The sequence below is a fragment of the Cygnus atratus genome, chromosome 17 (genome assembly GCF_013377495.2).
Source record: "Cygnus atratus isolate AKBS03 ecotype Queensland, Australia chromosome 17, CAtr_DNAZoo_HiC_assembly, whole genome shotgun sequence".
Taxonomy (NCBI): Eukaryota; Metazoa; Chordata; class Aves; order Anseriformes; family Anatidae; genus Cygnus; species Cygnus atratus.
The window spans coordinates 2,274,852-2,337,344 of NC_066378.1; the positions used below are offsets into that span (position 1 = coordinate 2,274,852).

Consider the following 62,493-nt stretch of genomic DNA (forward strand, 5'->3'; position numbering starts at 1 on the left):
AAAAACAATCCCAAGAAAAGCAAGTGTCAGCTCCAGCGTCACTAGCATGGTCTTTTCATGAAGGTGACGACGCACGATTTGTGGAATTAATATAAAAACATGGCTGTTGAGAAATGACATTTCTCCAACCCCCAAAATAATCTTTAGGCATGTAACTCTGAAGTGGTGTTTTGGAAGAGTTCTGAACTGGTAATGTAACAGCAACTGTGTAATTTTATGAAGCTACAGATACAGGGAAGTTAGAGATGTTTAATGTGAAAAATCTCACCCATGGTTTGAGCCAGAGAACAACAGCCTTTTTCTAGTACACCAGGTTATACACGTGCAGTGGTGAATTGACAGTACACTTTCCTTATACATGCAGTATTTACCTACACTAAAAGGACAGAATAAAAGGAAACATTCCAAGCAGTTTATAACCATGTAAGTTCAGGAAAAAGTCCTGGCTGTAGCTTAGCCATGGAGGTTGCCACAACACAAAACACATCTTACTTGCCTTTGAGGGTAAAACTTGTGGCTAGTAACAATTGTTGTTCTATTGGTTCCTGGAGAAACAGAGCTGGAAGAAGCACTAGGCAATGAAACAAGGGCACAGGATCACCAGATTTCTGTCTCTTCCTTCTCTCCACACGTCAGTCCATTTGTTGGTATGTGCTGCTTTTAATACACCTGGAAATGAGCAGAGGTGGTACCATCTTTCCAGCAACGCAGGGTTTCTACTGTGACAGAACGACAAAGAGGACAGGTCTTCTCCCTGTCAAACCAGAGGCAGAGGCATTCTTCACAAAACACATGCTGTGGAGACAAAAGGGCAACATCACGATGCAGGCAGGAGGTCCAGTCTTGTCACTAAGCATGCACACTCCACAGCACAGCCGTGGGACCAAGGAACCATTCAGGTTCACATGGACAGTGCAGTCAATTAGCAGTACTCAAGTGATATGAAAAATAAAGCCCAGCATTATTAGTACATCAGTTTGCCAAAGCTAATGAGATATTACTCTGTTTCTTAGTATATCAATAGAAAGAAACACTAAAAAAAGCCTCGAACATTTGGGCTTATGAAGTAACTGAGAGCAGAAACAGGTTTTCTTTCTAACTTTTCTTTACCCTGTTTCAATCCTCAGATCCCTGGGTTATTTTTCAAGTCAAACAACTTTCTTTCCTTCTCCTTCCCCTTATGGCATTTGTTTCTGCTCACATCACCCAGTGCCAGTCAGTAGCTTCCATAGTCCCAATTTCCCTTTCTCTATAAGAGTCAGTTTTCACCCCTTATCTTCTCTCATTTCCATCCTGAGCCACAACAGGATTCTCCCTCCAGCCTGCCCTGGGTTCGAAACAGACATGAGGCGGGATTGCTGCCCAGGACACAACCCCAGCTAGACCCAGACTGGAAGAGCAGGAAGGGGGAAGGGATTTCTAGAAGTAGTAAGAAGAAGCTGAGACCTCCTCAACACATGTGGAGTCAGCAGAAATGTTACTCATCAAAATCTCAGCTCTGACAAGCACATGCAAAAATAGCTTCCCCTGGGGCTTACAGCTTGATAACATCTGCACAGATGTTCACAGGAATAGTAAGAGGCATGCTTGATGCACAGGTGACCTACTTGCTTGAATTTGAACCTCCTCTTCCAAAGGATGAGAATGCTAGAGCTCTTCAAACAAGGGCTCTAAAGCTTTATTTTGACATCACAAGAGAGCAGGCGACTCCATCAAGGTTTTCCCGCACACACCCACACCTCACCCGGAGACGATCTGCAGGATGCAGAATTTCAACCCCGACAGGCGAGAGGAAACCTTGGGGAAGCACCAGCGACCTCACCACTAGGGAATGCCTTCAGCTGGCCTCTGCCAGATGACCAAAACACGTCAGCGTGGTGTGTTCACTGGGTTTTAACAGCACTGGGTTAGGACTACAGCATTACTCAGAGCATGACATTCTTAGGCTTTAGGTTTTGCCAGTGTTTACCAAATGAGAACAATTCCCACGTACTGGCAGCGGTGACCAACTTCTTTAGGCAGAACTACTTGTATTCCTGGCCAGGTGTTCAGAGACCACAGTTACACGGTGCTGCACCAGTATTAATGCTCCCTATCAGGCTCATTCAGGATCTGTTCCCCTCTCAGAGCTCTCACTCATAATTCAGCTGGCCTATTGACTAGCCAGTCTCCCCAAGGGTCAGATAAAAACGTCTTGCATTCCAGAGCCAAGGTCTGGACTGCCAACTGGCAGTCCCTGGACTACAAGGCTGATCTTTTCCATCTCAACGGCTATAATCAGACCCTACAGAGTGGAGTTCGTACGGCTCAGCTCTCATGAATCACTGGCTATCTGGAAGAGGTTGATAAATATCCACTAGGGCCTAGACCAAGACCCAGCAAGAGATTTTAGAATTACCTAGGCTAACTGTGCCTAGAAATGCCAACAGGGGAACCTTGTGGGGGAACCTTGGGGTCTTACCTGGCACATAAGGATCAAAGGTTCCCTGAACTCTGCTTGGCAAATGGCACAGATGTCACCTGCCTCACTGCACTGCTGGCTGGTGGCACGAACTCCATAGGTCTGTTAGGAAGAAGAGGAAAAAAAGCCATTGTCAAGAGGTCTGAAGATAACCTGGTTTGTGTCTGAGAATACCCATAGATCATGTTTTTCACACACAGATTCCCTGCATGACCTGAGAAGGAAACCGGTGCTACTCCACTGTGTACGGGGAAGGGAGATTTAGGGATCAGCATGCAGAACACAGGAAAACTGCAGTTGTGTGTTCTCTGTCTTGTTACCCCCTCGAGCTGACTCCATCTTTTAGTGTTTCCACTTATGGAGCAATGATAATGAAATTTAATGAGCTCAACAGGGAGCTGAAAGGATTAATTCAGCATCATTTGCAGAGGTGTTTAGATAGTGGGAGGTATTATTATTAGCAAGTTAGACAATAGAAGAAAGAATAACAGCAGCAGCACCCACAGGCTTCCCACTTCTTAAATACTGGAAGGTAAATGTTGCTTCTCCTATTGTAACAGTAATAGGGGAAATGGAAACATGCTGAGGAAAAATGACCAGCCCAAACCCCCAGAATAAGCAAGGCAAACCCTAACAGACTTATATGATGTTATGTTCCCTTCCTCTACAGTCTTTGGTTTTACCATTTTAAAGTACAAATCTCAGTGTTTTACCGCAACAGGTCTGAACGTCAGTACTAAGCAATGTAGCATCTCTTTTAATGGCACTGCACATCAGGCACTACGTACATTTATTTAAAATCTTTCTCATACTCTGCAGCTCAAAGTTTTGCCAGCTTGTGTGGCTTTCATGTCAATGGATTAATCCATATTACACAAGGCTTCCAATCAGACTAGGAAGGCCAGACTTGCAACAATCTCTTCACCATAGCTGGGACAGGGCAGATATCAGAAATAGTTCCTAACACCTCTGACAAGAGACACCAGCTTATCGAGCCATGGGAAAACAAGTTATTTTATTCTATGATCCTGATATGCTGAACAATTTTCAACTCCATCATTCATTAGTAACATGGTTTCACCTAGGAAACTGCTCTGTGAAACCTATGACTACTTACCTGTGGGGTGCAAAGGACTTTCAGTGCCTTCCGGACACTTCCCACACGACCACAGATGTCAAAAGACTGCAATAAAGACATTAACTTTTAGATATTTTTCACAAAACATGTGTATGTGTGCATACAGTTCAGAAACTCAGGACACACGTGGCAGAGTTCCTGCAAATGGATACTTGGTGGGAACAAAGATCCTCGATAACAATGGTGCCAAAAATATTTCATGGTGATTGTGAAATATGTAGTAAAGGTGAATCGATGGTGCAGCAAGGTAGGGAAAAAAGAAAGCTCTGGTAACAATGGGTTGCAAATGAGGGACTTTACAGTACAAAAAGAGATTGCGAGGTAGTGGTAGGGTAAATTGCCCACCCTCACTAGGTGAGAAAGGGCTAAAATGGAGCCATTCCCACCCTGAGTCCCTGAGAAGCCCAGAAATACGGCTAGAGGACATTGTGGTTATCCTGAGAGAGAGGGAAGGAGAGGCTACCTTTTTACATGGAAGAGGTAAGAAACTGCTTTCCACAGTCTCTGGGGAGAAGGAGGATTTTCAGGGCTGTGGGGCTCTGCCACACACTTTGATACTTCAGGGCCCAGATGATATTATGAGAGGAGTGGGAATTGCCTGTCCTGCTGCAGGAACAGATTTAGTGATTAAATACTACCAAGAGAAGAAAAGCCTGAGGAATGTAAAGCAGGACTGAGGCTGGCTTGCTCCTGTCTGCCTAAAGAGTGAGAAACTTTAAATGTCTGGAAGGGAACGAGCTGCCAGCACCTTGGTGCTTGCATACAGCCAAAGATGGCCAAGAGCAGGGACAGCACCAGGTCCTTCTCCTTCCCCCTCCCTGCACTGCCTAGCAAATATGATGTAACTGCATCTGGAGAGCAGTGCTCCTCATTACAGACTAAAAGCAGTTCAGAGAAGGGCAGAAAATGAGCCTGCAGAAAATGATTTCTGAAAAGAGACTGAAATACATAAATATTTACAGCTTGGCGAAGCAATACCAAAGCGTGGGGAAAAGATGATAAACTTCCTACAAATATCTGGGGGCTCAGCAAGAGAGGAGACGCAGCATCCTTAAAGTGAGGACAGAGTACTACTACTAAAAGGGAAAACAGCTTGGAAACCTAATCCAATTTGCCATCTTCCCTGTCTGCTGGCAGGATGCAGAGAGAAAGATACTATGAACTAGACAAGATATAAAGATTGGGCAAAGAACAGCCCTGCATTAGTTGGGAAAAGGGCCAGATGACATAACGGGACCTTTCCATTTCTAACCTGAGTGAGGAGCAGCCTGGAGGGCAGGGGAAGATGCGGTGCAGAACATGCAGAGTTGTAGTGGACTAGCAGTACAGAGGCACCAAAATGCCTGGGGTTGGCTTTCTATTTTTTTTTTCTAGCATGATTAAGTGGGCTCACTGCAGGGAATGCCAATGAGATCATCGTGCAATAGACGTGGAATCAAATGAAGGCACCAATAATGCTTCCAGTCAGCATGTAAAAGGCTCCCAGGGTCCTTCCAGTAATGCTTCCAGTCAGCAACTAGCACTTGAGGCTGCCGACTGCTACAGACTTTTTATCTTCTAACACAGACAGGGATCAGCTCTCTCCCACAGTACAGTTCACAGCTTTTTCTGGTTGCTTTGCTTATAACAGGACTTTTAACACCCTTCCCCTGGTTCTGATGTCTCCAATTCTCCCAGCCCATTTCCCCCCCTTCAACTTTATTTCCCCTGGAGCTTCCCGTACCCCCCAAAAATGCATGTTTTACTAGTTCCTTTAACATCCCTTTATCTCCCCATGCATTGAAGACTACGTTGCATCAGTTATCTTTCTAGCAATAGGACTGCAACAGCTGGGTTCAGTGCCTGCTCTCTTGTCAGTGGAAGAGCTACTGTAGAATTAATTGCCATCACACACCTTCGAACTAGGCTGAAGAGCGTGTGTCCAAGGTAGGGTTCAACTCACAGCCTGAAGAAAGCAAACACCTACTGTTATACCACTCAGTCATTTTCTCCTCCTCAATACCACTCCTACCCTCAGTCAAATGCTTCTGTTCAGGACAGGGAAATATAAGACCTGGATGCCCCTACTTATGAACATCTGGGATTTCTTTGCCAAAATCAGAGGTTCATGTCAGAGACACCAAGACAGCTCCCACTAGCTGCACTATACGCAATCTTCGGAAAGCCAAGTCTGCTCTTTGTGCGGGGAGAGGGGACGCAGCCCTAGCTAAGCCCTGGATGTTTGCCAGGAGCACAGAAGGTCTGAGTGCCAAATTGGCTTCTGTGGTTTTTCTAATGTGGTTTGTGGCTTTGCTAATGTGGACTCCTTTGGGTATATTTTCAGTGTCTCAGGCAAGGAATTAGACCTGCAGCTCTTGTGATAGTAGATGGGGTGCACATACCTAGTGTTTCATGACCTGCATTGGAAGAGTGAACTCCCATTACTCCTACTTTTCTCTCTCACTTCCAAGCAAAGTCTCCAACAGGGACAGGTCTAACCCTAACCCATACACAGCCGTGGTACCAAGTTATTGCTAAGCACCAACATAAGACAGTAATATTCCTAGACAATAGAGGAAGCACCAAATCAATCCATACAGGACTGCTTGTACCTACGTATAAGGGTCCTGAGTGCATTCACCTGGGGTCTCCACCCCACACACCCTGCCCATGGGCTCAGGAGCTCCATTTAAGCTCAGCTCTGTAGCTTCAGTTTCTCTTTAAGCTGTGCTGTAGGAATGTTAGTTTCCAGTTCAGCTGTAAGTGTACTTACCTACAGATCCTAATTATCTTGGCTTATCAACCCATGGAGTAACTTCCAACCTTGACCCTGGGCCTGTCTCATCACTATGGCTACACCCAGCAATCACGGGACTATGTCTGACCCTGGTTGCCTTCCTCTGATCCTGACCTGCGGATTAACTTCCTGCTGTTATCTTGTACCTGCTTCACCACAATGTATGTACAAGAAGATTTGGACTCCCCAGCCCTGGCTGGTGAGGCCCTTGGCCTGCCACCTGTGTTCTCCTCAGCTCCCTTCCTCCCAGGGAGCAGCTGGCCCCCCACTGCTCCTTGACACTGCAGTGATTTTTCCAGATGCAACAGCCAGCATGTAGAACTGCAGGTAAGCATCCCTTCTGCAGGTGTTCCTTCCTTTTCACAAGAAGGGATGCCAGAAAGATCACCTGAAGTCTGCCTTTGATTTGTGATCTGCCTGCCTGACACCCACAAGGCCAGAAGGGCATGCAAGGGTGGGATTACTGTTCTCCAGAAGAGATTCAGACAACAATACTTTTGAAAGGGGCAAAAATCCTCTCCCGTAGCTCAGAACAGGAAGCGTGTAGCTAAGAGTAAGGATGAGCGTGTGGGGAACCACACTAGTTTCATATGTCTGTTATTCTGGCAGTATTTGCTCTGTTTCTGGTTTGACTTGGATGCAATGGGTCTGTGACCATCTTGCTTCCCATGACCTCCTCTACTTATCTCTATAAAAGCTCTAAATTCCTCTACAGCAGGGTTTATATGCCCCATTTCTGTACGTATACAGGCATATCTCAGGTAAGAACTACAGTTTGACTTTACATGGTTCAGTAACCCGTTAGCCTCTTGGAGCTCTTTTCAGCTGAGATATTTTCTCTCAGTTCTTCAGTCCCCCCAGTCCCTTTCTCCTAGGGTGAGAAAAGCACCAGAGGTGCAGCAAGCTAGACTCACTTGGCCTTTTTCAGAGCTTTCTCAGAGGAATGGATAACAGGTCTACTTTTTGCTTCAGCTACTGCTCTGCCTAGGGCAGGAATATTAGTTTCCAGTTCAGCCGCAGCCAAACAAAAGATAGCAACTCTGGGCAGAGTTGAATACACAAAATTAGAAATACAGCTGTTTCTAGAGCTCACCTTTGTGACTTGTCTAAGTCAGTCACACCTATTCATTTACAATTTTACAGGCAGACTCTGTGTTTTTTTTAAACTCCTCGCTTTTAAGCAAATGTCAATGGCATTTGTCACTGAGATCCTGGACTTGTCTCAGCCACACCAGGACCTAGACTGGGGCCAGAACTACCTGTTTTACCCAGGCAGGACTTGGAAGTCCCTTACTCTGCCTGCTGCACTCTGTACTGTGAATGACAGAGTACCTATTCTGCCTCAAAAGACAGAGACTTAGAAACATATAACTGTTGCAACCCTCCTTTTAGGGCTGAATCTAGAAGTCTGGAGATAGCTAACCTCTCTTCTGATACTGGTCCCCCAAGGCTCCACTCCCATTCTCTTCTAGCCTTTATAGAAAGGGATTAGAAAGCAGCAATGACTTCATCAGCCTGATGCAACACTGCATGAGCAATCACACATCTTTCTCTAGCTCACCAATGCCCACATAGTGGTAAAGCAAAATATTTTGACAACTGAAGCACAGGGTGTCCTCAGCTGCTGCAGCTTTCCTTCCTAAGTAGTGATGGCAACAATTTAAAGATGTATTTATTCCCCTCAGCTGTGCTTCTTGCTCTGCTCTTGCTATAGATATTAATAGAGGTGGTACTCACCTTGCAGAGGCTATACAGGATGATCAGAATCCCTCCTAGGAAGTAGCTGCTGGATGGGTCATCTCCCATGATGTATTTATACCACAGCTGGATGGGGACAAGGGATCGGAACAACTGACTCAGCTCTTCAATAACCAAATAAAACTTCCCCTTTAAAAAAAGTGATGTATGGTTACTATCAGGAAATCAAAAGAGCATTTAACAGGTGCAGGGCTTGAAGTTTATAAGACTTGTGTTCACTGTCTACCTATGCACTCTGTTAAATGGTGCAAAGACCAGTGTATTCATTAAGATGCATTTTTCTTTGCAGCCATCTAACCCAGTACCTGGAAAGGATAACCCATATCATTATTTCTTAGTGTTCCTCTTGTTCTTTGCCTTACTCAGCTATTGTTTTAAACTTCTGAGTCACAAACTTTTAGAGCAGGTTATGGATATATACCTCTTTGCATATCTGTACAGTGCTGCAGCACGTTAGCAGTAGAGGTTAAGGTTTACAGGGATTAATATGCAGATACTACAAATAACGAGAAAGGGAATGCAAAAGAGGTCTTTTACATGCTATACATCTTCTGAAGTTACAGGGATTTAAATGTAAGATGACACTGGTATTCCTGACAACATTGTAGGTCACCCAAAAAATCAAATTAATTACCTATTTCCCAATGTCCTTCCCCTTCTACTCTGATGTTGGAGTGTTTACAGTACACAGATAAGGCTGGCTCTGAAAAACCATCAGGGCATTTTAAACTCAAAGATGCCAAACCTTCCCGAGGACCTTATGGAAGAAAAGTGTTTGTGTGAAGCACGCTGGTGGGAATGTTTCCTGCAAAAGACTCAAAGATGTGATCACATCCTTTGCAAATCTTTGCCAAAGCTGTTCTTGCCATTCTGGTGTTCACTCCAATTAGAAAGCTTGCCTTCCTTGAAGGCCACCTGCAAGGTAATAAAATCCCTCCTGGCTTACCACAACCATGGGGTACAACTGAAATTTTCCTACAACACAATCTCTATCTTAAAGCACCTAAAACTAGGATCGACCAACTGGCTAAATAAGGCTATCTAATTTAGGGTCAAGGAGGGTATTTGTTCTGCCCCACATGGTTTACAAGGAGAACAGTGACAGTGGAGTAGGTCAGGGCAAGCTGTGAGTCAGAACTATGCTTAAACTGCAATGACATTATCCAGACTGAAGTTTTTTTTTTGATATGTCAAAATTCTTTCATTTGATAAGATCAGGGAGAAGGGGAAATTCCCCTGGAATTTTGCTGTGTTGTCCCAGTTAGCTTTGTCATCAGTGATGTCATCACAGGTCAGTTGTTAATTGGTGAGATTTGGAGAGGGGATTAAGTCCTCTGCGGTCCGCGAGGCTAGCGGCAGCCAGCGCCCTTCCCCTGGGTCTCAGAGATGAGATCACTCGGCAGGCCATCCTGCCGTACCGAACAAATCGAATCCTTCAGAGAGCTCTGGCATTCTCATGATCTCATATCCCCCCCGGGACAAGGAGTGAGGTCACACCAGCAGTTGCTAACGGACCTGGGCTGCTTTCTTCCTCTCCACCCCCAGTCCCCTCCTCCTTGCTAATCCCAGGTGGCATCACATAGCAAAAATGTAACAGCACCAATCTGGGGTCCTAAATGCAAGCAATTTATTAAATTAGCACAGAGGGCTCTATCCAGCCTCGTGCTTCAATACAATCATCGTTTATTTCTGGAGCCCTTGTGACAGAGGGTCGCAGTCTGCTAATGACTGCGCTGTCACTTCCTTCCCTTCACGCAGGCAGCTCTCCACCTCCCCCTCCTCAGCCAGCTCTGATGAAAGCTACCAGCAAGCTAGAGGCAGCAAGCTGCTTGCTTTCTGACTCCTTCCTCCCAACAGGCTCTCACTCAGCTTTTACTTAGCCTCGCTTCCCTAGCAGGCTGGGCTAGGACAGGTCACTGCTTACTCTCTCATTGCATCAGACAGAAGTTCTGGATCCAGCACGCGGGGCGTCTGCGAGCTCCTTCCTCTGAAGCCTGAAATCAGGGCAAAGCTGAAACTCTTCTAACTCAAAGCACTGAAACACTGGAGCCCACAGCACAGTGTAAGGAAAGGGGCGTCACAGGCTGCAGGAGTGGAAGAGTGGGGGCTCTAAAATGAGTGTGCAGCAAGTAACAAATTCCAATTCTTTTTAGCCACAAAATTTCCCCACCCTTATGAAGCTTTCCGAATTCCTTTCTGTTATGACGCGAACCTTGTTTTCATTGGTAACTGCAAGATACTGGGATTTCTTAGCAGCTAGACACTTAACGCCCTCACAGGAGTGCAGCTAAACCTTTCAGTTGAGGCATCCTTCCATCCAGTCTACTACCACCACCCACTTGACCATTTAGGAGAGGTCTTTTGATAACCTTAGAGTGATTACAGCCAGGAGGAAGGAAGCAATACAAGGACAGCTGAGCAGCATTTAAAAGAGAACTACAGCTCCAGTAAATGCTTACAAAATAAGGCTTGTCAGGCATGTCAGTGCAACACCAGCCCTTTTTTAAGCTAGGAAAAGTGCCTAGAAAGTCAGAAGTAATTCTGCAAAGGGCTGTGCCAGGAATAAATGGGGTCTGCTGAGCCAGAAGCTTAGAAAACAAGGTTGTAACCTACAATTTCATCAGCAGAATTTAGCTTTCTAACAGCAGTAACTCGCTGCTAGCAGCACCCATCATTTGTAAACGCACCCAATACTCCTTTCTGTCTTCTGTTTTCCAGCTTTACTATATCTTGGCTATCTAGACTGAAGTTTTTCAAGCTAAATACTTGTTTTAACCTGCATTTTGTCTGAGAACTTCAACCTAAAGCATTTCATCTAGTTCTCATCCACATTAGGAAGAACTGTTATATTAAGCATGACTACAATTATTTCTCCTGTGCACCTCTGATTTGGAACAACTTGAGATAAGGCAAGGGCTGCTTCTGTTAGGTGACTTTTCCTATTTCATAAAAATCTATGCAAACCTAGGCACTCTACAGAGTGTGAGGCATGTCTGAATTGTGCAGGACCCAGTCCTTGAGCAAGCATATCATCACGCTGGACTACACAGACTAAACAGGGTATTAACTGAAATTATAGTTCTCCATTGGGTAGAGTCAGATACCAGAACAAGCCTTGGCTTTGGTCTCATTAAGCCCTTGCAACAGGTTGGAATTAAGCCTGACTAAAATGAAAGTACACTGCTGAACCTCTGTAGGGTCAGTTACTGCAAAAGCTGTCAGCCTACTGCTGTCAAACACTTCATTAGCACAAGCAGCGAAGGACTGTGCTGTGGATCTAATTATTACCAATGCTGCTGATGAGCCATGTGATGCCACATGGTGAGATTTGTGTTTTTTTCCAGAATGCTTTGTTTAAAAACTAAGTCAGTGACTTGTGTAACCCTCCCTTTTCCTCTACCTCAATCATATTAAAAGACAATTTCTATACTTTAAATCTAGCACTTATTTTGGAAGAGCAGAATTCAGGATTGTCATACAATCTCAATCTTCCTTCTGTAGACGCAGTGTTACATAGTCTTTAACAATGTGACCACTGTTTTCACAGGAGGTAAGTGGTACTCATTAAGCATGTGACTTTACTGTTTTGTTATACACTCATTAGATGATGGTAAATCTGCATCCTATCACTTCATGCTATTCAAGCGCTGAGTAGAAAATTACTAAAGTTCCCTGAGTCTTTTTTTATGACATTACCACCATAGTATAAGACTTTCAAAAACTTTTTTTTGCATTGTTGGCTGACATAAGGGACAGCTATCATCTGCATTTTCTAAATGAAAACTTGAGACACAGGAAGGGCAAGGTTAAGGTAAGGTTGGTTTTGGTGTTCAACCTGAGATGTCTGGGATTAGAGTTTTTAATATATCCAATTTTATAGAACACATTACCTTTAAAACCACTGACTTCAGTTTGCAGCTGTACATGGCTTTCCTACAATCACACAGGAATTATTTGGCAAAGAAAAAGGTGGAATTTAATTCTCCAGTGTAGCGTTCAACTTTAACCTATAGGGTGTTTTTCTTCTTCCAATGGTCTCTTTGTTCTCTACATGCTTTCCAGTTTCTACACCAGCTTCTTTCAATATACCACCTTGCTCCATCTGTGGGGCACAGTACACCATGTTTGGTGATGGATGAAGAGGTCTTACAGAAAAATAACATGAAATCACATAATTAAAAAATGAATTGCAACATATGCAACACCAAAGGGGGGCAAATTACAGCTGCAGAAGCAATGCTAATTTCCACAAAGCCTGAGTATTGATGTTGTAGTCTCATTTGACATAAGGCTTTGTGTAAGCGTCCATGTGCCTCACAGAAGGAAATGGAGAACGGCACGCTAAGGTTTTACACGGCAGAATTAAAATGGGATGTAAGAAGTGAGACAAGTTGCAATGAGGCAACTGTAAGTTGTGATTAGCACTCAAGGGAAGTTCCAAGTCTCACTTGTTCTGCTGCCAGCAGCATTAGGACATATACTGAAACAGGAAGATGCTAGAAAAACTGAGACCTGCTGGCAATTTGGATCAGAGGAGAGCAGGCTCTGCTGAGATTTCAGGTCATACTGCCAATATCAGAAAGCGTTGGGTAGGAGCAATAAACAGCACTGTGGCACAGAGGGTGCTGGTGAAAATCATTGAATCATGGAATAGATGGGGTTGCAAGGGACCTTAAAGTCCATCCAGTTCTGTCCTCTCCTGCCAAGGGCAGGGATTTCACCCATTAGGTCAGGTTGCCCAAAGCCTCATCCAGCCTGGCCTTGAACACTTCCAGGGATGGGGCATCCACAGCTTCTCTGGGCAGCCTGTTCCAGTGCCTCACCACCCTCATAGGAAAGAGTTTCTTCCTTATATCTCATCTAAATCTACCCTCTTTCAGTTTAAAGCCATTACTCCTTGTCCTGTTTCTATACCCCCGACAAAGAGTCCCTCCCCAGCTTTCCTGCAGCCCCCTTTAGGCACTGGAAGGCCTCTATAAGGTCTACCCGGAGCCTTCTCTTCTGCAGGCTGAACAACCCCAACTCCCTCAGCCTGTCTTCGTAGGAGAGGTGCTCCAGCCCTTTGATCATCCTCATGACCTCCTCTGGACTCTCTCCAACAGGTCCCTGTCCTTCTTGTGGTGGGGGTCCCAGAGTTGAATGCAGGGCTCCAGGTGGGGTCTCACGAGAGCAGAGCAGAGGGGGAGAATCACCTCCCTCGCCCTGCTGGCCATGCTGCTTTTGGTCCAGCCCAGGATATGGTTGGCTTTCTGGGCTGCAAGCGCACATAGCCGGCTCGTGTGGAGCTTCTCGTCAACCAACACCCGCAGGTCCTTCGCCTCTGGGCTGCTCTCAATCCATTCTCTGCCCAGCCTGGATTTGTGCTTGGGATTGCGCCGGCCCAGATGTGGGACTTTGCACTTGGCCTTGTTGAACCTCCTGAGGTTCATAGGCCCACCTCTCAGGCCTGTCTAGGTCTCTCTGGATGGCATCCCTTCCCTCCAGCGTGTTGTCTGCAAACTGAGAAGCAATTTCAAGGTGGGACTAGAGGGACTGTGAGATTTTATAGTTAGTGCAGTGCTTCTGAAAGTCATACCTTAGATTGCTTAAACTGGAAAGTTAAAATTTGAAGGCAGTTAAGAGCAGTGTTTCTTCTAAAAAAATTAGTAGCTATGAATTTCAAAGCCTGGTAGGGAGAGGGATGAGAGAGAGTCCCAGTTCCTCAGAACTTAGCTGCATGCTTTAGTTAGTTCTTTAATCCCTTCCTTTCATCTCTGGGATGCCACACCTGCTGTAGGCTGCAAGAGGGAAAAGCCTTTACAGAACCCTCACACAGTTCCTATGGTCTAGAGGATCAAGGCTCAGATTATTCTACAAGAAGAGTGAATCATTTCTGAGTTTCCCCCCAAAGAGCATCCAAGATCATCAAGGAGAGGACAAGAGGATAGGCCTATCTATTGTCACCTATCTAGAAACACCAATTTACCTACACTGTTGGAGAAGATTAGGATTAATTAATAAATCTTACTGACATTTTTTGTAACACATCATTTATGTACCAATTCCCAGTGCTTGTGTGACTTGTTTTAATGCTTCTGTGTTTTTCATTAGCAGCACCTAGAGGACTCGAATATTCCAAGTGACTTTTTTTTTCCCCTCAGGATGAAAAAACATACTAACCACCTTCTTGTTAAATGACTGATACATATCCGGTGCTATGATGAAAGAGGACATTAGATGCTATGATGAAAGATGCCAGGACATTAGAAGGTTGCTGCCATCACCACTGCAACTAACTCAAACCCCTTCTGGCATCTTCTCTCTTAATGTAAGTCTTCTGGAAGAGGCTGAAGTCTACAGGAATTGCAAGCTGCTCCAGCTTGCCCTCCTTCCCCATGAGCCATCAGGATGGACCTGTTCTATGTGATGGGTTGTTCTACATGAATGCTGTGTGCAAGATGAGCTGGTTGCTCGAGGAACATAAAACCTCTGCACATGCAAGCTGTTTGTACAACTTACTGTGTGATGAAGGATGGGTCAGTCTGACCAGTAAGAGAGGCAGGGTCCCATCATTTTGAACCGTGGTATCTTGTGATGCTGAGCTCTGACAGAAGATGGAGGCAGGCTGCAGAAAAGTCCTAATCGCTGTAAGGTAAGTGCTCATTCTCCTTACAGTAACTGTCTGTGCACTGAGAAAGAAACATGATAACTGAAGTAACTCGTGCTCATGCTCCGTTCTAATGTGGAAGAGCACTGGGGCTACTTAGAATTAAGCCTTACTAGCTTCAGACTCAGAATGAAGTTACCACAGATCAGCTGCGTGGTTATATATTGCTTTAAGATTCTTTCAGATTTGCTTCAGTTGAATGATCGTATTCCCTTGTTCAGAAGATATTCTGCTATTTCTTTCACGTCCAAAATGAAGCTTCAGAAGGAATATGGAAAGCTTAATGTGCTAGTTTCCATGGTAGAGCTGTAAGCATTCCATACTAGGAAACATGGGGTGCACTTTAAAAGGGTCTTTAGTCCTAAGTCCAAGTGCAAAACCATGTAAAGAATGTCTGTCACATTCCCCAACTGGATTTGCTGAGATAGTACTCAAAAAAAAAAAAAACAAAAAAAAACAAGCAACCAACAAATAAGAGAACAAGCAACTATTTCCATAGATGCAGTGAGCAGTCAATGGTGCTAGTTTGTACACTTGCCACTGATAGAAAAAAGTCACGAGTAATGCCAGTATCACCGCAGACTTCAAAAAAACTTATTTGCAATGTCTAGATCCAGCTTTTCAAGTATTTATTCAGATAGTAACTTCATGCTACATTTTCAACAAATATTTGCCTTACGAATTTTCAACTTTCTGGAAATGGAGCTCTGGGATTCCCTGGTGGTGTTGTAACTTGGCTGCACACCTGTACTGAACATGCAAAGAAAATTCTTACGCAGGGCTTTTTTTATGCACCAACCATTAAGACTATTGCAAACGAGTGTCCTTGGTATGTGCTTTCTCTCCTTATATCCAAGGTTCTTACATAGTTCTTTTGTTTTGGTTTTCTTTCTCTACCCCCTCCCCCATATTTCACTCCATTCCTCAGGATATCAGCTTAGATTACTGACAGCAGCATGAGGAGGGGATGGGAGACTTAGAGGCACCTGGGATTTCCTAAACAGAAATCTTTGGCAAATGTCTTTTTATTATTTATTTCCTTATTTTTAATTCCACCCCTCTCAAGCTGTCATTTCTTAGCAGTGAAAATGAAAAGCTGCCATTTATGTGTGCACAACAATGGAGGCCTCTGCAGGCCACATGGCTCCTGCAGTTTAATTTACTTTAATTCATTTTATATTGAACCAAATGATCTTATTTGCTGTTTTTGATGGAGAGCCTTCAACATGCAGGGTGGGAGCCAAGCCCCTCTCCCAAAGAAATTATGAGCCCAGCTGCTATTAAAACTTGTACCCAGCTTTGAAGGGTATGCTGCAGCTCGTGGGGGAGGAAGGGACATCTTTAGCCACAGATATGCTCCTTCTCCCACAAACCCCCTCTGACTGCAGAGGTACAAGATCAGATTGATTTGGGTTACCTTCCTTTTTCTGCTGCTTTTCTCCCCCCTGCTCAAGCCACTCTTTCCCTGCCTTCCAACCTGATTGCAGTCTCAGATTCTCTTGGCACCTCTGTTTTTCCAGGCTGGTTTAGAACCTGGGAAAGTCTGGGATTTTTTTTTTTTTTAATTTCCAATCTTCCTTCATTCTTTGGTTGGGTTGCCTGCAAAGATAGTCTATTTCTGAGATATTCAAGCTTGGAGAACTCTGGGAAGACATAGCAGTCTTCATGCTTCACATTCCAGCACCGAGTATAATTTTGGTTCCTGTCAACCAGTTTTGGGCCCAAAATGATGTGTACTGCTGTCTATTCAGACTGAAAAGGCAAATCAAAGAGATTCTGCCTTTTAATGTTAGCTTGCTTTTTTCTCAGTTATAGCATCAGATCATGCTTTAGTAAACCTCACTTCCATTGCTGATGGGAAGCCTCTTTGCTTTTTCCTTTTAAATCTGCACTGGATCCATGGTGGTTCTTGATGTGATGGGGCCATACTAAGAGTACACGACCCGGGTACTTTAGACTGGGAGAACTGGGTGTGCTAGCCTGTATTTTTCATATGTTCACTGTCAAAATGAAAAAATGAATCTGAAGCTACGTGGAGTTTGGTGCTACTCACTATTTTCATTAATGACCTCGAGCTTACTCTGTTCCATCATTATCAAACGTGCAGTTCACACTAAACTAGGAAACACATCGGGAAGAATTATAATTCAAAAATCATCTTGACAGACTAGAGAAATGGTCTGGAAAACCTGGGGGTGCAATTAATTAAACACCAAAGACAGCCCAGCAGAGAACAATAATAAAATTAAAGATATGGAATGAATGAGTCTCTGAGAAAAGACTCAGTTGGGTTTGTTTCTTCTACACATAAGACTAAGAGGATATATGAAGGCTTCAATGTTTAAAAGAAAGAAGAATCTGATCTTGCTTCAACCACAAACGATATGGAGAGGTAAGAGCTTTAAGAGAAGGCCATTCTGAGGTGATGCTTCACAGTAGAAAGACTACACAAGCATCAGTGAAAACCACGTAAGAGAGAAGACTAGAATCTCAAGGAGCAGTATGAAAATCCAGACTAGCTTTGGAAGTGCCTTTGAACTTCCCAAACAAGGAATACCTTGGCCTGCTCAGAGTTGATCAGAGATCCTGATATCCCATCCATTGGCAAATTTTATCATCTACTGCCAGCAAGAAGGTACTGCAAGGAAATTCAAGATTAAATACCTCTAAGCCATTCACAGCTGTGCTGAACTCTATCCCTGACAGTGTACCAGGCTCCTCTTCAGGCCCTGTATTATAAGGAGCTAGAGGCTGCTGTTCCAACTAGTTTAATCCATAAACAAACAAACAAAAAACTTAATAAATATTTCCTGGAAAAAAAAACAAACAAACGCCACCTTATAGCTCTACTCTACAAATTTATTTCTCCAAAAGCTTGCTACCTGCTGTGATTAAGCAACAGCCATCCAGAAGTTCACGAACTACTGACTAGGCTTCAAGCAGAAATGCTACTACAAGCATTTGGGGAGGAAAACAGTAACTTTGGTAAACATTAAGACAGCAGATGGAAAATACCTTGGTAAGAATTTGGTCAAGTTAATGTCTGAAGTGCAACAGAACTGTTTAAACTCAGAAAATACTTGTTTTTTTAAAAATAATCATCTGAAAAATCATGTGTAGCATTGTGCTGGCCTGTAGAAGTAAGCTAGGTCATCACACTCAGGGAAAGAGCTCAGCTACATGGTTACCAATTACAATTTCCATGGCATCCTGGGGTTCTCTTGGAGCTCTCCCATCCCAGTTTGATCTTACTTAATTTGTTACACCAGATCTCATCCGTAGTTGGCTTAATGGATGCAGTGTAGAGGGTGGGATAAAAAATAAATCCAGATCCATAGCAGTAGGTAACAACAGTCTCAGATGTCAAGGGACAGTGAGACCATCAACAACATCCTAAGACAAAAAGAGACTTAAAAAAAGTGAGAAACATTGCTATCCAGAAAAAGGTATTAAAAATGAAGCATCTGTGCTCTGAGTCATTATAGGCCCGTGACAGATGTGATCTTACCAGCCTCCCACTGTAGCTGCAAATAAAGACCCCTTCTCTTTCTTCTCTCCCGACAAGGATTAATGAGTACTTGGTATAGCTCTCAGACAAGCAAGCAAAGGCTGTGAACCTTTTCCAATGCTGCAATTTATCTTGGGAAGACTATTCACATCACTTTTTCCTCCCCTCCCCGGGCTGGATTATGCTCTGACCTAGCACATTAATCTCCCAAAATAAAATAATAATAATAGAAGAAAAAAAAAGCACCTGGACATTCGCCAGAAATAAATTAATAACCATCTCAAATAGCCCTGCTGTGCAGGAACAAACTGCTCAACTCCCCTGCCACCCATGTCATTTGTAAGCAAAACTATTCCCAGTTTAGATATCCCCTTAAGTGCCCTGCCTGAGACTTTCTGCAATTAATGATAGTATCTTGTGTCTATACAGTGCCTTTCATCCAAACACTTGCCAGAAAGTTTCTTTATCAAATGCAAGTAGTATATATTGCTACCTTTGCCACTGAAATGGAGACACTACTCAGTGGAAGAAGGGATAGCATGACAGGTCTGTGAAGAGTAAAAAAAATAAATTTTATATATACATATGAAAGGGTAACTTGAGAGAAAGTGTAGTGAGAGAGTTTCAAAAGTTAGGCCTGGTCTATATATGATTTTGTATGTATTTAAGCATTTTAACTGTTTACTTAAAATAGTTCTTCAATCATCTTGTGTGGCACAAGTAGTTTCAATTTAATATTGTTACTTTTTTGACCCAACTGGAAACCCAAAGAAATCAGCACTTGCTTCTTTCTTTCTATCAAGCAGAAATTTGTGCTTCAAAAATATCTGTTGACAAAGACTGCTTACAAAACAAGACTTAGAATAGCGTCAGCCAGCAAAGCAGTTATCTCACTGCTAATACTCGTTCCTTCTCAAATAATGTTTACTCCTCTCTTTCTAGACTTCAATCGCATGCTGGCATTGCCAAACCCCTGCTCAGGTCTGCAATTGTTCAAAAACCAAAACTTACCCAGGTGACTCTCTGCCAAAGTTTTAGCAGAGATTTTCTTATTTTTGTCCTTCCACACATTTCTGTCTGTACACATTGTAAAGGTATCAGATTATCAAAGACAAACATCCATACATCCAGAAGAGAACAGGCTCTTACCTTTGACTTGACAGCTAGGATGATCTTAGGCAAGGCAACAATTAGGCATTTCAATGCAATGGTGAGATACTTCAGCACAAAGTCCGTGATCCCCACGATCCACATCAGGTCAAAGAAGTCCAGTCTCTCAAGGTTGGGTTTCAGAAATATAAGGCTGAAAGGCATGACAGCAAGGTTCAAATACCAATGAGGAGAACCTCACTTAGGCTTCTTGATACCAGCTCTATCCACTGCTGGCCAAAGACGGCCTAGAAAATCCACTGAACTTCAGTGAAGTCCTCAGGGGCAACAGGAATAAGACATGCAAATTAGTCCCACGGTTCCTCTGGGCCTCTTGACTTTGTCTGTTCTTGCCCATTTCTACTGAGGTCAGCAGGTTTGCCCACTATCAGAAAACAGGACCCAAACACATACAAAATCTGTTTTTGAGACTGCAATCTTCAAAACCTACAATCCACAGCAGAAAAGAGCCTCTGGTCTAACCACAGTGCCTTTAGTCCATAGGCTTGCTCTTTCAGGCCTGACTGTGAAGGTTTTTCCCTTGAAGTCTCAGTCATCAGTAGTCTTCGAAGAGGAAAGTCACGGACAACTTAAGACCACCATGTCTTTCTCCACCAAGGCTGGCTGACTAGAGCTATTTCAGGGGCAGCAGTCTCTAAAGCTACTCGTGCATGTGAAACAAGCGGGTGACAAAGGAAGCGTGGTATTAGACAGAACTCTGGCAGAAAGGTCAGAACTTCAGGAGGGTCATGCTCCAACAGTGGCTCACTAGGCTGTGTTAGTTAGCAGCTCTTACCTGAACCAAATCTCCAGAAAGGTAGCATCCCTTACATAATGCTATTGACTGCGCTGAACATTTGGCCTTTAAAGAAGGGGACTCCAGGACAGCACAACTTCATGTAGCCATGGGCAGGAGCTACTGACCTGAGCAGCATGAGGTCTGGACCCTACTCAGACTGAAAAAATAGGATTCCTGTTCAGGATATTTACCTACCAAAGCCTAATGGTAGAAAGCAAAAACTTAAGAAATAAAAATGGAAAGGTAAGATAACCAACCCAGAATGAAAAGCCTGAGCATGAATTTAAAATACTCACAACACTGGCACAGCACAACAGGTAAAATTAAATCCTACAAACAGAAACAGAATCAGAGACTTTACTACTATTCGTGCACTAGAAATGAGCAAAAAGTAAATAAATTAGGAAATGAAAAACAGATGAGAAAAACAAAATGAAAGCAGCTATTTCTCACAGGCCTGCCTCGTGCATGGGCACAGGTGCCCACACAGCAAGCAACAGATCCACTAGCCCAAGCATGGCACACCATGCACCACTACATCACTTGCAGGAATGGCACTTTTCAGTGAAGCCATTGTCCAGACTGTTCCCAGTTAATAAACTATGTCCTAAACAGTGCATAAAATTTGGCCCCAAAAGAATGGCCCCAAATTGCTGAAACCCTTTTATTTTAGGAGACCTATCTTTTATTTTAAACTGTGCCATTCATCCATTTAACCTTAACCTACTTGCTAAAGCCACACTGTTTCCCTGTGGTGCAAATAAACTTTCTAAAGCCTTTCTGCCATGCCTCTTTCTTCTCTTCCATTCCCTCCCGCAAACCGCATACGACCCCATAGTTCACTATCTCTCATTCTAACCCACACATACAAGACTTCTCATCTCTCCCTTTTCCTGAAAGCATTTACATGCACTGCTTTCCAGTGATCAAACCCAAAATTGTTAGGGACAATTCCAAAAGGTACCAGGGTTGTGGACCCCTGACTCTTTCACTGCACAGACAGTATTGATGGGAAGAAGCTGAGAAGCAATGAAGTAAATGAGAGAAAAAAAACAACTCAAGAGCCATCTAGCCACAGCCCAACTGATGCATATGATGCACAGTATATTTTCCAGTAAACATTTCCAGTCTGAATTTCTAAGTCGCCTTCAATGGGACTGAATTTTAATTGGGAAGATAATCGATATGGTTTTAACTAGTAGTATCAGAACTACTTTCTCAAGTAGCTAGGTTTGATAATTTCTCTGTTTCTTCTTATTTATTCTGCTAAGGTCCCCTTGCTTAAGTATCTTTGCTTCCTATTTGTCATTTAATCCTTCCTTTACAATGAGCAGGGATAGTACTGAGCCATATCCATGGATACTAACTTTTCTGTACCAGAGAACTGCTTCTGTCAGCATTTAAAAGTGGAGACTATCTTAATTACACCAGATTCAGATGCCTCCAAGCCTGAGTACAATGAGGTAAAATACTACTACTTTATCTCCAGTTTATCTCCAGTAACAGACTAAAAGCTGGATAGACTGAAAAGAAAAAATATTACATGAAAAGTCAAAACAGTGGATCAATTTCTTATCTGCTTCCAACATCTGCTCTTTACGTTCAGACACAGTGGTCAAAATGGAAATTTAGAAGTCCAAATATACAAAAGTATCTGTCCTCCTTTGATACATGAGAAAGTGGCAAGTGTACATGTTTCAAGCAGAAACTGTAGTGTATCATAGCTGGCCCATTCAGACCTGGTTATGTCCTTTATTGACAGGAGCACAGCCCACTGGTAAAAGCGACACACATTCTTTTCTTCCAATGAAAGCTATTACAAAAACCTAACAAAGACAGCAGACACCTGAAGTCCTTTTTCTCCCTGCTTTCATCATGTACAATGTAAATTTTGCTCACCTGTTGTACAGCTGCTGGGAGCTGAATGTGTAAAGCAAGTAGAAGGTGTTTCCGGTGAGAAAGGCCAGGATCCAGAAGACAACCAATACTGATCTTTTCTCCTGAGCAACAAAAAGAAGCAGAGAAGATAAATTCAAAGTCTCAAGGGTTGCACTGAGCCTCTAACTGCTGAAAAATGCACGACCAACCCAGGAGACACAAATACGCAATTAAGCATCCAGTAATTAGTTATTTACACAGGACTAAGACTCACAAATAGGCTGTGAGGTAAAGACTACAAACAAAAGCAGAAATGGCTCTCACTCACCTAACCTTTTCAAATAAAGCAATTTCGGAGAAATTAATGGAATTACACTGGTGAAAATGATAGCCTTGCTTGCAGAGCACAATGCTCAAAGTTGGGATTTTTCCTGGGACAACTAAGTTCTCCTGATATTTAAAATGCAGCTTGACTAACAGGTTAAAAAGTCAGTTCCATATATTGTACTACAATTCTGAGCTTTCACCTGTCTGGAATGACACTTTGTGAAATGGGTGTTTTACAAATAAATCCATAGTCACTTAGTAGACGGCTTAGCCAAATCGAATATAGCATAACCCATCACTATATGCAGCACATACGAATGCTATCTGAATACATGAAGGTTCCAGGACATGCTTTTTTGATTCAATAAATAATTAAAGGTCAAAAGAAGCGAGAATTTTACTTTTCAAAGCACAAGGAACATTATAGGTGGAAGTTGGAAGGCAGAAGATCTTGTCCTGGGTCTTGGTCCAGCGTAATTTTGAAGAGTAAATTTTACTCTTGGGAGGGGAAAAAAAAAAATAAACAGCATTTTTTTTGCAGGCTGATTTATTAAGAATATAGCTCTTTGTAGCTATTCACCAGCCAGGGATGTTAGGTTGAGATTTAAAGCAGAAGGATTAATGCTGCTAGAAAGACAGAGGTGAAAAGTGAAAGCCAACAGCAATCTATTACATGATTGTGCAGTTCATCTGTTCGTTTAGCACTGTATCACATTTATTTTACTGCTGCTGGTATATGTACTTATATGCTCGTACCACCCATGTCATTTTGTCAAAAAAGCAGATCTGTTTTTGTGCTTTTAGTGCTGTTGAAGTACCTGGATGACACTGAAGAAGATCACGATACCTGAAAAGATCTGGTTTCATTACATTCTAAACATATAATCAAGAGAGAATTCTAAAGATACTAACAGGTAACACATTTACAAAATCCTTCAGCTGAACATCTAAATGTTAATAAATTCAATATCATTATTAACTAGTGAAATTGGTTTCAGCACCTCTGCTATACACAATGGGAAACTGAGGCATAGAGAAGCTGCCAGCGCAGTGCCAGAGGCAGATTACAATCTTCCAAACTCTTCCTCCCTTGCTTTTATTATGACATACTTTCACAAAAGTGCAGAACGGAAACTATGGGAGAGCATCAGTGGGGAGAAGTAGGCAGAGGAAGTGAGGATTTTGTCACAGTACTCTTGTTCTGACAGATCTGTATACATACAATGCTGTTCAACCCTAGATTGCAAAAGAATTTTCAGCACAGACATTATTTTGTATACAAAGAGCAATGTCGCTTGGAAGCAAAAGAGAGTAAGATGCTGTACTCACCTTCAGAGCAACCTGTTCTCGGAGTGTTGAGTTGGCATATGCGAACGTGCTGGCCATACCAATGCACACAGCAATCCCTGCAGGAAAAGACACCGTTAGAGTACAAAAAGGCCAGGTAGGAGGATCTTCAGTCCTAAGTCATTTGATAAGCATCTTGAGCTTTGAAAAATATTACTGGGTCATATTCTGGATGCACTAGGAATTAAAATAAACAACCGAAACTGGGAAGTCTGGACTCAAAATTCAAATACAAGCTAAACTGAAATGAAGCTGCTGTAGTGAGCACTTGCCACCCAGCCAAATACAGAAGCTCTGTCCTAACAGCAGGCTCTGTGCTGAAAAAGAACAGAAGTGCTGCAAGCTGTGGCTGCACTGTGCAAACAGAAGTCAGCTAGAAGACAGTATTACAGCAGCAGTTCAGCCCATCCTAGATTATAGGGCACACTATCAAAACCATATATATAGGATACCAGGTTTAAAGAGCAAGATGTTGCAGAAATGAATCAATGCCTCTTTTGGGGAATACTGGCAGCTATAAGCAGCATAAACTTAGGCATTATTGGCTTCCCTGTGACAATCTCAGCATACTACTCCCAAAATGAGTAAGGATCCTCAGAATGCCACACATAAAACTTCACAGTAAGAGAAGGATTACATGAGTGGATTTTACTTGACCTCTGAGGGTCTGAAAGTCCCATGAAAGAAACTGGGATAGACAAGCTCTTCAAGGAACTCTGAAGATCTCGACTGTAAGATGTAACAGCTGATGCTGTTTGGCTTGTTCTCACAACTACCCGTTCCAGCTGTACAAGTGTCTCATCCCCATGAGACCTTCTGTGCTACAAAGAAGCCTTTGCTAGTCACTAATGTAAGTTCTCTGCCTCTTGTAGGGGGAGATCTGAGTGGGAAGCCTTGGTAACATCCTCAGCCCCTACAGGAATGTCATGGAGAGATTAGGAAAAGGTACAAAAATGATCTCCCACTTGTCAGGATAGGAAACAGATGGGACTAACACAGATGAAAACAGCTTGTGCTGAAAGTCGGGTGAAAGGATGTGGAGCTGGTTAGTTATCCCATGCGTTTTAATACGTCCCCTTCATGCTAGAATACCTCTAGCTCTAGACACTGTCACAGAGATATACACATCAGGCATCACAGCACGATAAAGCTTCCTACCCACCCTCTAATACATTTACAATCCACAAAGGATACGTGCTTACCAAGCTTATGCTGGAAACAAACTTTAGCTGTGAGGATCAAGATGAAGGGAAGTCCCTTCTGCAGCCAACCGATCACAGCTTTTAACTCTGAAAGAGCTGGGGCTGGAGTCCCAGCCTGTTCGTCACTGCCTTCCTCTGCATGCCCGTGGCGGTCTCCCCCAGCCATGTGCAGCAGGGACGAACCCCGGTGATGGCCATGGTGGAAATGATGCGACTGCTGCCGGTGGTGAAACGGGGCTCCTTCCGTACGACCGCTTCCTTCCTCCCTTGGGGTTGGCATCTGAATGAATACTTCCCCACCTCCCGCTGAAGAGCCCAGAACCAAACCTGACTGGAACGGCGTGGCTGTGATGGTACCCGATGGGATACCTGCCAGGCCCGAGAACAGCTGTTGTGGTGAGGAAGTTTCAGCCTTTAGACTTTCAAAAACTCCACTTTCATCCACGCTGGTTTCAGAACTGACTGTTTGGCTCCGGTTTTCTGCAGTGGAAGGAGATTAAAGAAAAGTGATTAAATGAGTGCCACAGAACTTCTTGGTCTTTTAGACCACTCCCAACTGTATCATTTAAGAGTTCTTCATGCACTGCCAGAATATGTAGGTCTCCAGATAACAGATGCTTTTCACTCTGTTTGGAAAGCCACAGCTGCAGAAATGGAGACCAGTAACCAGACTCCTGAAATAAGATCAGAGTATTTCTAAAGCACTGATCAAGATACACCAGTTCCTTCATCTGAGGATCAGAGTTCCCAAACACTCCCTTTACTTTTGGAGGAGACATATATATAACACATCTAGTATCAAATTCAACATCTTCAATAACGATTTCAATATTTAAAGAAAACATATATAAAAACATGTAAATTTACACAGTGCAACCAAGACAGGACACATTATATACATACAAATTAATCAGGCTACCTTAGGGAAAGGATCTACCTCCAAGATCTTCTATTTAGGGATGATCAATACTTGCCCACTGATGAATAACACAAATGAGAGAGTCAGCTGGGGAAGAGAAGTGTTGCAAGCTGCCTGTGTGTCCCTGTTCCAACAAATATTAATAAGGATGTGTTGATGGATCACAGAAAAATTGTTTTATTTTGATATTCTCAGCAAAATGGGCATGGAGGTACTCAGTTTACTGGGCACTGGGCAGAATTAGGTCTGGCACTGATTCTTTACTAAGCTTGTTGGATAGATTACAGCCAGATTCCAAAAGAAAGTCTTAAATATCTTCATCCTAATACCAGAAGAAAATATGCTTTCTTCACTTGAATTCAGTCCTGTGGTACTGAAATGAACACATGGAAAATCTGGACGAAAGGCAACAATATATGTAACAGGTAGAAACAACCATTAGGGAGTAAATGCCTGGCAGGCAGCAAATATCTCTCTAATTTGCAAAAGAATAGTAAAGAATAAATAATGTGCAGCAAGAGGCATAGCCCGCAAATAAGGCATGTTGCAGAGCTCCAGGTCTCTCTTGGTTTTAAGCCTTGGAGATGTCTAACTTTAGAAACAGTGGTCACAAGCTGAGACAGCACATGGAGGCACATACAGGGCCCTTAACCCTCCCTCTCCCATGGGCTCAAGAACCTCCCCAGGCATCTTACAGGGCACAGAGCACTGCCTTTCATCTGACTCTGGAGATAGCTTCAAATCTCTCTGGGCCAACCTTCCTACTAAGTAAACTCCTAATAAGGCTTTTTATAGCTACAGCCCATTCCCAGCATCTCTCCACAGGCTCCAGCAAGGAATCAAGTCAACAAGACTTGGCACACCTTTCCTTGGTTCAAAATATTCATCAACAGATTTTGAATTTTACACCTAACATTACAACTCAGGGATGTATACACAAGACAGGGACATAATGTGACAGATCTGTACTTACGTCTGGGAACATAACAAACACATTGGGTGGAACTCAGTGTTACAGACAAACACAAAAGTATTGTTTGCAACAATACTACCAGGATACACGACTATGCTTTCAGCAGGAAGGAATTTATCAAGCACATATTTAAAAACAAATATACACAGATGAAATTCTGAGTCTGATGAAGTCAACCAAAGTGAAGACCACAGCGTCAGTGGCAAAAGAATTTCATTCTACAGTTAGAAAACCTTCAGTCATGTTACTGGCATGTATCTACTCTGTTAAAAAAAGTATTTATAAAGACCAGTCGATATTACCCTGTGCATCTTTTGCACTCAGTAACAGATACGTACCCTGAATATTTTTAACTGTTCAAACAGATCCCAAAGTGTCTTACAAGTTTGTAGTCTCAAGAAGCTCTACATTACATATGAGAGGTGCAAAATACATCTGATGTGCTTCTCAAGGCCCAGACTTGCCTGTTGATAAAAAGCCATAGACTGCACTGAGGCTTGGGTGGCATCACACAGAACAAGTTGAAGATGCTTTTCTTTTGCCCTCAAATTAAGAATGGCGCTGTGGTAAAAGTGGTCACGACATCAAGCTTCCCCTCTACCTGTAAAACCACTAAGAAATACTAAGTGACTGCTTATGATCCAGATCTTTCACTTACAATCTCAGCTGAGCCAGAGCAATGAAATTTGTTAGTTCCATCTTTGTCTCAGTAATTAGATTAGTTTCTTCTTTAGAAGAAAAAAAATTGAAAGAAAAAAAGTCAAGCACTAACTCTGGGAAAGCACAAGGGAGTATTTAGTACCAGAACAACAAGAGTGGCAAGCCTCCCTTGCTGATGTTATAATTACAGAAATGAATTAGCAGTATTCTGCTTCTAACTATTCACATACGCAAAGCTAGATACAGATTCTAGGATGATGTAAAGAATCATCCTAAATCTCTATAAAATACTGTGTAACAGCAGTATATACAGGCTCTGTTCATACCGATTGACCCTTTCAGACTGATAGCGCTCAATATCCCCGCAGGACTGTGCCATGGATTGCACTTCTAGAGCTCTTAGAGCTCTAAAACATCCTGCCTTTACTAAGCCAGCTGTCCCCACATGTGCCATACTGGATCATCAAACCTGTAACACTGTTGTCGGCAGCAGTCAATAACTGACGTGAAGGAGAAAAGTAAATCTGTCCCTAAACCCAAGCAGAAAGCCTGGCCATATTACATGCACAGGATGAGGAAGTCTATGTTTTTCTCACTTCTGAGCTTTTGTCTTCTAAAACTTACCATGAAACACACCATACGCTTAAATCAGAACTTTGCCACCTGGAGAGGAAAACATAGGAAAAAGGAAGGAAAAAGATTTACCTTTCAGGAGGAGCGTTGTCAGTGTTGCTGCTATGCCGTCTCTGCATTTTCCTCAAAACCTTAAAACACAACACGCTCAACATTAACGTTGTAGGTCACCAGTTCTCAGTGTGACTAACAAAGGTCCACAGAGTCAGAGGGCTGTGAAACCCCTTCAGCTAGTGACATGGCTGGAGTAAATCACTGGCTTCTCTGGAAGAGAAGCTTGCAATTGTTATGTAGTACACTTGTGAAGAAGCAACTTCCAAATGGCAAACAGGAGCGCTCACAAACAGGTCTCCAAGCAGGGCAGGCATGAGTCAGATCCCCTTCTGTAGCATGTTGCAGTCACAAGTAGAGTACACAGGTATGATGGCATGGTCTCCGACAGGAACTTCAGGACATCTGACTGAGTAGCTCTAGATGTGACACATGAATCAACATATGCTCTCTGCAAATGAAATGCATTCCTCCTCTTCTGAAGAAACTTCCAGGGCAATAAAGAGCTAAACTGAAGGAAAAAAAAAGAATGTATAAACATTTTTATTGAAAAAAATACAATCAAGGCATGACAATATTTTTTTAAACAGGCATCCCCTTCCTTTTAAACCACAGATTGCCATTAGCAAACTCTGCACAATGGCCACAAATGATATCCACATGTGCAAAAGACCATGTGTTCTTGTCCCATTCATTCTGGAACTGTCAGCAAAAATAAAGTAAGGTCTGGAACAGGAAATAAAAAGCTTTGAAGTTGTATTAACTTCAGGACCTTTTACTAGGACAAGGAGAGAAATTCTTTATTTAGTTATTTAAATCTCTGCTTTCAAATGGCTAATTTTAGGGCAACAACCTCCAACACATTACAGTTTTAAAAATCAAGATCATTCAAAAGCAAAAAAGAACAGAAAACCATCAAGGCATAGCACACAGTACCTGACAAACGGTCTTACACAGTGTAAGGGTGTCTCACTCATATAAAACCTGAGGCACGGGCAATTTTTGCAAGTGATTTGTGCACATTCCTACAGGCACATCATAGAAGATTTAGAAAGAGATCGTTTAAATACATAAATCTGATCCTACTCAGCTTTAGACTAAAATAGCTACTGAATAAAAATGTAAAAGACTTTAAATACTTCCGGATATCAAAAGCGATAACATTATTTATAGCATTTTATATGGCATGAATCCATGTAATTCGTGTATATATGAGTATATGTATACATAAATAACTGTGCAGCCCTGTATCCATAAATCACACAGCTAAACTGTATTGAACTTTTAAAACGATGACAAGAAATGTTAATGTTTACAAAAAAGAGAAAGACGCTTGGCTTGCACCATCTGATCTTCAAGACCCTCATCAGGTGGGCTGAACTGGAACAACACAGGATTTGAGTCGTAGGTGATAGAAAATGTCAAGCTTTTAATATGAGACACCAACTTTAGACATCCCTTTGACAGTTAATATAAATATAGACATGTAAATAAAATACACACAAGCAAATAAAAATTTGGGACAATCACATATGGCAGGAAGAACGTAACTTTTAACACATTTTATGGAGAAGATACAGGTAGCCACCAAGAGTACCAGAACTCTAATTCTCACCAAAGTTTTCGGATACCATAAGTTACCAACACTCTCCTAAATAAGAATTTTGATCTTGTAACTTCAAACTATTTTTTAATCTCTAGATATATGTTTCAATTTAGATTGTGTTTTCAGGGCCAAATTTTGTTTTACAAGTATTTGTAAGTTTCATAAAATAAAAAATATATATGAGACTTCTCTCCCAGATTTTTTTTTAGGGCTGCCTTTGTATTGACAACTCATAGTTCTCCAGGGAGCTTTTACATTTTCCCTGCGGTGTTATCTAATTCTCACCTGACAGTATCTCTGTTAACTGAGTATATAATTTTATCCCCCTTTTAACCAAAACAATAATTAAGATATGATTAAACGGTCAAGGCTCCATGCCTTCACCCATGCAGGCGAAGTTGTCCTACCTATGAACAACGCTGGCGTCACTGCTTATAAAGAAATCTGCCAGCCTTCCCAGGCTACAAGCTGAGCAGAAGTCGGTGCAGAGATAACTTTGAAACTTGGAAAATCCTTCACTCCCTTCCAAACCATTAGAAGTCTACTAGACTGCAATATGGGGTGAAAACAGCTTTTAAAATGTCACACAACTATGTGGGGAAAGACTTGTTCTTTTGTCATCAGCTATTAAAGGGACTGTGACGTTAATGTTAAGTACTAAAGACATGGGACTTCATAAGATGTAAACTTATGTATTACATCCAGAAGTCCCACAAATTTAAGGTCAGATACAATTTAAGGGGACATTGTTCCAAAAGGCACTCAGCTTCAGTACCGAATGATTACATTTTCTCCGGATTAGGGGTTTTCATCTTTCACCAGTTGGACACTTTGACAGTACCTGAACAACAGGTTTAACCAGAGGTGTAAGGTGCCACAGTGGGAGACAGGGCAGCTCAAGAGGGTGCGAACACCTTCCACACCGAATCCTTCAGATACTCCAGACACGGTCCAACTTGCAAACTCATCACAGGGCCTCCCAGCCAGCTGAGTGTAAAGCACCTGGATCACAGCGCTCAAACAGGCGCACCTGTAAGAAGCACACACACAGAATCATTTTCACCACAGCACAGAGAGTTTCACCTTTCTGTCTCCTTGGGAAAGGCAGCGAGGAGCAGCACCTCGGTGCTGCAGTCCCTGAAGGCTCGCCACCCAATGCGGCCGCTCTCCTCAGGGATCAGTGCACCGCCATTCCCCGGGCACCTGCTGGGCTGCGATCAGCCTTTGTGACGTGCATGTAAGAAATAAATTAATATACATGGAAAAGCATGTATACAGAGAGATTAAACCAATACAAACGCTATAGTATATAATACCTACAGATGTATGCCTATAAATACAGCTGTATGCATACACACGTATCCACAGGCCAGGCCTTTACCTCCCAGCTGGGCCGGGGATCGAGGAAGCAGGTACCTGGGGACTGAGGAAGCAGGTACCGGGGGCTGAGGAGGCAGGAACCGGGGGCTGAGCTCCGGGCCCCGCAGGACGCAGCCCGCTCCCTGCCGAGCGGCCCCGGGGCCGCCCTGGCGCTGCGGCCGCGCCCCCTCAGCGCACGCCCGGCCGCGGCTTCCGCCTCTCCGCCGGCGGAAGCGGCTGGGCCTCACCGGGGGGCTCCGCCATCCCCGCCGCCCTCCCCGCTCCCGTCCTTCCCCCCCTCCTTCCCCGAGCCGCAGGCGGGGATGCGGGGCCCGGCCCGGTGCTGCCGCGGCCCGCGGGCGGCGGGCGGCTGAGCGCCATGGTGCCCTGCGGGGCGCTGCTGTGGCGGCGGCTGCTGCGGAAGCGCTGGGTGCTCGGCGTCGTCTTCGGGCTCTCCCTCGTTTATTTCCTCAGCAGCACCTTCAAGCAGGTCAGTGCTTCCCTCCCCGGCCGCGTCCTGCTGGAGGGGGTGTGGGACAGAGCCCCCCCGGAGCGATCGGAGAGCCCCTGCAGCGCTGCCCTAAAAGTACGGGGGGGATTGCTAAGAGGGGAGCTTTGAAAAGCTCGGGGTTTAACCAAGTGCAGTGGTTAACAACAGCGGTGTTTTGGAACCTGGCCTGGAAGAAAATCTTGCAGGGACTTGATCTGCTGTGCTCTGTTTTGTAAGCTGTAATTCCCCTAGCAAAGCACTCTGCAAAGAAACATGTGCATCTACAACTATTTAATACACTATGTGCCCCTTTGGTAGCTACAGCGACTGAGTCCAGCTGTGAAAGCTGAGCCTGTGGTGAGCTTGCATCCCCTCATTTTATTGGGTTATGTTGTTCTTACGCTGCGTGTAGCAAAAGAAAGCAAGTAGTATGTTGCGTGCTCCATTGACATTTGAGTTTCCTGCGCCGTGGAATTTAAAACTGCTGGGTATTTTTAAGGAACGTGTGCGTTTGGTTGCATTGCTGCCTTTCCTTGCAGGAAGAAAGGACGGTGAGAGATCGCAACCTCCTCCAAGTGCAAGAGCACGAGCAGCCGATCCTGTGGAAGGACCAGTTCAGCTCAGGGAACAGCAGCCATCTGAGCAACCAGTGCAGGAATTCTGTTCAGGGGAAGCTTCTCATCACAGATGAACTGGGTATGCTTAACACCAAGAACTGGTTCTGCGTATTGCGGTGCTGAATGCTCTTGCCTCTCCGCTGATGGGGCTTCCAAGCAACAACTGCTCCTTATTACTGCTTTGTTACTGTAGAGCCACAGCTGTTGGCGTTGCTATGGTCAGACTGTGTTAGTTTTGCTGTGGCTGCAGACACTGCTGATCTGATTTTGTGCACAGCAGGCTTGGGTCCAGCTGAGGCACAGTACCTTGCGGGCATGGCTGTACTGTTTGCAGGACCACCTCAGATTCAGCAAACCCCAGGTGCCTTTACACCACACCTAAACCTTGAGTCCTGCTGAACTTAGTGTGGTTGCTTGCAGAGCTGTTTGTATCTCCCTGCAGTGTGTTCCTGCTGGCAGGTGTGTTAGGGAGACCTGACTGGCCTTGCATGAACGCAAGTCAGGATTGCTATAATTAGTGCTCAGTCACAGCTAGCAAGCTCATCTGACCCTTGTAAACCCAAGGATCTCTCTGCTGCAGGTTCTCAAGCTAACTACGTGTTTTCAGTGTGTGGAACCTTTCCTGCCATGGACAAGTGCTTCTTGTTGCTCAAGTAGTGGGCTGTTCTTAACCAGAAATGAAAGGCTGTAGGAAAAATCATCACATCTTTTGTGACTTATGTAAATATTAAAATTGAGCACTGCCTGAGTTAACACTCACTGATGATTCACCAAGGTCTCTAAGATCAGTGATATCTTCCACAGTCTAACTCTGTGGTAGTACAACTTCTATAAGGAAATACTCTCTGCTTATACACTATTAAGGGCTCCTATAAACAGTGAGTATTACAGCTCCTCTGTGTGGATTAAACAGTCTCTTCGTCATAGTGAACTGTAAAGAGTTATCCAGGTAACAGGCTAGTTAAAAGAACATGTCAAAGTCTTTTTCCAGTACAATCACCACGCTTGTCCTTTCCCCTTCCAGTCGTAACAATAAACTATACTAAAAAGAAATAAGAACTAGAATATTAGGCATTTAAAGAATGATGCTATATATGCTATACTAATGTAGGTGCATAACAGTTGTGCAGATAACACCAGGCTGCTGTAAAACTCAGCTCTATGTCCACGTGCCATGTCGAAGAATTGCTACTTAGGACTTCAGTTAAATTGAGGACAATCACAAACTAAATGATAAAACTGTCAAGTAATCTGTTTCTTCCTATAGCATTTCTATGGAATGCATAAAGGAATATAAAAATGTATAAAGTCTTCACAGTTCTTACTGTTGTTTTTGTTTTTGTTTTTCAGGCTACATCTGTGAGAGGAAGGACTTACTGGTCAATGGCTGTTGTAACGTCAACGTGCCCAGCACAAAGCTGTACAGCTGTGACAGCTGCCTTCCCAACGGCTGCTGTAGTGTGTATGAGTACTGTGTTTCCTGTTGCCTGCAGCCCAACAAGGTGCACAGACTTTCTTTGGCTTTTCAGGTGTTCTCAGTTGGTCGGGTTCCTTTGTGGCTAAAAACACTTGTTTGTCAGGAGCTCTTTCCTTAGAGGAGACAATTCCTTGTCTTGGAAGGATGAGAAAAGCCTGCAAGGAACATGTGGCAAGCTATAAATAAAAGCTTTTTAAAAAAAAAAATCCATTCTTCCCACTTTTGAGAGGAGGAAGTACTGGGAACTCTGCAGAGTATTTCAGCTTCAGTGGAATTACAATCGCTGAAGGGAAGCGATTGTAGAAAAGCTGTTCCAGACGGTATCAGTTGTGTGGTTAGTACTTTGTGTATTCTGTCAGCCAAGCGCAGTGTAAGGCTCCTCTAGATTCTCTTACTACTGGAGTTTCATGATGTTGACCTTTCAGTGCTTCTTAAAACATCCAAGCGGAGTTTCTTGCTATTCCTCTGAAATTTGAGCTGTGTAGATTAAGGTGGGTTTTGATTACTCTTTGTTGAATTAAAGTCTTATTTTGTTGTTTTTCTGCTATTTTAGCAACATCTTCTGGAGCGTTTCTTGAACCGGGCAGCTATTGCTTTCCAAAACCTCTTCATGGCAGTCGAAGATCGTTTTGAGTTGTGTCTGGCGAAATGTAGGACTTCATCACAGGTAAGCCACTAGTACATGTCCAGGGCTCGAAAAAGGAAAAGTGCGCTTGGTTCTAAGAATAGTTGGTCTGTTTTGCTTGCATGCATATGGGCACTTTCTCAAACTCTGAAGCTATGGCTGAGAGCTCATCTGAGGGCAATTTTCGGATTTGTAAGGTGAAATAGTAACAACAGTAAGTGAAGACCAGAGCATACATTTACAGCAGGATGAGTCGGTTAGCGTGTCTTTAGAAAAGAGGTGCTAAACTGAGAAGACCCGCTGAGTTTAATGAGTGGTGAAGATCTCATAAGGATGAGACCAATGTGACTTGTTTCTAGTAGCTTCAGAGATGCTATTTACCTGCTGTTTTGTTTTTAGCTTTACCATCTGCAGCTATCTGCATAGCCACTCAAACAAAAGGTGTGTTGTAATATTTTTTTGCTTTTTAAGAAGAGGTGAACTTCTGTTACCCATTACAGACGCGGTGATTTTTATCAGAAGTTTTGGTCTAAGTGAGTATTGGACCTCTTAGAAAATGCAGACGGAGACGTCACGCAGCTTGATTACTTAATATATCTAAAGGGATGAGTTGCAAATAAAGGCTGTAGTTCCAAATGTCTCCAAAGCTATTTTTACCCACAGTATCTGATCTCTAGTTTTATTTACCAAAATCGAGCACTTTTTCAGGATCGAGCACAAATTTTCAGGAGCAATTTCATGCCTTGCTTGTTTAGGACACTTTATGGTATCACAGAACGGCTGAGGCTGGAAGGGACCTTCTGGAGGTCATCTGGTGCAACACCCTGCTCAAGCAGGGCCACCTATAGCCAGTTACCCAGGACCATGACTGGATGGCTTCTGAATACCGTCAAGGAGGCAAACTCCGTAGCCTCTCTGGGCAACCTGTTCCATTGCTCAGTCATCTGTACAGTAAAGAAGTGTTTACTGATGTTCAGAGGGAACCTCTTGTGTTTCAGTTTCTACCCATTGCCTCTTGTCCTGCCACTGGCCACAACTGAAAAGAACCTAGCTCTGCCCTATTCAATTTCCTAAGCATAGATAACTTTTTGGTACGCCGAATATGATCTCACTTAACTTGGGTAGTCTTCAGGAAATGAATTTCTGGTTATGGTTCAACATGAAAATGCTGTAATGTAGCAGCTGTGTTCATATATGTTGGGACTGCAGTGTTGTTTGACTCCAGAAGAGTTTGGGAGCTTTTTTGCATACACACAAACACTCTGGGTTTTGACCCTCAGCGAAGGTTTGTATTGTTTCAATACGTGTGTATTGTTAAGGTTTCTCCTCCTCTTCCCAACAGAGTGTGCAGCATGAAAACACCTATAGAGATCCAATTGCAAAATACTGCTATGGCGAATATCCCCCAGAGCTGCTGCCTGTTTGAAAGCTGCGTGATCTAAACAACAAGGGGAAGGAACTGGAGACTGGGATCCAAAAGCAAGACAACAGCTGTTGCTTTACAAGAGCCTCGGTGTAAATAGTTTATGATGTTTCTGGCGGCAAACCCAGGAGGTGTACAGTGTAAGCAAGGGACTTAAGTTCTGTGGACTTGAATCTTGCTTTTTTCAGTTGATGTTATGCACCTGCTTTAGAGCACTGGAAGGGCATTCTTTGAGTAATTCTTACAACAGCTAGTGTTTTAGGATGCATGGAGTGGATCTATGAAATATCATAAGAAAAAAATCTAATGTAGCTTCGCAGCTGTACCTGTAGGTTGAGTTGTCTCTGCAGTCCAGAGACTTTCCAGAATGACAGTAATAATGAGAGGATTCTTGCTTCTAGAGGGTAAAGCATGCCTGTTGTGCTTCTTTCTCTGGACTACTTTTCTGATATGCATGGTGTATGCTACATAGGTAATTATGAATTATTTATTCAATTTATACGGATTACTAGCTGAAAGTATTGATGCTTTGCATAGCTAGTTGTTGATGCCTTTCAGTCCTTGTTTCTTTCTATCAGGTAGAAAGGATATTTTACATCCTGACTAAAATGGGTTGGTGTTTTTCCTCCTTAGTCAAAAGGATTTTTATTGGGATTCATTGCTATAGAGCTTATGTTCCTCTTAGTGAATTTAAAGCATTCAGAACTCCAATGGAGTTGTTACTCTGTCAAAGTCCCATAGCATGAGAGAAGAGCAGGGATCTGCCCAGGATGGGACGTTTGTCTGTAAGTGCTTTCCTTAGTACTCTGCGAAGGTTTCCTCGAAGAGGAGTCTTAGCCTTGTAAACAGCTCTCTGCTAGTCTACTTTCTCACAGGAAGCACTGAAAATTTAGTTGCTTGAACTTGTTCAGGCCTTGGTAATTCAATTATACTTCACTCCTGGTTGTGCAGGAGGCAAAAGGGTGGAGTTGTTCTAGGATCCCAGTTTAATGATGCCCTTGTACACAAAAGTAATTATGGTAGAATGTCAGAACGTGGTGCAAGCCCTCTGAGGACAACCGTGTTGCATGAGTTCAGTTAAACCATCAGGGTATTTTGACTTGCTGTTTGACATACTTGCTATTCTGAAATTTCAGCCTGATCAGAATGGCAGTAGAGCAGGGTTGGTTCTCCCAGTTTCCTATAGTCTAAAATCTCAGTTTGTTTCCCTCCTAAGTAAGGCTGCTCAATACAGGTAGAAAACCTGTAAGATGTTGACTAAATTTGTGCTCTCTCCACATGTTGCTATGTGAAGCCCAAATGCTAGACAAAACTGGGCTGTTCTTTTCTATGCAGAGCCTCATTTCCCTTGTTTTTGCCCTAGCCATCTCCGTCCAGCTAGGGCACTTCTGATTTTGACTTTATGTATGCTTGTTTAAACTGATACTTCCTGTTCCCTGACTGAAATAAAACAATCTACAGAGGCTTTATTAAGAAAAAACAAGCACAGTGGCAAAAGATATCCGTACAATGCTGTTGCAGGATATTCTCATGTGCGTCTAGTTAAAATTAGATGTGATATAAACAAGTGTTATCAGCCATCTGATAAAATACACTTGCATTGTTTTTATTGTTCTTTTCCAAAAGTCATCAAGTGAGATAATGATTCCCATCAGCAGATTCTCTTGAAAATCCTGTTTCTGCAAAAGCTTTAGTGTTAGCAGTTTATCCAGCTGGAAATCTGTCTCCCCTTTGCTGCCATCCTATGGCAACTTGCTGCAGCAGACATGGTGCAGTGTGAAGGCACGGTGTGAAATACTGTCTTGAGCAGGTAGCAGAGGTTACTCACTTCTCTTTTCAGTGTTAAACAGAATCTTTGCCCCTGTTCCAGAATTTTATAACTGGCTTTCTCAGGAAAGACCACCAGGTTGGTACTATCTTTCCTACTGAGAAGTACGCCAGCACTTCATGTTGTTGCACTAAGATCAAGATACGGATGGCTTCTTCTTTCATTCTTTTCCAACTTATTAATTCTTTAGCTGGTGATACCACTGCTTGAAGCAGTAATTGTGAGAAATCATAAGAACCAACCTAATTCAGGGAATGTTAGTAGGCATTCCTGGCCCCTTTCCCTTTCAGAGAAACAGGATGTGATCAGAAATGCATTGTGACCATTGTCCATTCACTGGGACAGAAACTGCATTTTCCCTCCCTGGTTGTCAAGCTGTTCAAATTGTCTATGCTATATGGTAAATCATTAAAAATGTATGTGTTCCAAAATAGTGTCTGTACTCGTGTCTTTTCTGGAACTACAATGCACCTGTAGTAAAATGGAGACTTGAAGAATGCAGTGGAGTAGAGAGGGACACTGAACTTGAATAAGTGGAATAAAGGCAAGGAGGTAGAGGCAAATGGGAAACTTCTCACTTCAATTTCAGGAAAGAGCATGCTTCTCTCCATGGTGCACAGAAAAAACCTGGGCTTTTACAAAACTGGACCAAGCAGGGAATGGAATGCAAAGGATTGCTTCTTGCCTTGAAGATATGGTGAAAAATGTCAAATCTGTACTTGCTAGTAATACTTCTCTGTGGTTTTAAGTGATGTCCATCCGTCTTGCAAAAAAAAAAAGCCTGGTGATTCTGTGGTTGTCAGTGACTGGCATCTCCTTTCTATTTGTCAGCTAAGAGATCCAGGTTGTTGACTTATCTTTGGCAGCAGATTTAATGAGAGCACTTGATGGAGTGACTAGCTCTACTTATCTGCACTGGGGTCGATGCTGGGGATAATTCAATGGGTTCTGTACTCCAGTTCTGTAGTTTACAAGAATAATAATGCTAGTGAAAAATGGTAGCAGCTCACATCTGATAAGGAGCTGGTATAGTATTTGGCTATACCAATCTGGAAACAGTAAGCTATGGCAGAGGGGCAAAGCAGTGTCTGCTTTGGCTGTTTTAGCTAAACTTGAATGTGAGCCATTGGCCTTGAAAAAACCTGCTGTACTGCTCCACAAGGGTGGTATATGGAGAATTGGATTAAAAAATCCTATTGTGGTGAACTGCAGTTTTGAAAAGGTGAAAGAAAACTTCTGGCTTGAGGCCAATGCTAAACAGTTGAATTGGGATCATGGTTTCTGTATTCTCAATCTCAGTCATTTGTAGTTGCAATTCATCACTTTATCTCCTGCAAGTGTTCGGGCTCTAATCACTTGGAGGAGTTTATAACGAACTATGTGAGGATTAATGAATTGTCAGTCTCCTGAACATAAAGCACTACGCACAGCAAATCCTGAACAAGAGTCTTAGTTCTGATGCGCTTTCAAAAAGCAAACGTTTTTCTGACTGCCCTTGTCATTTAGCTGGACAAGCTTGAGCTTTAGGATTTGTTTTGTCTTGTGCTTGTCACTTAAACTGCAAGCACACTAGTTCCTTTAACCTAGCACCATAATGTGATATTTGTTCTTCAGTTATTCTAGTCAAGGAGAGGTGGGGGAGGAGATGAAAAGGAATTCTCTAACTCAGCAAGTTCCACAGAAACGGAGTTCAGCAAATTATTGGTGCTTTAATAAGAGTCCTCTGCATTTCTCTACAACCTGAGGCAAACAACTGCACATAGAAGAGAGGAAAAGTGCCAGCTTTAAAACCTGCAGGGAGCAAGGGGAAAGTACTTAGTTCTTAATTTTTGATCCACATCTGATTAAAAAGGCAGTTCTATCTAATATTCTCAGTTCAAGAAGTCTGACTTGTAGCAACATGCATGCTGTCTACATGATGATTTACATTTTTGAAGCAGTCAGGTGACAAACTGTTTTCTTAGAAATCATTGTCCTTAGTAGTTTAGAAATACAGATCTTAGTTGAGAATTCTCAGGGTGCCTTCAAACTGAAGCACGTTTATTGCTGCGATCTGCCGTTTTACCATCAGTAAAACAACACAAAGTTGCAGAGTAGAGAATATGATGAAATTAATTCTGGCTGAAAAGGTTGTATTGTAGAAACTTCTAGTGTGTATTTCAGTTAAAATGATTACAAATTACAGTTGCAAAAGGGTTTGGAGGCAGGTGTTAGTTCACCTGTGATTTTGCATGGGTGAGATTACAATTAAGCAGTTTCTGTTAGTAGTGGTTGAATTTAGGACTAGCACCTGATTTCTTGTCAGTTTAATTAATACTCCAATAAAATCCAGCTCCAATTTATCCAGTATGTTTTCTATCTTTCTGCATGCACCTACAGAGTAAGACTAGTGGGAATCAAGGTGAATGCAAATCAGGTGCCAGCTGGATGCATTCTGTTCCTGTTCCACACAAGATCTGTTCAGATTTTAAATTTCTTGGAGCAAGAAGATAGCTCTTGTAGATTCTACTACTTCTGGCCACGGCTTCACATGAAACATTTAACGTACCTATTGAAACGAGTAGTACTGTCTTCCATATATGTATGAATTATCACCATTTGGAGAAGTGGGTTACAGTGGGGTAAAAGTCCCAGGTGTCTAGCCTGTGTAGCATCCTAAGCTGTTGATGCTGTGATATGCATAAAAATGCATCCATTAGCTGTGTAAGGTGACACTGGTTATGCTGCATCCACATCTTCACAGTGAAAAATGCAAATGACTTGCAAATTACAGTTATAGAGCTGCTCAGTAATAACTTTCAAAGTTGTGCTGAGGAAATAAACGTGTTCGTACATGGTCCTAATTTATCTAAATCCCTAATGCCTGAAAGAGGCACATTAAATTTAAAAAAAAAAAAAAAAAAAAGGCAATTCTCTGTGGTAGTTATGAGTAAGCAAAGGTAACACACCTCTTTTGATTTCTTTATTTCTGGTTTGTATGCTTAAGTGCTTCTGTCAGCCTCCCAGCTTGGCTTTTGGGCGCTCGTCTCAACCAGTGTAACGGCGAGGACCAGCCAGCAGAGGTTACCACAGCATTTGGATAAAAGCTGGCGTCAGGCTGGCAGATGGCCCTCAGAGCTGCATTTCACTCAGTGTGTGGCAGGAAAGCTTAGAACAAAAGTCACTACAGTGCTCCAAGAAAACCTGTGGTGTGACCTGTCTGGAAGCACTCCTGCACCTCAGGCCGTGGGCTGCCAAACCCAGAGAATGGACTCAATTGGGAGGGCTGCCTGGGTTTTTTGACCTGTTGGGCACTCGTGTTTTTGCTGTGTGCTTTGCAGGAAAATAGCTATGGTAATGGGGGCAACCTGAGTGACGCCCACTGTGCTAAATAATAATTAAAAGACATCTGACCGTCAGAGCAGAGGCAGCTGGAGGCAGGCACCGGGCCATGGCCCTGTCACGGAGGCACCACACAGGCCTGCCCCGCCCCGCTTCCCGCCTTTTTCTCCTCACTCTTGGGCAGGACGAGGCGAACCAGGCCCCGGGATGGAGGCTGTCAGGCAGGACTAGACCCTACGACCGGCTTTCTGCCGCTCGTGGAGCTCTGTAACCGGCTCCAGACCACCGAGCGTCCTCTCCCCCTCTGCGTGATGGTGCGGCCTGCTGGTTCCTCCATGGCAGCTCTGACTGGAAAAAAAACAGGTAAGGCAGGGTGCCCTTTCAGCGGTGTCTCGGCAGCTTGAGGTCTCACAGAGACACACATCAGCAGCGCTCTAACCTGTGTCTACACTGAGGTGCTGCTTTATTTCAAAAGTATTTTCGTTTACGCTCACTTGGAAGTAACCCCAGAGTGACTGACTACAGCTGAACCAGCCTGCTGTGGTATTTTGGTTAAAACGAGCCCATAAGCCTGTATTTTGAAGTGGAATTAAGTGTTGACCTCCCTGCTCTCCCATTGCATCTCTGGTACACCAGGAGCAGGCCGCATGCTGCAGGGTGTGAGGCAGGCAGCTCGGCGCTGCAGGAAACTGAGCGCCTCAGCCCCTCACGGCTCTGTTTTCCTCCTCCCTTTTCCCAGCCTCTCACCACAGAGAGCTCTGTTTCTGCTTTTTAACCTTCTGCCACCTTAAACCTGCTTTCATTTTTCTTCTCTCAGCTCGCTGGCTGTTCTGCTTTCTCATGATTTTTTTTTTCCCATCAAGGCCCTTGTATCTTTTCTCCCTTTCCCTGTGTTGCCTTGGATCTGTCTCAGCTGCAGTTATTGAAGGTTGCAATGGAATAGCAGAGATCCTCACTCCTAGAGGAAATGTTGCTTTTCTAAGTAAGAAAAGGTATTGTAGTACTCCCTCTTGCTTTTGAGGCAAAAGGGTATCTATTCTTTTGCTCCATTTTCAATTTCTCTTCAGCCCACTTTAATCTGGTGCTAGCTGTAGCTTTCAACTCTGGGTCCACCTTTGCTTTGAGTATTTATGTAAAACTCATAGTATCACAGTTGCAATGCATGTTAGAAAGCATACCAACACCTAACCACGGTTTCGGGCGATAAAACTGGTGCTCTCCCTGGTACCCATGCTGTCAGCGGGTCTAGGAAGCAGAGCATGAACTTTGCTGCGTTTGTCCCTAGGAGCTCAGGTCTTGGAGCTGGTTCCCACTCGGCAAACGCATCTCTAATATATGGGGTTTTGCTTTAGTAAGCATATGGTTACTTTTTTTAGAATCACTCTATTTGAAAGTTACTGAAAACTGGTGGAAAGCATTCTGGTGAAAACCTTCACTGAAGAAATCATTTGGCCTAATTATGATATCCTAGGTTGCTGCCAACAGCATGTGAGGCTTGTTTACAGGATAAATATGGCTTATGAAAAAGGAAAGTGTACACGCTATCTGGTCTCAATCTTTCATCACGAAAGGCTTATATTTAGCATTTGTTGTAATGCCAAAATGTCACCAGCATTGGTAATACATTCGGTTTAGTAGTTACTTAATTTTTTTCTGTTATCTCAAAATGAACCCTGATGAATTGAACTCATGGACCTTCATCTCACCGCATGAAAGTCCAGCTCTGTGCTGAAACGTAATTCCACAAAAATTAATAAACAATGATCTCCTCCTTTGCTTAGTGACACTTACGAAGACTAATTCTCAGTGCTCAACACGCTTTTTTTCCTGTCTTGCTAGTCTGTAAATTGAAGCTGGGCTCTGTCTGGATCATGCATATTCCTACTGATGAAAGATTTGCAGTTGGAAGTGAGATGATTTAGTGATGATATGTGATCACAAATAGCGGTGTTAAATGCTACAAGTTCTAACCCCAAGTGTTCAGCAGTTGCAAGTGAGGACTGCTTCTCCCACCATAATCAATTTAAAAATAAGGGAGAAATTGTATTTGTTTATTGTCTGAAGATGGAGTACTGAAGTTACAGAGCTCTAAGTTCCTCTCTACTACTGTAGAGGTCTCATTTTCCCTTCTTGTGTAAAAAATTAGGTTTCTGTGGCCACCTCACTTCAGCAGCTGCTAGCGGAAAAGAAGCAACAAATGAAAACCATGAAAAAAAATGTGAGAGTTAGCACCAATGACAGCCCCGTTATTTCTGCATTATGAGTGAAATAGAAATCAAACCTATAAGGACTTACTTTTTTCTGTACAGCAAATGGAAATTCCTTTAGTATTTTTTGTTTGTTTTTTTTTCTTTTTTTTTGTGAAATAGAAATCAAACCTATAAGGGCTTATTTTTTTTTTCTGTACATCAAATGGAAAATCCTTTAGTGGTGGTTTTCTTTCTTTCTTTGTTTTTTTGGTCGTATACAGGTTATACTCAGCTACAGAAAATCTGTTAAGGAGCTGTAATTTTTATAAAGTCAAATTTTCTGATCCTGAGTCCTACAACTCAGAGAATGATGGTGGCAGGTGGAATTCCGTTGAAATTTAATAAGTGCTGTAGGTTGGGTAAAGTCCGAGAGCTTTGGACCTCATCAGGATTCTCCTTGACTTCCTGCCAGCTGGCTTGCAGGTAGGTTCCATATGAAGAGACGATATATTCTGTCCTCAAAACAGGGCTTCCAGTGAAAATGCTGCAAGGAACCAGGCTATTTAAACAAATTAAGCTATCTATTTGTGAGCATCAGTGAAACAGTTTGTGATGTTACACTATATGCACTTGTCACGGTCCTGCCACATCAAGGTTAGAGTGGGAAGGTGACTAGCTGGCAGTCACTTAATCAAACAGAAATCTTGATTTTTCAGGTAACCCAGGCAGGGTGAGGCTTGCACGCTCCGTTGCTTTTAACAACCAGATAATGAATATGCTTTCCAGAATTCGTGTTTCTCATAGTGGAAGCAGCAGCTGCATGTGATCTGTGTCGCTGTCAAAGGCAAGTGAGATGTAGTTAATTCTGGTCCACACAACAAAGATGTATTGATCAGGGCTCTCCTTGCAGTGGTTGAATATCTGCAATAGCAATGGCTAGGACAATGCAACAAGCCGGGATGGCAAAACCAAATATATATTGTCTTGATACTGAAGGTGAGAGGGCTTACCACCTCGCTTCAGTGCTGAGCATCAGCAGCTCTTGAGCAGTTCTGTGCCAGTCTTCAGAGGGTCTGTAAGATGCTAAAATCAAGTGAAAAGGACGCATGTTTTACATGTCATTATAAGTAAGCTTCATTTGTAGCTAAAGGGTTATTCTCGTGGATTCTGTACAAACAGCTTGCAGTGGATCGGTTCCATGTGATTGTAAAAAACAAAAAAACAACAGTTAATGGCATCTGGATGAAGTTAACTGAGCTGCTTACAGAGGTACTGAATGTTGCAAGAATTATATGGGGTGGATGTATACATTATGTTTCCTCTGCTCCTTCTGTGCTAGTAGTACTTGGATGTGGATGTTTATGTGCTACATATTTAGTAGTTTTTATATTGCAGTGTATTTTTTAATGCAAAGCTAAAAATCCTTGTATGCTGGTTTTGTAATAAAAACTGTAATTACTGTTTTTATTTCTGCAGAGGTACCTAAATCGCTGTCCGTCTTCCCGCTTTTTCTTCTTGCCTGTTTCCCTTAATAGCTGTACGTACTTTTCTTTTGTTCATATGTTGTACAGAAGAAAAATGGACACCAACAGGTTTGCTAATTACTATAAAATTCTTCCCAGCCTTGTTCTGTTCAGATCATTCCATTAGCTGAAGTAATGGAGTGCAATGGCATGATGACTCTCACGCTTTTCCTTATACGAGGTTTTTCTGGTGCAATATATTACTGGGTTGTCTTCTAGGGCTGTCACCAATAGCTTTTGATTTTCCACATCTGCTGTTTTCTTTTTATCTCAGCGTTCCTTTTTAGCCGCTATGGTAATGTTCCTTATCTTTCCTAAATGACTTTTAAGGGCACAGTGCTGTTAGCCCCTTGCTTGCTCAGTTCTTGCTTGGAACTAGTAAAGCTGAGTGAGCACTGGTGCGCTGAATACCTCAAAGGACAGTCCTTTGACCAGTGTCAGTCCTCTCATTCACATCAGTGGGCTCGTTCCTGTTAGTTTTAAGTTTTTACTACTAGATGCAAAGGCAAGGTCTTTACCCTCACTGCATCATTTTGCTACCGACGCCTGTTTTTCCATCCTCGATACAACCTATCAGGACTGTCAATGTCATCTTCTTCAGCCGTATTTACTGCAGCATACTTTGTGTCTCATCACTGTGATTATATTGGCTCCAGTGATTGTGCTTTCACCTCATTACTGAAATAAAGTTAACGTTAATGAGAGTCATGCAGCTAAACCTTTGCTCACCTCTCTGGAAATTTATTCTAATGATGAAAAGGAGATGCATGTAGAGCTGTTTAAAAGCGAGCTGGCTTTTTTTCCCCACCCCCATCTAGCTGCCTACCAAGTCCAGTGTTAAATAAAGTATTTTGTTCCTAAGTGCAGATGATGCAAAAGAATCCAAATGCATTATAGAAGATTAGTGACAAATGATATTGGTTAAGCACTGGTCTATGTACTGGTCTGCTGCAGAATTCTTTTATGACCCAAATTTCTGTGTTGCTGCTGTGTCTGTGAAGGCTTTCTCATATCTGCCTCCCACAATAAATTAGTTATAAGACACTTGGAGATTCTAGAGGGTATGCTAGGAAAGCTGAAGATATTATTTTGTGTAACAGTAATTGCACCTATAAATGAGATGTAGCATTGAGGGAGAGATGGAAATTGTTTACAACAAACACAACAAGGCTTTGAGCTAAAAGGAGAAATACATCTAGATAAGCAAAAGTTAATGAGATGAGACAAATGTGCATGATGCATGTGCTAAGCAAAGAGGCTCACGAGATCTTTTTCTGATCAGAATTTAGATTTACAAGAGCAGTCATTTTACTACTGCTTGCTGCTAGGAAAGCCATATCAGTAGAGGTGGATCTTTTTGTTTGTTTTGGTTGGTTTTTATGAAATGTTAGAGAACAAGAATTCTCTTTAATTAAATCCTTGTACAAGCAGCTACCATAACATGGTTCCAGTCCTGTCTGAGGTCACTGTCTGCTGCAGTAGCAGAGGTTAACGAGAAAGATGGTAATATTGACTAAAAGGAATACATCCTCTGAATCAACCTTATTGTTTCATGTTTTCCTTAAATATCGCCTCCTCATGTATCAAACTGAACTGAGCCTGGTGTAGTTTAAGATGTCCAAAGTGGTTCTTGCAGAAAATTTGCATGTATATTACAGAGCTCTTATCAAAAAGTCAACATGTTGTTCACCCAAGACAATGTTGTGAACAGACAAACCTCTTTTGTTTTCAAAAGTATAAAGATATGTCTTGCTAAAAAAATACCCCAGGACTGTACAGTGAGTAGCATATTTTAGACCCCAAAATGTTCTCAAATGCTTGCTTCAGGGTTTCAAAGAAAAAATAATCCAAGAATCACCAAAGCCTGGTGACTGAGAAGAGGGACTGAAATACAGTACTGTAGTGATAATCATGTTTTGATCTATTTCAGATTCCAGGGTGTAGAAGTATTTTCTCTCTTGTACAGGTTTGTGATTTTTACCAGAGTTCACAAGGCAGGGTATGTAGCCTTGTCACCAAAAGAGAAGCTTTCTAATAGGAAGGTTGTGTAAGTTAGCCTTTTCAAATGTCAAAATCCTAAACAAAATAGATAAAGTTGGATAAAGGTAACCCTTTACAAAGGTTGTGAAATAACATTATCGCCCTTTGGCAGAGGGAGAAATTGAAACACGGTGTTTAGGAGACATCGTTCTTGACAGGCGATGGAGCATGAGCAGGTTTGAGCATAGCATCCAAACCTGGCCCCTGGATTGCTGTCCTGCTCTGCCTTCTGGAGATTTCTACCTTCTCTTTCTGAGCTTGTAACTGTAGACATGAGTCAGTGCTATCTCCAGGCACAGCAACCGCAAGCTATTTTGGAGTATATCAGGTTGAAAAGTGCCTTATGAAATAATTTGTATCACGTTTAATTGGAGAGATTTTTAAAAGACCCTATTCTAAACCAGCTTTTGGTATAGACACAAACAAAATGAAATAGCTTCTGTGTAAGAAAGGTGGATTAAATCATTTTCAGCTCGTTTCATGGTCATTCCTACTGCTCCAGCAAGCACTCTGTTTTGAAAATAGTCTCTATCAGCTGCAGGTATTCACTTCAGTTTGCTCTTTTTTCCTTTATGTGCACATCCCCCTCTTCTCCCACCTGCTTCCCAGCTTGGCTTTTCCTCATCTCGGTGCCCAGGAAATGCCAGTGTCTGGTTGAATAAGCTCTGCTATAAATCAAAGTGTCATCACTTAGCTGGTAAAAGTGATTTAATTAATGCGTCATGCCATCCCAGGAGCCTCTCCCCACCTGACTGCTAATCAGCCTTCATCAGCAGGAGGAAAACGTAGCCCTTCTTAGAACTGTGCAGGAGAGACCGAAGGGAAGACAGTTAATTGCAGCTGTAGAGATCAGTCTTGTCACTTGTCTCTAATCTGCAGGCTGTTTCTTGAAATACTGCTGTCCAGGTCTCTTACAAGCTGTGTTTAACTTAATTCATAGAGAAATTATCTAGTATAATATCAGCAATCACTTTCAATCAAAAATGGAGTTGGCAGATGAGACATTCAGCAGCATCCTATTGTGCACTTAAGTATTGAAGTAACTTTTACGTCCTGTTTTAATTGGAATGAGCAGTTTATACATAAATAGTTCCCAGTACCATGGATGCACTTCATAGGTCGTGCTGTGCAGTTAACGCTGCAGGTCACTGAGCCAAAAATGCTCATGCCAGTATGAAATTACAGGGCAGGTATTGGTAGATACTGGTATCCTTTGTCAGCTGCCGAATAAATAGTTGGTGATACAGGTACATATGTTTCATGCTGATCATTTCTGTGCAAGCCAGAGCACCATTTCAGTTTGGTGTCCCCACTTGGTGTGGGATCTGTAGTAATAGGAGAATCAGCCTCCATCTATGGGATAACATGAACAGAAGGAGAGTTTAGGGCGTGTTGTATATGAAATTTTTCATATTTATGTAGAAAATCAAGATAATAATGGAAAACAGCGCTTGCAGGAAGCAGTGTTTTTATGGTAGCTATAACACCGAGTCAGGTGTCCTGCTTTCTGGGTTTGGACACTCCTAACTACCCAATGACCATGAGAAAGATGCTTCACTAGTTTGTATCCAGGTTTGCCCCAGCTGTAATGTTGTCTGCTAGAGAACAGTCTTACGACAGGACAAGTTCTGCTCTCTCCTGAAATAACCAATTGTGCTGAAGCAGGTGGGCCTGCACCACCTTCTGCAAGGTTCAGTAAGATGAACAGCCGTGCACCCGGAGTTGTTTTACGGTCTGTGGGCCAATGGGATGACAGCAGTGCTGTGTGATAGTTTCAGCCTTAATACTGCGGGTACTAGGGGGTAGCTCTCTGCTTTTGGAGCCTACGACAATGTCTCAGTGTGGCTTTTGGGTGAGCCTCGGAGTGGGAGAGGAGCTTGGCCCCACTAACCTAGTGTAGGTTAAAAGCTGCTCCAAGGTGTAGGATGTATGAGCTGGGTTTGGCTGTGCCATGATGGGGCACTTGCAAATATCCCCGAACAACTTGGGATGAAACCATTTGGCCTGTGTGTATGAGGCATGGTCTTTAATCCTTCCTGGGAGGGCCTGCCCCACGGCCAGCCGACCGCACTGCCTTGTTGTGCTCCTCACCCTGTCTCGTGGCAAGCGGTGCGGATGAGTCAGCCGCACGCTCTGTGCGGTGACGCTAACTCAGTTCCATCTCTGCACTGTCTCGTGGTGCACGAGATGGGCACCCAGAGCCACAGCCGCAAGGTTGGGTGCTCTGCAATCTGACCAGAGTAATTGCCATTATGGTTAAGCAGCTGTTTCCTTTGTAAGTCCATAATTTTGAGGGTTTATTACGTGGACATAAAAGTCCTCTCCAGGCAGAGATTTGGCAGGCAAAGCCCAGCCGGGGAGCTGTTTAATCATTTGTTTGTTTGGTTTTGCATCTGTTGGGCAATTTTTTTTTTTTTGGTATTTTGTATACTAGGCAGCAAAAGATACAAGTGCAGTCATTTTCAGCTGCTTACCATTACGGTCTTTATCAATATTTATTTTATTAGTGGTCAGTTATGATTTCTTTGAATAAATGTATATTACTATATTAAAAGTACTTACTATGTAAACAAATGCAGTATTCAAATTAGCAGCTTTTTCTGACACTTCACTGATCTCCTTGCTCAATACATGTGCTTCATTTTAGTTAATTCCCACAAACTGCTGCTGTGTTATTGCTTATTGCTGGTTCTGTTGTTTTGTACTAGGGTACTCTGATGATTCAGTAGACAAAGACAGTGTTCACTGCATAGCTTTGCTGCTATTTTTATTCTTTCCCCAGCTTTCTTGACAGAATTGAAAATCTGGAGCCAAGCCGCATAAATTCTGCCTCCTCTTGGTGATTTAAATTGAGAACTTTTAAGGTGGTGAAATTACTGTAATGTTATCCCAATACAGCCAGTAGCAATTTGTGGTTATTGAGGAATTTTTATTTTATTTTTATTTTATTAAGGAGAAGCTGTTGAATATGACACTGGTAAATTTGATCTCTGAAGGGAAATGTCCTCAGGCTTCCTAAAATTCTACAGCATCCCTTATTTCTCCTGTTTAAAGCACACCTGAGCTAATTTAAAAGCAAGATGCACTGATACCCATAGCAACTGGTGCCAAATAAAACTGTCTTCCTTTGTAGGATTTTGCTTCGGGCACCAGCCTGAACGGCTGGCCTTGTTGTAAGGATTGTGCTGCAGGTGAGCGAACGGAGCCGTGCTGTAGCAGACGGTTGGATACAAGTGGATCTTGTTGCTGGCAAGATGCTGAGCTTATAAATGCTACACCTGTGTGTTGTGGTTTCTTTCCCCATAAAAAACCTCGACAGTATCTGATGACTTAAATCTTATTTGTCATCTGTCCAGTTCTCATCTTGCATTGAAAACTGTTTTAATGGCTTCTGTAATGAACTTCTTTACAGAGGGGAAAGGGGCCGTGGGTGTGTTTTCATCGCACTCTTTCAGGTTGTTGTAGCACTCCGGCACTGCTCTTTGTGCAGGTCACGGCACCGCGAGGCAGGAGCTGTGTGAACTGTGCTGCCCTCTGAAGTAGGAATGGCAGCTTCTGCAAGCCTGGGCTACCTCCCGAGGAAAAGTTGTGCTTCCCGTGCAACTGTTAGGTTCTGAGAAGAGGTAAAAGGAGTAGTTCTTGTATATTGTTACTCTCACCGCCTTTAGGCTGGGACAGTGTGACCAGAAGATGTGATGTGAAGGAGCGCACGGAGCTGCGGGTATGCGTGCCTCAGCCTCCTGCATGCTGTCAGACCTCTTCAGCTGCATCTGCTGCTCCTCTGCTAACACCTCATGAAAATTGGCTGCTGCACAGGAGGGCAAAGCTTGGGTTTTTAGAGCAGGCATACCAAAATTCTGTTATTGCTACCATGACAAATACAGTGTTAACCAGGAAGTTCGTAAGTACTCACTAATTTAAATGTTTTACATAAAAAGTCTCATCAACACCTTTCTATCATTTTTTCCCTTAGAAAATTGCTTTTTGATGAAATTAAAAAGCTAAGAAAAATTAAAAAATCAGTTTTGATTCAAGAATATTAGCTTCTGAAAAAAAAAAAAGGTAGCCAGATGTTTCAATTTTGATTTGATTAGAAGACTAAATCATTAGAAGATTTTTTATTTTCTTCCTAAATTTTTTCCATGATACAAAATTTTTTAAATTACCATGGATAACAAAACAAAAAAAAGTATTTTCAGTGAAGGATTTCCAGTTAAATGGATAATATGCACTTGAGAGAGGATTGGATTGGGGGCCTGGTAAGAAAGCTGCCCTTTCTGTGGGGAATGGAGGAGAAGGATTGTCCTTTCTGAAGGTATCAGAAAAGCTGTTTTTTTACTCTTGTGCCTGCCTCTCATTCTCATTTCTGTGTGTGTATTAAGTGGCTCTTGCTGAGCTTTGCGTTGAGATGTGTCATTGTGATAAATCACTTTTACTTGAGATTATATTTTTCCTCCAAATGAAGCTGCCAGCAAGACACATTTTAGCAGTTGCAAGTGGCTGCAACGTTCTCCACTGCCTGCACTCCCTGTTCAATAAGTGGAGCACTTTGCTTGTAGAGGACCCTGTTTTCTAATGGGAGGGAGAAAATAACAGGAGTGACAATTAACAACTGTCAGCACTGGTCAAGGATCTTTGTAGATGTAAGTAAATCTTTTTTATTTTTTTCCTACCTTGTATACACTCAAGGTATATACTTGTATATACTCAAGTCCTGGGCTCCTTATGGTATTATCCAGTGAAAGTCTCCAAGATCCCTACGAACCATACAAAAGTTAGGAGAGTTGCTCCAGATCAGATAGCAGACCCGTGGCAGGGCTGTGAGGGAGAATCATCAGTTGTTTGCTCCAGCCTTGTGGACCCACATCATCAAGTTCAGGCACCCGATGTGTTTTCTGTATGCTTACCAACCTCCATTTACAAACAGTTTTGCTCTTTTGTAATCACTTCAGAACTGGAAAGCTGTTAAAGTACCTCATCTGTCTGATGGTCAGGGAACCTTTTTTTAATATCCACTCTAAATCTGTTTCTGACTGGTTAGCACTTTGTTGTTATGCTGATATTGTCACTGATCTTACCCCCTAAAAGATTCCAGTGTGAATATAGGAGACACCGTACCATACCTGTAGTAAGAAAGGAGTAAAAGAACATCACTACAGTAAAAAGCAAAACAAAACAACATTCTTTGTTATTTTCTACGTGCTAGCAACTGGCAAATGTTGACCATAACATTTTTTTTCTGTTTTGTTTTGAGAAGTCTTATCGGGGACATCAAAAGCATTGCTAAATTTGTTTTGATTTTGGCAAATTGTTAATGGATTGTGACACTTCTGAGAAAATCAACTTGATGAACTTCAGAGGTGTCAGCTTAAATGCAGTCCAAGTAACAAGTAATAAGTTTTACACTCTGATGATGGCTTTTTGGTGTGCCTGATAGTCACTTGGTGGGTTAGAATTTTGTCCTCCAGGAAACAGCTGGTCAAATCCCAGCTGGAACCTTCAGGCTAATTAAAGAAATGGGAATTAGTTCTTCATAGATACGCAAAATAAAACGTCTCCTTCCAAAGGTGGCTGGCTCCTCAGGGATAAGGTTATCTGGTGAAATGAATGCTGTTACTGCTCAGGCTGCGTAAGTGATATGGACAAATGGGACACGAGTTTTCCAGACTCCCCAGCTGGTTCCTCCCTCTCAGGACTTCTCTGCCTGTTGTCCTGCTTTGGTTTCTTTACTTTAGGATTTCTGAACCCATTCCCATTTTTGGTTTCTCTCATATTTATCCTTTCAGATGAATTCCACGTTTTGCCCTTGAAATGCATTCATGGAAAGTCATTGAGAGTGAAAAATCTTTGATTTTGTATTCCTGTGTGAAAGTCAAAGAGCCTCAGAATTCATTTAGTACTTCATTCTGTTCTTCTTTCCTTTTAAACTTCATGGTGCTGGTGGGTGCTCAAAGCCATCGTGATTTATGATTTTCTGTGTTGTTTCTTCTTTTTTCTTTAAAGAGGTCTGAGAAAACATGAGCATTACAATAGGTCCCATTGAAACTTCTTTTCTGCGTATGACCTGGATATGCACCAGGCATGCACTTCTATTTTTCTAGCTGAACGTCTCATCTTTCAAAAGTGAATTCCTTTAGAAAAGGAGGGCAGAACAGGCTGTATTTTCAAAGTTAATTTCCAGATGTTAATACCCAAATCTGTAATTATCAGATCCGTGATACAGTCAGCATCCTATGAAAGTCAGTCAACTCCTAGAAAAATACGGTATTTTGTCAGTGCCTTGGATAACTACTAAGGCAATCGTAGCAAAGATGACGGATAGGCACTGTATATAGTCCCACGATGATGAAGAGTGTGGCTTGGTCATGAAGGAGACTCCTGTTCCTCTGCGGTTACTTGATGAACACTTTTAATTATCGGCATTGTCATTTGCATAATGCAATAGTACAGCTGGCCACATGCAGAGAATGGAGTTACCACATGCTCTGTCAGTACTCATGCATGGAAAAAATCGGTGGAAAGATGCTGGCTTTGAGCAGGGGGAAGTAAAACAACTGCACGTTGCAGAGGTAGGGACAGGAGGAAGGGGTTAACCGTGCTCGGCTATGGAGCTGCTTGGCAGCTCCAGCATTACTCAGAAAGGCAGCAATTTGCTGGCCTGTGTTAAGAACCACTTTCTGTTGGTTGCAGGAAGGTACTTTAGGTAAACTGTCTTTTTTTTTTTTTTCTTTCACCCTCCTCTCCTCCCCCTTTTTCCCTCTTTTTTTCCTCTTCTTTTTGAAGTTATGGTTCAAAGCTTGAAGCGTGGGGAATGGCTTTTTGACAGAGATCCAAGCATCTTAATGTAATGGTCAGCTGCACTTTGATATCCTGTGGTTTTGGCTTTGGCTTCTGCTTGCCTGTAGCATAGATGAGCAGACACTGCATTTCATATCCTCATGTACCAGCATACGCTGAAATAAGAGCAGACTGTGAGAAAAGATGGATGACTGCTTTACCTTGAAGGCTATAAACACAGCTGCGTGGATCAGCAGATGGCAGACTACTGCTAGCAATGGGCCACAAACAATATGAAGTGTTCCTCTTCCCGGTACTGTTCCAGATGGGAGGCCTCTAAAGGGAAAATAGAACAGGCTTGTGTTGCAATGGTCCATCCACTTTCTGCCTTCCGTACACTTCGTTTGTCCGTCCCTTCTGGGGAACGCTTTTCCCTGGTGACACATGATTTAAGATGAGCACAGACAGCCAAGTTTATTGTATATGCTCTTTTATGACTCTTTGACCTTGTAACAGATATCACCCTCCTCTTTAAACCATCACCAGTTTTAAACGTAGAATGAGACTTAATAAATACTGTAATTTCTAACACAAGATAGAATTACAAGTGAAGCTTCTGGACTGCAAAGCCATGGTCAGGGAATGACATTGAGGGAGAAGGAATGCATCAAAATTAATCTGCTCCATCTGGGGCAGCTGGAGGTTAGCTGCCAGTGCAGTGAAAGCAAACAACAGGAATGCATCTTCCAAAGTGGCATGGTATTTGAGTAAGTTCTAATATTGTCCTCTTGCTGAGGACAATATTAGTTAATTCTACATCAGCAAAAACTGTACCTTAGATGCTGATTTGTACGAGTGAGTGGATGTACTGGTGCACAGGAGAGCATTGGCAGCTTAGGATGATGGACTGTAAGAGAATCAAATTGATTTTGGGGTTATAGAAATTGACCGTTTACTTGTGACTTCATGGCATCAGGTATCAAGAGTTTCCTTGTGGGAATCTCTTTCTCAGCGATGTGAAGAAAGAGAAGTGAAGTGTTGTCTGTCAGCATGTCTTATTTGGCTAACCGCTGCCATCAGCAGACCAGGCTTACTCCATGAAATACCTTGGTAATATCCTGCTAGTGGTGTGCTAGTAATTGAACTACTTGTCTGATTGTCTTCAGTTTCCAGCTCAGGGCTCACAGAAATGAATCGTGAACTCCGAAGAAGGATTTGGGAGGTCAGTCATCTTAACAACAAATCCCTTTCCCAAAGGGCTGCTGTTACTTTCCAGATATAGCTTTTTTTTTTTTTTTTAGGTCTATTAGAGCACTCTACAGAAGAATTTTCCTCTCTTGTACAAGAAAAATTATGAATTAGTTTTGGTTTACATTACTCTCTGCTTCCCAAGTGCTTAGCAAATGAAACAGGCAGCAGAGGATGAATATTCTCATCAATCATCTTATGTTTGTGTATGCTAGGCAAGACCTAAAAATCCTTTTGGAGTGGAACGGGAAAAACCAGGAGGATTTCCTTTATGTTACCTCAAAAGTAAAGGCTTCCAGTTAAAGCCCAAGACCCCATAAAATGACTTTGTCAACTGGCTGCATAGTGGCGTAAAACCAGGAGACACTGCCAACATGGATGTTGTGTCTTTCAGCGCCGACTGGGTCTGTTCTTCCGACTTCACAGCAGACATTCAGTGCAGGGCTCTGACAAATTTTGGAGGAAAAGCTAGGCAGCCACCAAGAGTCAGCGGGAGCTTTAGCGTCACATAAGCAATTACAAACACCTTATTTCTAACCGCAGCCAGTGAAGATGCTCTGATGTAAGAATGCTACAGCAGACCACTCATATAGTATATTCCACAGAAAATATCCTGCTAATCCTCCCTTGTTAGATGAAACAAACAAAAATATTTCAAGGCTTTCTTTTTCTAGAATGGTTTCCAAGTTTGACCAACCATATTTTCTTGTGAACACATTTTTTTGGATGGCCTCTTGGAGCCAGAATCTCAACAGATACTGAGGAGGACTATATAATATGAATTTACACCTTGTCTGGAATCTTCACTGTTTTGACACAAAGATAACACCTATATGATAGTGTCTGGAAAAGGAAGTTAAATGTGTGATTTCTGCACAAAATGCAGTGTTAAGGAAACTAGTTGTTGAGAATGACTGCATCTTGCAGTGAAATAAAAATAAAAACTGGGTATTCTAGAATTTGCTGGTGAGATTAACATGTTAAATTTATTAATGACCCGGAAAAAATGGACCATAAGCTTTCAAAATTTGTGGATAAAAGCTATGGAGCTTGTAATGTCATGCAAAGATAAGTAAATCACAGGGACGATGACTATGATAGTAGATGAAATTTAATTTGGCTACATGTTGGGTGCCACATGCAGATAAAAATGATCTGAGTGTTTTACGTGTGGTATGCTGATGGACTTCAGAAGAAGGAAATATTGAGCAGTCCTTGTGGATATTTGATTCAAAAAGATGTCTACCAAATGAGCAGAAATTGTAGCAAAACAGGACACCTAGGAGCATTGTACATGGGACAGAGACGGAAATTTCTGCTCAGAAAGAGCAGTCAAGCTTTGGGACGGGTTGCCCAGGGAGGTGGTGGAGTCACTGTCCCTGGGGGTGTTTAAGGAAAGGTTGGACGTGGCACTTGGGAACATGGATTAATGGGTGATATTGGTGGTAGGGGGTGGTTGGGCCAGCTGATCTTGGAGCTGTTTTCCAACCTTAATGACTCTAGGATTGTATGAACAGGCGGGCACTGTATCATCATATCAAGTGTTCATTTCCCTCTGCTGTGACCTCTGGTTTCCCCTAAGTCTGGGATTTTCCTCTGTCTTACTAAACCAGTATTTTAAAGTACTACTGTTACTGCTCTGCCTTCTCTCTCATCATTTACACTGCCAGTGCTTTTGGCACCTAAATAACTATAGATGGCATGAAAATTTAATTTGCGAGTAAAAATATAAATTACACGTGGAGCTTTGATACATGAATTCATGACCATCAGTTCCTGCCTCATATATAAAAAGCTGTTTATCTACCAACACAGCATCTCACTGCCTCGCTATGTTGATTTCCCAGGTTCACCAACAGAGCTCAAGCTCTCTTCCTCGTATGCATCATGTCTTTTTTTATGCCTTAGCCACTGGGCATCATCTTTATAGGTTCGCAGAATCTCCCTGTCCCAGTGGTACACAGCTGTTCTAGAGTCGTATAGGAAAACAAACTTTCCCTAGAGCTGGGGAAAAACAGATTTGTTCCTGGTGAGATGATGATTCTGAGCTTTCCATTTTTAGAACCAAGTTATAAAAAACTGGTTTACATTGCTCAATTCGTTGTCAACTGCTCATCACATTGCCAAATCCACATTTGCTTTTCCTCCTTTGCCCTCATATGCTGCTGAAACCCTGGCATTTTAGCCTTTTAGGGACATGAAAATTGCACAAGATACAATCCTAAAGCAATTAACACTGCCTTAAATACAAACTTGCAGCATGTTCCATAGGCAGTTTGTTGAAAACTTGTAGTAAACACAGAAGTTTCCTTTCATTTTGTATAACAACTTCCTTTTTTTCCGTAGTGCTATTCTTAGGTTACTTTGTCATGGATGATGAAATATTTGTTTAAAAAAATGTATTTGTGTACCAATACCACAAAACTACTGAGGCTTCATAGCTAGCGATCTACTTCTTGTGAGTAAGTATTAAACAAAGCCCTTGAGGCTCCTGGACTTCCTCATTTCCACTAGTTCGTGCTGCCCTGGCTTAAAGCAGTCTGGGTGTTTTTTAGTCTCAGATGAGCAGCAATAACAGGAGCTCCACGATGACAGGCACTGAGCTGTACTACAGTAGGCACAGCAGGGCCTGAACCACCAAACAACAAAGATCTATGCTACCCAAAGAAGCAAACTGAACTGTTTCCAGGCCTCTCTAGTATTTTTCAGTCTAATGGAAATACCGCACATCAGCAGAGAAGAAATGCAAGTTGTTCTATGATCACCTGGAAAATGATCTGTAATGATTACCACAGGTCACAAAAATGAACCTGTGAGAAGGGATGGGCTGGTACCTAAAGATGTTGCTGTACCCATTGAGTAGTAGATAGTGGGGGAAAAAAAGTAAAGGACACTTTAATGTTGGCTCATCTTGCAAAATTAGTATCAAATAAAAGTGAAATCAGAAGATAAAGAGTCTGAAACCAGAGCACATGTTCTTTTATACGTAAACTCGTCTCGCAATAAGCGTGACAACAGTAGTCCTCTAAATTCAGGCTCCCTATTTGTGGTAAAGCCATTCCTTAGTGCTTACAAAGTGAATTCTTCGAACAGTGAGAGTCAGAAGTATCTGTAAAAACAAACAAAATATTCGGATTGCTGGTAAAAACTGCCAGTGTGATGATACTGCTTTAAAGTGCTGGGTTAGCTAGTGATGGCACAGCGGTGTATAACAGCAAGGGTGAGGCAGTCCTGGGATACAGATTGCTCTAAAGGTTCGTAGCTACCCTTAACAAAAACTGAGCCTGCTTTGCAGTGCCCAGCTTATGAACCAGTCGTTTGCAGGACTCAGAAATACAGTAGAAATAGGATTAGTTTTAATTGCTGCAAACCAGCTAATTTTGGAAATGTAATTGAGGGATTTGGCTTGAACTTTTATACCCGCTCTTCACCTAAAAGAAAATGAGCTGCTTATTGCTAGCCAGATCTGGTTTGGGGATCTGGAGAAACTGATAGCCCCAGGCTTGCTGATTGGGGGAAAGATCCCAAAATGAGCACCTAGCTGTAGGGGTTTCTGCTCAGGCCATGGCTGACAGCAGGGGATCATCCAGAAGTTCCCTACCAGCTGGCAGCCTGAAGCTGAGACAGCTCCTCTGCTGAGCAGCCAGCAGACCACAGCCAGAAAGGAGGGCTCTCTCGCTGGCACGACAAGTAGCAGGCACTTTGTGGAGTGAATCTGCTCTCATTATCACTTAGCACTTGGGATGCTCAGACCGGCAGTCCCTGCAAACAGCTGGAACTCCTCCTAGATAAAAAGTCTTCCTCCAGCAATCCCTATCCAGCCACTGCATAAGAAGTGAGCTTGCTGTAAGTGTGTTTATTATGAACGCAAGGCTTAGCTTCCTGAGCAATCCTCCCCTCTCCTGTTCACCCGGCAGGCAAGCACATAATTTCCCTGTACAGAATCTTGCAGCAGTTAATCCAGTGTCCTGAGTTATTTTATGCTGCTTGACTTCAAGTGCTCTTAGCTTTACTGAACGTGCCTCTACCGTCTTAAATGTCTGCACAGTACAAAAGTGAAATTCCAAAAGCTGTTTTGCTGTGCCTGCTGCAAATGCTTGGATGTGTTCCAAGTCCTGCTCTGGCATTTAAAAGGGATTTTCCAGGATGTTACAATTCACCCAGCACTATTACTGAGCCAATCCAAAAGCCTCGCTGCCTTCAAAGATACACAACTGCGTGTAGTAAAAGCGAGTTCCAAGGCACACAGAGCACCGAACAGACCAGTGCAGCCAATGGCTTTATTGGCACAGACATAAAACCATCCAGAAGTGCTTTTTCTCTGTGCTACTTTCAGGCTGTGCGAGCTATGCAAAGCTTCAGTGCTGCTCTGTGTATAGGAGTTCATGTGACAGATATTCTTGCATCTGTTCCTGCATGTCTGTGGCCTGTCGAGAGCTTTTCACAGGAAGAAGGAATATCCACTTCCTTTCTTCCCTGTAACGCAGAGTATCCAAACTCAAACATGTGGATCCTCCCTCCAATCTCAGTGCTTCCTTGGAAGAGGAAGAAACAGAAGAATGTGACATTACAGGGAGCAGTAATTAGAGAGCAAAGGATGGGTCTGTTTCTGGGGAAAGTGGCAAAGTAGTGTGTCCGGAGCGGCAGTGGTGTGATGTTAAACAAATGTGAATGACTAAATATTAAAAAGAAAAAAAAATGGTGGGAGGAAATCTATTTAGTGATTAATAATTTAAGTAGTCCTGCCCTGAACAGAGTGCTTTCCTATGTCTCATTTAAAGCAGACTTATTTTGTAACGGGCAGATTGATCCTACATATACAAACTGCTGAAAGTGAAGTGAAATAGATACTGTTGAAAAGGTGAAACAAACTAGAATCGTTCTGCAAAATGGCATACACGTGTTAAATCGCATTGTTGCAGCCACCGAAAATTTAACATAATTCAAAGAAATTTGCCTTGTGTTTGTTCTCAAGTTCCCAAAGCTGGCAATTTGATATAAACTACAAGGCTTTCTGGAAAGACATCCTTTGCCAAACACAAGGTACTGGGTTCACATATGAGGTAAGTGGCTGAAACATAACTGTCTCTGATTTTAAAGGTCAGATAAAGCTACCTAACGGTATTTTTCTGGCTTTAAACAACATGAATTTTGGCAAGACTGAGTGTCTTAAACATGAGAGCTTATGTGTATAAGTAGGTTCCTGGTTGCACACAGCTCCCCATCTGATGGGTGGGTGGTGGTGTAAGCTCCTTAGCCACGTGGTTGCTTAAAGTGAGGGTTTGGGTCCCCCTGAGCAGTGTTGCAGGAGGCTGCAGGGACCAAATCTCGTGCTCCATTTAGGGGGCCTGGCTCTGGTTTATATAAGGCTGCAGTCCACCATGCACTGGTTTGTGGTTGCATTACTGGTTGTATAATGTTAAGCTACAAGTGTTCCATGGCCTAATAAGAATAGCAGTGTGAAGAGGAGTAGTTTGTCAGGACAGACCGGCCGGTTCTCTAAGATATAATTAATTAAGTGCTGACAAGCTCAGACATAAAACTTGAATAATAAATTAGTTGTAGTACCTGAGTAAGAAGGATGAACTCTGCCACAAAGGCAATTATAGAGAATTTCAGCCTCCGGACCACTTCCACACACTCATGGGTGCTGGGAATCACATAAAAATTGTATGGGTCTTTAGCAAAACTGAGAAATTGCTAACATTAAAATAGCTGTAAATTTTTCAGTCCAAGTGGAATCTAGAACGGCTGTTGCAATAGCACCAGGTTTTGATAGGGCTCTCCTCCTGGCTGTAGAAGCAAAGCAGCAAGTATGGAAACCCATTTAGTCTGCTCCTATGGAAAACAAATGGGCTTCTAATTACTGATTTGATATTTAAAAAGAAACATGCAGCCATCTGACTGCAGGGCCTAGGTTTCACAAGCTTGCTTCTTCAGAGGTGAGAAATATTCTGGTCCTATCTGAGACGTTTCCAAGTCCTGCAAACACCACAGCATTATTTGCTAGTTTCTCATTTGTCTTTGCTTATTGTAATTCTTTCTTTGTTTACATCCCTTCTGACCGCATTCAACTTGTATTTAGCATATCTGTGTGTTTATGTTGGAGGATGATTCTACTGGTACAATCAAGAGAAATTATTGGATTTGTCTATCTTCTGTTTTTAAAATCCGTTGTTTCTTTCTTAATATAAAGTCTGGAATGATTTTCTTATTGGCTTATGCTGTAGTTTAGCTTGGATTATTGGTGTTAAAGTAATGAAGCTATGTAAATGGTAGGGGATGAAAAGACATGAAAGAATGAGATGTGTCAAGAACAGCAACATTTCCTATTTGATAGTGTCACTGAAATGCACCAGTGTCTAGGGGGAAGCAGGTGACAAGGGAAGTAGTGTGCTGTGAATATGATTCGTGGGCAGAATCTTAACCACGAATCTGGGGCAAATGGCTCTTCAAAATTAAATGTACTGTCCAATCTCCAGTATCAGAGCAGATGGAGCTTTAGCTTTTTAGATCTCAGCCAAATAATCTATATGCTAAACAATAGTGTAAGTGGCAGAGAAAAAGACTCAAGATGGAGAAAGAAAATATCAAATACCAAGCACTTACTTGCAGACCTGAGCTGTGCACAATTTTACTGAGAAAAAACAATGATGTAACTGAAATTAAATGGAGTCCAGGACATTATTAGAATTAACATCTACATTGATTAAATGAGTTGCTGACAGCAGCAGCAGCGTTGCAGGGCTTTCAGTCTTGCACTTTTGTTTGACATTTTAAAAGAAAATGATGAATGTCACCAAGTTTTTTGCCATTATTTGTATGATGTAAGAGAATTTGCTTGATGAATTTCAGATCTGATAGATTACTGGGATCTTGAGCACATCAAAATATTTAATGCTTATCTTATTTGCAGGCATGTTTAATTTATTTCTTCTACTGTGGTTCCAAAAACAAGAGCTTGTCTACTTGCACCTTGAACTAAAATAACAAACGCCTGTTTTCATTTATTCTGACATTTTTCATTTATTCTGACATATTTCAGTGCAGGTCTGTACGTACATGCGTCTTTTAGCTATAGTATCTTAAAATTGCCTTAGTCCCAATTTGTGCGTAGATGAGCCATAGTTGCCATCTTCCACAGTGCTTTTCTAATACTTAGTGTTTTTCATACATTTTGAAGGCCGTGCAGCTGGACACTTGGCTATAGCTTGCCTTTGAGGAAGTTCTTCTGCTCCATGGCTGGCACAGTGATGCTGCTTCTGGTGCCAAGGAGGAGGCAGCGGCCTCTCTCTGCTGTGTCCTGGCAGAAACGCAGGGCACAGATTGTGAGTGACCTCTTGTGGAATCAAATAATTGTGATGGAGCCGATCCAGTCATACAAGGGCACACTCCGTCCCTCTTGCTCCTGGCTCTTCTAAGCGGCTGTAAAACCTCTTGAAAAGAAAATATTCTGCTGAACATGAAGACAGATACTATTCTGGCCGCTCTAATTTGGCCAGGTTTACCTAAGTTGGGCAAGTATTGCCCTGTGATCCTTAAAAGCCAGAAGAAATTGGAATTTAGTAAATAGGTTTCAACATGAGGTAGCTCCTTTGACTGGCAGTAATCAGTGCATGTGAATCATCACCTGTCTGATGGAAGTTGGAGGCACAGTAAACAAGTAGAAATTCTAGTCACATGTACATAAATTCCCAAAAGACCGAAGACTGATCTGAAGTTAGAGCCTGTGCCCCACTGACCAC

The 62,493-nt window shown here is 42.5% G+C and overlaps 2 protein-coding genes across 2 annotated transcripts; one reads left to right on the forward strand and one right to left on the reverse strand.

The window, feature by feature from the left end:
* Positions 1-229: 229 nt before the first annotated feature.
* On the reverse strand, positions 230-31,354 carry RNFT2 (ring finger protein, transmembrane 2). Its single transcript, XM_035556579.2, has 11 exons — positions 31,213-31,354; positions 30,673-30,861; positions 28,247-28,736; positions 24,990-25,468; positions 23,770-23,846; positions 22,135-22,235; positions 19,437-19,590; positions 8,113-8,262; positions 3,579-3,644; positions 2,462-2,563; positions 230-795 (listed from the first exon to the last, which is right to left on the reverse strand). Exons 3-11 carry the CDS (start codon positions 28,327-28,329, stop codon positions 661-663), a joined length of 1,347 nt encoding a protein of 448 aa, XP_035412472.1. The 5' UTR covers positions 28,330-28,736; positions 30,673-30,861; positions 31,213-31,354; the 3' UTR covers positions 230-660.
* Positions 31,355-31,370: 16 nt separating this feature from the next.
* On the forward strand, positions 31,371-38,081 carry SPRING1 (SREBF pathway regulator in golgi 1). The gene is made up of 5 exons (XM_035556577.2): positions 31,371-31,680; positions 32,220-32,376; positions 33,648-33,799; positions 34,328-34,441; positions 35,742-38,081. Exons 1-5 carry the CDS (start codon positions 31,570-31,572, stop codon positions 35,823-35,825), a joined length of 618 nt encoding a protein of 205 aa, XP_035412470.1. The 5' UTR covers positions 31,371-31,569; the 3' UTR covers positions 35,826-38,081.
* Positions 38,082-62,493: the final 24,412 nt, after the last annotated feature.

What these genes read in the sequence shown, in the direction of transcription:
- SPRING1 (XM_035556577.2), top strand. Translation starts at nt 31,570, where the DNA reads ATGGTGCCCTGCGGGGCGCTGCTGTGGCGGCGGCTGCTGCGGAAGCGC. An exon ending in TCAGCAGCACCTTCAAGCAG is followed by an intron (nt 31,681 to 32,219) that starts GTCAGTGCTTCC and finishes CTTTCCTTGCAG; the next exon opens with GAAGAAAGGACGGTGAGAGA. An exon ending in TCTCATCACAGATGAACTGG is followed by an intron (nt 32,377 to 33,647) that starts GTATGCTTAACA and finishes TTTGTTTTTCAG; the next exon opens with GCTACATCTGTGAGAGGAAG.
- RNFT2 (XM_035556579.2), bottom strand. Translation starts at nt 28,329, where the DNA reads ATGTTGAGCGTGTTGTGTTTTAAGGTTTTGAGGAAAATGCAGAGACGG. An exon ending in TTGTTTCCAGCATAAGCTTG is followed by an intron (nt 23,847 to 24,989) that starts GTAAGCACGTAT and finishes CTTTTCCTGCAG; the next exon opens with GGATTGCTGTGTGCATTGGT. An exon ending in TCCCAGCAGCTGTACAACAG is followed by an intron (nt 19,591 to 22,134) that starts GTGAGCAAAATT and finishes CATGCCTTTCAG; the next exon opens with CCTTATATTTCTGAAACCCA.